The sequence below is a fragment of the Phocoena sinus genome, chromosome 6, assembly GCF_008692025.1.
Source record: "Phocoena sinus isolate mPhoSin1 chromosome 6, mPhoSin1.pri, whole genome shotgun sequence".
NCBI lineage: Eukaryota > Metazoa > Chordata > Mammalia > Artiodactyla > Phocoenidae > Phocoena > Phocoena sinus.
The window spans coordinates 52,565,586-52,637,674 of NC_045768.1; the positions used below are offsets into that span (position 1 = coordinate 52,565,586).

General features: G+C 41.0%; 1 pseudogene; it reads left to right on the forward strand.

Moving 5' to 3' along the window:
- The first annotated feature begins 20,274 nt into the window (after window positions 1-20,274).
- LOC116755000 lies at window positions 20,275-38,032 on the forward strand (annotated as a pseudogene).
- Window positions 38,033-72,089: the final 34,057 nt, after the last annotated feature.

The window sequence follows — 72,089 nt, forward strand, 5'->3', positions numbered from 1 at the left end:
CCCAAGTTGGGGCCACTTGACCTTGTCACTCTACCTTTCTCACCACTTCCTGCAGTAAGCTTTGGCCCTGCCACACCAATCTCTGTCTCTATCTTTGCTGATTCGAGTTATTCATCAATTCACTGAAAAGCTGTCTTTCTATTTTTATACCCCTTTCTAGCTGTTATGGGTTGAATTGTGTCTTGCCCCCTCTGCCTCGCAAATTCATGTTTTGAAGCCTAACCCCCAATACTTCAGAATGTGATTTTATTTGTAAATGGGGTTGTTGCAGATGTAATTAGTTAAGACGAGGTCATACTGGAGTAGGGTGGGCTCCTAATCCACTAGGGATGGTGTCCCTAGAAAGGGGGAAATGTGAACCCAGAGACAGACAGGTATAGAGGGAACACATGTGAAGAGGTGCAGGGAGAAGACAGCCGTCTACAAGGCAAGGAGAGAGGCCTGGAACAGATCCTTCCTCATATCCCTTAGAAAAACCAACCCTGCCAGCAACTTGATCTCGTACTTTATCCTCCAAAATTGTGAGACAATAAATTTCTGTGCTTTGGCTACCCAGTGAGTGGTACTTTGTTATGGCAGCCCTAGCAAGTGAATACATTTTCAGCTCAAAGCGTTCATCTCTTGGACTTCCCTGGTGGTCCAGTGGTTAAGACTCCATGCTTCCACTGCAGGGGGCAAGGGTTCGATCCATGGTCAGGGAACTAAGATCCCATATGCTGCGTGGTGCAACCAAAAAATAAAAACAAAAACTGAAGCGTTCATCTTCCATGAATTTCAGTGGATTATAAAGACCCCTGGACCAGGAGTTAGAAACTCTGGGTCTAGTCCTAATACCTATCACTAAGAAATTATATAAAGGTAAGTAAGTGTCTTAACCTCTTTGGGTCTCTTTATAGTGCAAAATAAGAATGATAATCATCCTGCCGCTATTTCCTCAGAGTGGGGCTGTGAGGATCAAATGTGATCCTCCCATGTGTGAGAAAGGGTTTGTAATCCAGAAGGCAGTATGCTGATGCACGAAGGGAGTGTAAAAAAGAGGAGTGTGTTGAATCCTGGTCTGGGAGTCAGTGTGACCTCCGAACAGTTGTTTATCTCCTTTGAGACTCAGTCCTGTCTTCTGTAAATTGAGCTGATTTTAAGCACCCTCCCAGCTCTCAAGCTCCAGGATTACATGATAGTGTTATTAGTCATTTATTGATTCAACAACATCAGTTGTCTGTTCCATGCCAGGCCCTGGACAAGGCACAAGGGAAACAAGTGTGAGTAACTTCAGCCCTGGTCTTCCAGGAGCTTTGTTCCTCCAGAATTTTCCATCTTGGTAAATCTTACAGTGGCTCTCTCCACCCTTTGATGACGTATTTTTGTCAGCCTTAGAAAAACAAAAGTTTGGAGAAAGATAAAGATGGGAGCAGGAAGAGATGGTTTTAGAAAGAGACTATTTCCAAAGCCATGTTGTTTCGTCAACAGTTAAGGAAGAGGTTGGCTGTGGATTCCCTTTACACAGGCCAACAGTGACATTAAAATTTCATCTTCCCAAATGTCCTAGTTTAGCCTGGCTTCATTTTGTTGGCGTACCTCTGGGTTTACTAACAGCATGCAGCTGTTTAAGGTGTGGGGAAAGCACATCCTTTCCCTGAATTATTCTTGATGACTAGTATTTGTGTTGTAGACTGTGTTACCATCTCCTCTTTAGTTTGTGTTTTATTTTTGTTGTATTGTGCACCATGGACACTCCATTTACAACAGACATAAGCTGTCTGCCCTCATCTCATGTAGGCATACCTCTCTGTATGTCTGTCCTGTGTCCAAATCTCAGTGGCTGGACACTAGTCTGAGTCTAGACACTGGACTTGAGGTATTTAACAAAAATATTTTTAGAATGTCTGTATTTGGCTCTCTGAGTATAGCTGGGAATATAGCAGTGACAAGTAAAGGAAGCTATTGTGCTTGTTGGAGCTTCCATTCTGCTGGGAAATCAGTAGATAAAGAAACAAAGATATAAAAAAGAAAACCGAGATAAGTTCAGATTATGAGTGCCAGGGCAATGTGCTAGAGAATGACAGTGGTGGGCAGGGAACATAGAATGGTATGGGCAAAGAAGTCCTCTTTGAGAGGTAATATTTGAGCAGATACTTGAATGAGGAGGACGAGACATGAGGGAGATTTGGGGGGTGAAATGTCTTCCAAGCAGAGGTTATAAAATGTAAAGACCTCGGGCTTCCCTGGTGGCGCAGTGGTTGAGAGTCCGCCTGCCGATGCAGGGGACACGGGTCCGTGCCCCGGTCCGGGAAGATCCCACGTGCCGCGGAGCGGCTGGGCCCGTGAGCCATGGCCGCTGAGCCTGCGCGTCCGGAGCCTGTGCTCCGCAACGGGAGAGGCCACGACAGTGAGAGGCCTGCGTACCGCAAAAAAAAAAAAAAAAAAAAAAAGTAAAGACCTCAAGGAGGGGAATTTAGTGTGTTGAGGGAATCATAAGAGGGCGTGGATAGATTGTATAAGCAACTAGAATACTGATATTATTCCTGAGAGTGCCCCCCCCGCATTCGTCTGCTTCCCTTTTGTTTGAATGATTTCTTTGGACCAATTCTTCACCTTGCCTGGCTGTCTCTGTTTCGTAGATTTTCCACATTGTTTATAAACTTGGATCCGCAGAGAATTGCATTTATTAAGTCTGAAGCTAAGGGGAAATGTTTTTTGGGATCATTTTACTTAGGTAAATGGGGGAAGGTTGAATGGAGTAGATGAAGGGAGCTAATATGTATCTCAGGCAGAAGTCATTTAATTATAAAAAAAGATGAGCCTATTTGAATTAGCCTGAGAAAGGGGGGATTGATTGTGAGAATGTAAGGGATGCTCATGGGACCCAGTGGCAGGGGTACAGCTGGGCCTCATTGTCTTAGGCAGCTCCTGTCTCCCTTGCTCTCTTTTTGGGGTATTTCTCTCATGTCTACTTTTCTGCATGCCTGCTCCATTCTGCTTTCTGCAGCATCTTCCTCTGCAAGGTTCCTGCTTACTTTTCTCCCATAACTTTGGGCTGTACTTGACTTAAGGATGGTTTTGTGGTAGGCAGGCAGCTTGACCTTTCATGTCCAGGGCTATAGACTTTGTAGACAACTACGGATTCCTACAACAATGACTCTGCTTGGTTCAATCCATCTTTGGTCAGTTCAGATATAGCTGGTATGGGAAGTATTTTCTTGGTTCATAGAAGTGCCCCCCTTTGGTGGAACAGTTTCTCTAATGAAAAGGTATTGGTGGGGATAGAGTCAAGACCATCTTTAGAAATTACAGGTAGAATTTGCTTGGGATAGGAGGATTCACACCAAAGAAGGAAATGTGATCTGGAGAGAAAAGTAAAGCATAGAAGGAATAGATTAGGCATTGAAGGAAGAGATATGGTGGCCATAAAGACATAGGTTTAGATTTATCTGATATTTTTTATGACATACTCATGTGTGCACACACATACATACACTCCATCTCCTTCTACAAATGATGTGACACAGCTTACAGAAAACATTTTAAATTAAAATTCAGAGCTAGTTTAAGCTACTTCATTCTGCTTTATTGTCAACCTTCTTTCTATAAGTAGAGTATGCCTTAATTTTTACATATGATTCTTCCATAATCAAGATTTCATTGGTTAGGACTGCTGTGGTGCACAACAAACCCCATTTAAAAAAAACTTGCCTTGGCACACAGAGAAACTAAATGTCCCAACCTTCTCTGCAGGTAGGTGGGTCCATGTAAGTAGGTTGTGGTCAATGGTGTATGAGCATAATTCCATCCCTGGCCCTTGAAATCTTCCCACCCAATCTCCATGCTCTGTCATTCTTCACTTGTCTACCACTTTGATCCAAGGATCAAGTAGAAAACCTCAAATCCCTAGAAGTTGGTTCAGCCACGGGATGGAAAAATCCTGGGTTCCTGAATGGTTCTGTGGAGCAGAGACCCTCTGTCTCAGAGACTCCCATTTAGATAATGACATAAATGACGAACAGATAATGCCACAGAGTTTTTAATGTTAATTATTATGCTGTCAGTTTTATCCTTGCCAGCGTTTTAGGCATATTCTCTTCTGGAGTTTCTGCCTTCTCATTTAATGTGTGGCAAAGATGGTATTGTATTTTAATATAAAACAAATAAATCCATAAGATAGAATGATAAGGTTATGGTAGAGTAAAAAGTAACAGCAAAGAGGGTATATAAATTTGACACTAAAGAAATTCTTTTGAAAGTAAATTATCCAGTAATGTGCCTGGATATTTAATCTTCAGGGAGGGAATAGAATTCATTTAGTGATTTATTTTTTGACTACAGATGTTGTTTGCTTTACACAAGAATGTTTGAATTTCATCAGTCTTAAGTTCATCCAGAATGCCAGCTACAGAACACCCTTTTATTTGCTGCTGTAGTGCAGGAAGAAATGTTCTTAAGGGAAAGAAATCCTTTTCTCTTACAAACAATTAGCTTTTAGTAATGGAAAGGTAAATAGAAGCACAATTCATTAATGTTTAAATTTTTTTCCTTGCCACACATATAGCTGACATAATACAGATGATATATGCAACTACACACACACACACACACACACACACACACACACACACACACACACACACCCTATGCTAACACACCTCACATGTTAGTAATGGTGTATGATTTGTTTTATTTTGCTGCTTTGGAGTTTCTAACAGTCTTGTACTAACCTGTTTGTTTTGTTTTGTCGTTAATTCTGAGTTTGTAAGTTACAGCATTCTCTAAAAGTTGTAGAATTCTCTAAGAGTCAATGATTCTGGTCTCATCTCTGGCACTACTTGGTCTGTGACCCTAGAGGTTACCTCATCTCTTTGGATCTTTATTTAACTATAAGTTGAAATTGGACTAAGAAAATGGGCTTTGGAGTCAGATGGATCTGGGTGCCTTTGGGCAACTTCTTCAGCCTCTCAGATCCTCCATGGAGATGATACCTTCTCCCTCTCAAGGTCAAGGTGAGCATTAGTGGGCCATATCTCAAGGCCTGGTTCACAGCAGGTATTGGATTACTTGCTTCCCTTGCCTTGTCTTCTGGTTATTGGAGACCTCCACTTTGTCCTCAGAAGAGCAGCAAATATGGGAATCCACTTTTCCTTCTCTTGTTGGAGGTCAAGTTATTGTAGCTTCTACTAGGCTTCTGTCCGATTCTCTTGGTGATCAAAGAAAATATGCCTGGAAAAGGAGAGTGTTGGAGATGTCACCTGCCACACATACTCACTGTGAGCACCTATTCCAGGTGATACCCAGTCCTGTGCAAAAGCGCGCGCACACACACATACACAGTTTGAACGCAGTCTCTGTGGGATTCACTCAGCCCTTACCTGTGCCTTTCTCACTCTTGAATAATATCCATAGGTGATTGGAGGATGAGAGAAAAGGTGGGACAAGGAGCGGCCGCCTTGTATTTGCTGCATGGTGCTCGGATACTGTCAGAGTCAATCTATAAGGAAGTCATCAAAGTGAAATGATCAAGAAATGTCTTTATAATCCACAGCTTATAATCTCTTTTTAGAATATTGGTCTTTCTCAGTAACTTTTAAAAGGTCATAAAAGCAAAACCACCACTGTCTCCTTTAGCAGAACTTTTGTTAGTGTGATTGAGCAGTGTCCCAAGTGACCTGTGAGCTGAGCAAGGTGAGAAATACTTTCCTGCATCATTTACCTTCTGGAAAAGGAGAAGGTGCAGACTGCCCAGTCACTGTCCTTACCATCGTCATATGAATAGAGAAACTAGTCTAGAAGCGGGAAACCTCATGCTTGTCCTGGCTCTACTGCTAACAAGCTTGTAGCCTTCAGCTAGTATTTTAATTTTCCAGGCCTCAGTTTCTGTATGTTTAAAATGAGGGAGTTGCACACCACCAGTCTTTAAGATCTTTAGTTCTAGTATTATATACGATTTGAGCATAGGATTTTTTGGAAGTATGTTCTAATATATGAGTCTCCAAATTCACTGATTTTCATGTTACCTCACTCCATACTTTTGCCTTTGTCTATACATTACCAAGACTAGACAATTATTTGCTCATTATTTTTATTTCAGTAACTGTTAAAACTTACTCTCCTTCTCAGCAGTAATATTCATGAACTTATAGACTTGATCACACACATACACACAGTCCGCAACTATTAACATTTTTTGTGTGTGTTCTTCTGTGAAATAACACATTTTGGGAAATGCTGTTACAGTAATTTTTGGAGAGAGATTAATATACAACTACTCAAAATTAAATTTTTCTATCCCGAATAGCTTATCTGATAGGAATCATAGGTTGATGTGCCAATATTTATGCTGGTCCATAGGCTTTTTCCCATTACCATCGCCCCCCAAATCTGAAGTGTATCATTGTTTTTGGTCTATCAAACTTTGAGAAATGGCAACTTTGCTCTTCCCAGTAACATCTGTTGATCTATACATAGAATTCAGTGCAACAAATTGTTTTATGGATTGTAAGATCAGAAGAACAGAGAAAGGGGCAAAAGGAGGGTTAGAAAATTCATTCAGATCAACTTGTGGGTAATAGAACTTTGCTTTTTTTTTTTTAACTAAGAAAGTATTGGATCCCATGACAAGACATCATGTACATCCTATCTCTTCCATATTTCTGTATTTTGGCATTTGAGCTGCGTTGCTACACACCTCTGCTAAGCCCTCTTTTAGATATTTAAAATGTCTAATGTGCTTACATTTATTTAATTAATCTTCAAAGATGAATTCCTTGCATGTCTTGGTTTTGAAAGAGTTCCACAAGAATTGGAATTTATGAAACACACAGCAAGTTTAACTTAGCCTTCATTTTGCAATCACCTGATATCAATTAGCATTCCTCCAGTTTGGGGCTGATTTATGATGCCCTTGTAAGGCCCTGAAAATATGAAAGCAGAGAAGCAGTATTTCAAAATGCAGCATAAAATCAACAATAAAATGTATATTTATAACCTGAAAAGTATGATTTCATCTTGGAGAATTACCAACCCAATAGTAGTAATAAGCATGATTTTCACTGTACCATATTGTACTTATTAAGCACTTCAGGGGACTTGTAAATAAATCAAATTGTGGGATCAGTTTTGGATATCTGAACATATTTTTAAATATTGTAAAAATGTGGAAAAGTATCACAACTGGTTATCATTTGTTCCTGTTTTCCAAAAGGGTTTTAATCGTAAACTCATTCTTACATCCTCCTACAAGCTGGACTGAGGCTGGAATGGCCTGTAAAATGACATACTTTTAATAAATGCAGATTTAATATGGTCATGAGATAAGATTAGACCCTTCAAAAACCCCATTCATATACCACATATTCTGATTTATGCTTATAAAAGTCAGGGAGAGCTAGGTGGTTTAGAGGATGCAGTATTATCAGAGAATTTAGGGTGATATATATACCTGCTTTTGATTTAAAATTTTAATAAAAAAATTCAGTATGGGAAGTTAAGGCACTGAATTGAACTGCCTCAACTTGCTCTTGTTCGCATTATATTGGCCTCCACAAGTCAAGTCAATTCAATCTAACGAACATTTATTGACAGTGTATGATGTGTCAGACACTGTGATAGGTATGGGGCTACAGTGTCAAGAGATTGTAGTCTGGGAGAGTTTTCCCTGGCATACCAATCATTGTGAGAGAGCTGAAGTTCCAGGCTGACCACAGAGCGTGGCCTTCCCTAGTTTGGTTAGCATTCTGAATTTAGATCAATGATCATGGAGTCCAATGGGACAGGGATGCATGGGTTGGCCTTGGTCTGTAGAGGTCAGTGTCCCCGGCGAGTCATTTTAGTGTTGCCCTAGGTTAAAATTCAAGTAGCAGCTGGGTTAACTAGGAGAGTCTGGCTCAAGTAGCCTCAGATAGATGGTTCATCTGATGAGAGGTATGGTGACAAACCACTTTTGTTTCTGATGTACACATAGCAGGGTGTGAAGTTCCCTCCAGGTTTCCCAAAGGAAATGATAAACCTAAAAGAACCCCAAAGAATTGGCAGGCGAATCCTCCAGTGTGGTGCTCCGGAGGGTGATGACATTGAATGTCAGCACTAAGATGGGTTCATCTCCAAGCTTCTCAGTTACTTGCTGATGTTAGGTCTCCAGTTCAATGATGGGAAAGGCCGTAGGCTTTGATTATCAGAATAGCATATTAGGAATCCAGGCTCTGCTCGGGCTAATCTGGCTCTGCCCTGTATCACTCCAATTTAGGAGATTCGAAGACTCTGTTTTATAAGCCCTTGGGTTCTTGGCTTCAAAATAGCTGACCCATAGCCTCTACAAGCCACTCTTAACATCACTTAGTGATGCAGTCATGGAAGTAGCTTTTATCCCATTCTTTTGTTTCTTCAGAGAAGGGGAAAAGTTCTGGGAGGTGATGGGGGAACAAAGGAAACCAAGTGAAAGTTCATGGAGGGTTTTTTTTCCCTAAGATTTATTTATTTAATTAATTTTGGGCTGCATCGGGTCTTTGTTGTGGCATGTGGGGTCTTTGTTGCGGCATGCGGGATCTTTCATTGGGGCTCACAGGCTTCTCTCTGGTTGTGGCGTGCAGGCTCCAGGGCACGTGGGCTCTGTAGTTGTGGTGCGTGGGTTCCAGAGTGCGTGGGCTCTGTAGTTTGCGGCAGGCAGGCTCTAGTTGAGGCGCACAAGCTCAGTGGTTGTGGTACATGGGTCTAGTTGTCCCACGGCATGTGGGATCTTAGTTCCCTGACCAGGGATCAAACCCGCGTCCCCTGCATTGCAAGGCGGATTCTTTACCACTGGACCACCAGGGAAGTCCCTTCATGGAGGTTATTTTAAATGTTTTCTATTTGTTTTCCAGTGGGTTGTGTTTTCAGTTCCTAATTTGCCTGGATACCTAATTCTGGTTCTCAGCAATGAAATGTTGTGATAGTTTTGGAAATAAATTAAAAAATCAAGTCACCTCTCACATTTAACTATTGTATTCTCCCTTGGTAACATACATGGTGGAATTATCTCGCCAGAGGGGTGCAGACCACAGACAGGAGCCACATTCCAACTGCACAGGCTAATAAAAGCAACCAATGGCACAGATAGTTTCAATAAGCCAGATACTTCAAATATCATTTGCATTTGTGAATAATAATGATGATAATGGCCATCATTTGTTCTGTACTTACTTTGTGGGGAAATGCTGCATTAGGTATTTTACATAATATCCTTATTTTGTTTAAGCCTCGCAGTATTCCTGTGAATTAGCTATTATTGCATCAGTATACTTGAAAGGTAACTGAAACTTAGAGAAGTTATCAAGTTGAAGCAAATATCTAAATCTAGCCATTTTTTATTCCAGAGCCCATACATTTTTCTTATTACACTCTATTGATTACATTGGGAGGATATGTCAAGCTTTTCTGATGTAATTTTCATGTTTTATGAGATTGGAATTATGCTTCTTAGCAGAACCCCTTGATGGGCTATTTGAATCCTGGAAGAAGAGCCCTTCATGGAATGTTTTCCAAACTGAGGGTATTATAGACTGAATGCATCCCCTTAAGTTCATATGTTGAAGTCCTAACTCCAATGGGATGGTATTTGGAGGTGGGGCCTTTGAGAGGTGATTAGGTTTAGATGGGGTCATAATGGTGAGGCCCCCAGGATGGAATTAGTGTCCTTATAAGAAGAGGAAGAGAGCCTGGAGGTTTCTCTCTGTCTCTGCCATGTGAGGACGCAGAAAGAAGACAGTCACATACAAGCCAGGAAGGAGGCCCTTACTGGGGAGATGTACCAGCTGGCATCTTGCTCTTGGACTTCCCAACTTCTGGAATTGTGAGAAATAAATTACTGTTGTTTAAGCCACGCAGTTTATGGTAATTTGTTATGGCATCCTGAGCTAAGACAGTGGGTTTTAAGTGATTAAATCCTGAAATCAATTACTAGTATATTGTGACCAGTAGTTTTTTCAAAAGGAAATAGAGGAGAATAGAAAATATCAGAGTACATAGTAGTAACTATTGTTCCATGAAACTTTTGGGAATATATATATGTATATATATATATAAATATATATATATATTTTTTCTCTCATACACACAAACATAATTTAATTTTGGTATATAGATGTATATGTATCACATATGTGTGTGAATATGTGCGTGTGTGTGTGTGTTCACAATAGAAAATGTATTTTTTTATTACGGATTTCAGTCAGGAAGTTTGAGAACCGGTGCCTTAAGATACAGGTAGGTTGAAGAAGTGGTCGGATTAAGAGAGAGCTAGCTCATTCTGTGTAAGAAATGAAAAGGCATTTGGGGACGTTTGTGGGGTTAAGCTAGGGAGAAGTGAGAAGGAATTTAAAAAACGAAAAGCAAAGGGGTTCCAGAAGCATGGCAAGAGGCCCCTGAGTGGGGAGAAGAAGTGAGTACAATTTCCCATGAGAAAGAAGTGGTTGAGGTACTTTTAATAATAGGAATATCTAAATCTTAACGTTTACATTGTTTACTGTGCAGTTTTGCACTGCCCATTATTTTACCTTCACCCTCTCTCCTTTGCTGGAAATGTTCAGTAGAGTCTTTTAAGTACACAACCTGGAGCCAGTAGTGAGGCCAGGTATAAAGTGAGGTATCCAGCAAAGCCCAGTACAGAATGAGAGAACTGAGCAGAAGCAGAAACTTGGGGCCTGAGGTGACTTGGGGTTAATGGGAGGAATGCTGGGTTTTCTACTGTAGGAATGAGGGTTGAAGTCAACTTTACTTACATCCAAAAGAATAATGTGCCTCTAGAAAGGTGGTGACTTGGAGACGTCTAAGAAGTTGACATTAGGATCCTGTGTGTTTCCCCCATCCACTCATGCCTCTTCTTCTCTCCTACTGTACCAGTGGGTATCAGAAGAGTAGGCAAGAAGGACGGGAGAATATAAGATCTGAAAGACAGATATAGTGACTCAGACTCAGTCTTGGACACTGAGAGCACAGTGTGTGTATATCTGCTTTTGCACAGGGCCAGTGGCTCACACAGTACCAAGAATTATAGCAAATGTGATATGTGGTCTGTGGTATCTCCAACACAGTTCTTTTCTAGGGAGATTTGATTTTGATTGGGTGGCAGTTTGGAATAGTGAAAAAGCACATTGATCTGGCTTCCAGAGGTATGGATTCTCATCTGCTTTTATTGTGTTTCCTCTGTGAGTTTTTGAGCAACCTATCACTTAGGCTTTCTTCTTGTAAAAGGGAGAGGAGGAATGTCATTTTCCTCTGGTCTCTAGCAATTCTAATGTTTGTCCTAGACCAGTGGTGTTTGGTATGAGTCCTTGGAGGCTACATGGAGTCCCTTAAGCAGCTTTTAGATGGCCTGGGGGAAGGAGGATCTCTCCCCACCATCCCCGATAGCTTCACCAAGAGCAACTCTGCATTTCTGCTCTATGTATTGAGATTTTTTTTGGTAAAAAACAAACAAAAAACTAAAATGTGTGAAAAACTGCTGTACTAAACTATCCACAAGGATAGCTGTTTACCTTTCAATGACTAAAAGGGACTGAAATCTGGAATCAATAGGAAAAGAAGCCATTGAAAAATATTTTCCATGGAAAAGTTTCAAAGCAGCAAAAGGATATGAAAAAGACCTGACAGTCCTTTTTATGGCAGGTGGAGAGCAACATTATTAGTGGCCAATATGTTCCAAATGTTTGGACTATATATGATAGGCTATCTTTGCATCTTAAATTTTTAGTGGGTAACATCAATAAACTGTCTTGCTGCAATTAGGAGATGATGTAATAAATGAATATGGCAAATGGAACAACCAGCATTATGCTGGGACTGGTCTAACTGAACACACAGACTTGGCCCAGGTCTCACACAGATGAAAAACTCTGTGGCTGACTTGAGATGGGAGAACTTCCCACTCTGAAAGCCTGAAACTGGCCAGTTAACTCCAAACCCATGCTGCTGTTGAGTGGATTGCAGCTGACTTGAGAACCAGAAGGGAAGCGGTCAGTAAGTAAGTCATTAATACCACAGCCGCTAACATTTACTGAATACTTAACTATGCATCCAAATCTGGCCCAGGTGTTTTTCTTATAACCCATATTACAACTCTGTAAAGTAAGTAGTACAGAGAAAAGACTGAGGCTTAAATCATTTCCCCAAAGTTACTGTAGCTGGTGAGTGAATGCCCATTAATGGCTCCAACTTCCTTTCTTCCTTCATTATGCCTTGTGGCTGCTCATATCAAAAGACATCTTGAGCCTTATCCATTCTAAGCATTTTTGAGCCATGATCTGATAACTGGTCTTTAAGTCTGAATTTATAATTTATTTGTTTATTCAACCAAAACTATTCATAGAGCATCCGTTATGTGAAAGGCATTATCTGTGGAACTTGGAGGATGAAAGACAATTTAAATATTCTGTTTTAACCATAAAAGCTTATAGTCTAGTAGAATAAATAAGCTTATGCACATAAATACTTATAATTCAAGAAAGCAACTGATGTGTGTCCTCTGAGGCGGGAGATAAAACTTGATCAGCAGAGAAGTCTGTGGAAGGAGGTGGCTTTGGTATTGACTCTTCAAGGGGGTTATGATTGGTACATGTATATTTGTGGTCAGTAAGGAACTCTGGGAAAAGGAGGTATATGAATAGAGGTATATGTTGCATGAATAATGGGGAGTAGACAGCGAAAAAACTATTGGCTGGAAAGTAAGGCATATGAAAGGGAGCAGTAGAAAATAAAGGTGGGAAGATAAGTTGGATCAAGTTAGAACGTGTGTCGGGGGAGTCTTGACTCAAGCTAAGAAATGCGGACTTCATTCTCTGGGAATGGATGGAAAGCTGTCAAAAGTTCTCGAGCAGGAATGTGACATGGCAATGCCTCAGAAAGATGAACCAGGCTATAGTGCATATGATGGATGTGCAGAGACCGGAAGAGGGTAGACAACTTAGGAGGCTTTTGAAATAATCCAGGTCAGGGACATTGATTACCTTGAATGGGGAGGTGAGTGGGAAGAGAGAGGAGGAAACTCTGGGAAACATGAATATGGAAGTAGACGTAGATGGGCTGAGCCTTTGACTGAATAGGGAAGGGGGAAGAAAAGCAGATTTTGAGGGGAAGAGGATGAGTTTGGTTTGGGACAGGCTGAGTTGACCTGTAGGAGACAAGAGCAGATGATTACAAAGCAGGGGGACATGGAAGCATGAAGCTTGGTGCAGTGTAATGGACTGAAAAGGGTAACACAGTTGAGAGGCAGCAATACAAGTGTCCAGATAGGCGCTAAACTGACTGTTCTATCTTGGTGATGGTGGCAGGATTTATATTTTTCATCCTAATTTTCCCCACATCATTGTTGAATGCCCTTAAAGAGCATTGAGGCATTGCCCACTGGCACGTGGGATAGTCCAGATTTTGGTATTTTAAGACTGCATTAATACAAAGGATTTGGTTTTGGTTGAATGACCATTAGTATTTTTAAACATGGATGTATTTGTCAAACATCTGTTTTGTTTTAGAGAAAAATCTTTCCCACCGAAATGACTGATGGTTTTAACATCCTTGGGACACAGTTGTCTCTGTCAGCAGAGAGGAGAGGCATCAGCCTCCTGGCTTTGAAAACTGCCCAACAGTTTGGCATCAAGGAAATTTGTCTCGTCTTCTCCATGGAAACCACCGCAAGGGTGGAAACAATTGGTATCTTGTGGTAGGATTAGGTCTGGGGATAATGTATCTTCCATTTGGGTGTTTTTTTATGGTAGAATAGCTTTTATTGCTCCTAAGTAAAGTTTAACTTTGTGGCCTAATTTACAAGCATGAAACCACATGCTACTAAACACATATTTACTTTCCTGACTTTGTCCTTTCTTTGGCTTTTCTGGACCAGGTTTATTCACATTATTCAGTTTCTCTGCCTTACTGCCTTCTGGTGCTGACGGCAATGCTTCTGCTGGAGACTGGCTGGCGTTCTCCACCAGAGCACTGATTGACTTCCACATCATGCTTATGATCAGATGTGTTTTACAGCTGGAGATCCTGAGATGTAGTTCTGTTCTTTGATCAACGGCATGCATGATGATAAGGACCAGGCCCTGGAAATAGACCTAGCTCTCTTAGCTTCAGTTATGGCATTTGACGTGGCTTGTTCTAGGAATCCCTACAGAAACAAAGTTCAGTAATTTGTGGGCCTTTAGCAGAATAAGTCAGTTCTTCTCTCATGTCTATCTTGGTGTTATCGTCCTCAGACTTTGTTGTTGGGTGTCATACCCAGCAACCAAGCAGCTGAAAACAAAGCCTTGTCAGGCTTCTCTGCCATTAAATGCATTCCCTAGATGGGCCCTTGTAATCAATCTGTGTCCCCATGATTGGCCAGTTGCTGCACCATAAAACCTTATCTTACTAGCTGGAAGGAAGTGTCATGAAAGTAAGGGAAAATCCTGAACCACATGGGACATGTCTGAGTATTCTGTAACCAATTATTTATTATTTATGCTCTTAGAAAGTTTGGATGTATTAACTGGGAATCAGTTGTGGAATAAAGCAAATAGAATGAATGTGTTCTTTGTATGCCTTACGCTGGTTAAGTCTTACTTGTTGAGTTAGTTTTGTCAGAAACTGTTCATGACCCCAGAGATGTAACACTCAGAAACCAGTTGAATTTCTAACAATATGTGGTCAAATATGATCCTGTGGGGCCTGGAAGGTTAGAACAGGAGCTGGAGAGTAGGTGGGCGTAAGATGGGGACCAGACCAAGAGGAATAAGGGTAGTAGCCAAGGGAGTATGAATCAAGGGAAATTGAGGACGTGCAGGCCCCCTTGAAGTAAAAGCAGACCTGTTTGTGGCATATGAAGAGAATTCTATCAGCTAATCAACACCAGTGTGGGTCCAAGGGGGATTACCTGTAGAATCCATGTAACAAAGTATAAATCTTGTTTATGTTTTCTGTACAATTTGTATTCCTGTTTTTCAGATGAGGAAACAGAGAATCAATAGGTCACATAGCTAGAAAATGATGGAGCCAGGTATTTTTGATTTCAGAGGTTATACTTTTTGTCTGCAGAAAAAATATTAGAAGCTATCTATCCGTCTATTTTAATGTTCTCTTAATTGGTTAGCTTCCCAAGGCAATAATCTATTCTTATCTATTCCTAATCTCTATTGTGTGGCCTTCCATGGCAATAAAGAATGAGGGTTTGTTTGGTTGAGTTACTTCATAAACTTAAAGACCACTGTGAAGTCATGCACTAGACTTCTTTTTCCAACTTAAAAATATGATTTTAAATTTGGGGGCTCAGAAGCCTTAGAAATTTCATTCTGGGATCTTCTAGCACCACTCCGGTAGATCTGGCCTTCAGTTCTGGTCCCCTGCAGTGCTGTGTGGCATAACTCCAAGGGGCACCATTTGTGTCATCTATGTAAACACCCCCAATGCAGTTGATGCCCCTGGAGTTAAGTGATGTCAGGGTTCTGGTCCCACGTGGCCCCATTCTGTTCAACTACCTTCCTGATATCAAAGCTGCCATGTGTTCCACCCTCTCTCAGGAAGCACAGATTGGCTCATTAAGGTATGAGCATCAAGTGTGTATGGACCCGATTCTGCATGGCTCCCAAGGCATGGATGGTAGAGCTCTCTAGATTTTGAGGTGGATAACTGAGGGGCAGGTGAGGGGCCACCCAAAGGTGGGATCCGCTTTGGAGTCACAAAGAGGTCATACTTTCTCTATTGGTTCTACAGAATTTGCCACTGGTGGACATGTATGCTTGCATGATTTGGTGGCCATTTCTTTCCAGTCTCAGAAATGGAGAATTTTAAGAGGGGGTTGAAGTGTACTAATATGACATCAGCTATTTCCATTATTGACTGATATGTATGGAAGGGGGGCAGGGGCAGCAAATTTCCAGGGAACGTTTTGCATTTTAGTCTTACTACAATCAACAGATTCCTATAGGGCTATTGCAATTCTCTTCAACCTAACTTCCTCCTTCAGCCATTTTTGCATTACTTGTTGTGTGCAAAGAAGGTGCTCAGCTTCCTTGTCCTGTAGGAATTTAAAATCCACTTATCTGCCAATGGATGATATTTTTTCCCCCCCGAGGAGGGATTTACTGAAATTCTGTTTATTTACACTGATAGTATACATGGATCTTTCTTCTCCTAAGGCTCTAGGACTTTGGGACTTCTCCTTTTCCTCTTACCAGCCAGGAGCTAGTCCAAAACACATCTTTTAACTACCCCCAGAACTCTATTAACTCTATCTCCTAATCTGTCAAATGCTCAGTAGTTGAGTGGACCTGGCTTGGTGCCCAGTCTGCTCTGGCAGAATTCTCTGGACAAGCTGAAGCAAAGTCTATGGTTTGCCTCTCCCCTTAAGAAGGATATCCCCACTGGAGTGCTGCATTTACAGCCTGTATAAGGATGCACAGGCATGTTGATGGCAGGCCTCGTGGTCCCAGCACCCAGTGCAGCCCTTGGCAGCATTTGTCTGTCTGGCTATGGATTGTTGTCTTTGGCAAACATCAGTATTAGATTTTGAAATCTCTTCTGGCTTCCTCTTCTCATCCAGGATGCCATTAACTATCCCCCTCTAGATAGATGTGTGTTCAAAGACATAAGCTAATATGAACTCAGCATATAAATTGTAGATACAGTTGATCTGAAATCTACATAACTTGAAAACTCAAAAATTGGAGAATTTTCTGCTCTTTCTCTCAGTCTCCGTCTCTCTTTTTTAATAGAAAAAAAAAAGTGCACGCTGAGTTTTTGAGATGACCTTGGTGTCCCCCTCTCTCCACCATGGGTCTTTGACCTCTTTAATGATATAGGGCCAGAGGGTTCAAAGATATTTGGTGAAGTCATGGTAGGACCTTCTAGTAAGTCACGGGCTCACTGGCTTAGGGTATCTGCTGTGTTCTGCTTTCTGTACAGGACCCCATGTAATACCACCAAGGTTCTCTCTTGTGCCCTCACTTAACTTCACTGGTTTGGGAGCTCACCAAGCTCTGACTCTCTTCTGTTAAGTCTCTTACTTTTCATAGGCTTCCTATGTGATTATCTCTCCTTACCTCTGGAATCCTTGTTCCTTTTCCCATCCCTCCTCATACTTTAGGCGTGAATACTTACATTGTACTCTTTTGGGCTCACAGTGCTACACACCTCTCATAACTCTGGAAAAAAATGGTGGTTATTGTGCTTGGAGTAATGTTTTGTCAGGAAACAGTAATATGTCATTTATTCATTTATTCATTCACTTGGCAGTTGTGAGGTTATTGAGTACCTTCTTTGTGCCCAAGAATGGCCTAGAGGTTGAGAGTACAGGGTTGAAAATCCAGACCAAACAGAATCTGTATAGTTTTGTTATTGGTCTTCAGGTGTGTATGTGTCTTATGTGTCAAATAAGCAGACTGGAGGGGAGAGGCTGCCTTCCACAGGCAGCTGAATTCACACAGTTACGGCTTTCTTCCCATCTCCTCTGGAGCTGCACAGCCTCACAGTGATCTTGAGAGACCAGCAAGACTTGGGATCCTGTCCAACCCAAGTGTAGCAGTGTATTTGCAGAATAACTGCTATCTGAAGTCACATGGGAGGACCAGTTTCCTGAGGAAGCGTATTCAGGGTGTCACATGTTTCCTAGGATGATCCAATGACAATTTCATGTAATTTTTTTTGGGGGGGAGGGAGGGTCAGCCCATTAAATAGGTAACTAAATATGATTTTATTTTAAAATCTTTTAAGTATTTTCATAAGTCAAAATGCATTCTTGTCAAACTAGGAATTCTAAATTTTGGTTGAGAAAAGGAAGCTGAGACATAGTGTAAATGTACGTTGATAGTTTTCAGTACTGTCTCAGCTCAGTTGACCTTTCCCTTGATCAGCAATTAAATTCTGACAGCAATTTCCAACTTAAAAAGTCTGCATGGCCGAGTACGCCACAAAGGAAGGTAGGGGAAGTTCCAGCCATGGGTTCATTTCTGTTAAATGGAGCATTTTTATGGATCTCATTAAAGATCATGTTTACAAAAAAAATTTTAGGGGGGATTATTTTGCCATAAAAAAAACTTGAAAGTAGTTCCGCCTTCCCTCTCCTACTCTGTATGAGCCTGAGCAAAACCAAATGTGGTGAGCTAGGGAAGCAAAAAGGGGGCTAGTTATGCTCTGGAGAGTCTTGATATTACCCAGACAGGTCTTACGCATTTAGATCTCTGTCAGGGGTTGGGATGGAGCGGGTTGGAGCTTTTGTCCTGGTGACTGATGTGCTCGATTGACCAACAACATCCAACCAAATCAGGCCCAGGCTTGGCCATGGATTTCACTACCCCCTGCAGGCTTATCCAGAGTCCTCCTAAATTGACTGGAAGCATAGAATTGCTGTCTTTTGTGAGGCCAATCTGCCTTTCCGCTGCACTCAGTGGCTCATCATTTTCCCTGCGAAAGAAGGAAAGTCCCGTTTCTTTTTTCTGCCCCTCAGGAAAGGCACGGCTTTTATTCTGTCTTCAGTTCCTTGCAGCAGCCAACTATGCAGGCTTAGAAAGAAAAATGAAACCGTAAAGGAGAGTGGAGTCTGCTGGAGTATTTACGCCCACATTTAATGCCTGACTTGGGTTAGAATAAATCAAAAGACAAAGGTGTTTTATTTTCTGATAAAAATTTCTCTCTTACTTTCCTGGGCCGGGGGGGAAGGATGGTGGGATGGGGTAGGAATATCCAGCAGGAGTGTGTACAGTGTGGTTCAGAGCTTAATAAATATGAGACACAGTCTGGAAACAGAAGTTATACATCTCTCCTAGGCCTCTAACAGAATTTGTGAAACGTCAAACAGGCCTTGAAATATCCCAGATAGGACTCACATGAACTTCTGATGTAGGTTACTACCCGTGACTGAACCAGTGGTCAGTACCAGATGCTGTATGAACACTTCATGTGCATCTCATATAATCTTTACAACAATCCTATGGGGTAGATTTTGCATCATTGTAAGATGAAGAAAATGAAGTTCTGAGCAATCAAATAACTTGTCAGTATCACACAGCTGGTAAGTGACTGAGCTGGGATTGCTGCCTTCTTCAAATCCTCTTGGTTTCCCCAGTGAGGATCTCATAATCCTATTGAAAGCAATGCCAAGATAATCTTGAGTAGACTGGATACAAGCATCCAGCTACACATCCCTAAAACCAAATGATGCTTAGCATTGGTGAGTAGAATGCCTCCAACAGTAGGCTGGAGGAAGCAAGGAATATATATGTGAGGACGGTTTATGATAGAATTAAAAAATAGGCAGGGCTTGGGAAGAGGGTCTTGCTTAGTGTCCCTTCATACCTGTGGTTCCAGGCTTCTTTTGAAGAGGAGAGCAGCTAGTTTTCATTTTCCTGAAACCTCAAGGTCCTAGGGAGGCAGGGGTCTGACAATACAGTGGTTCGCGTGTGAAATGCTGAGACTCAGGTGTGTGTAAGGTGTGTGTTGTGTGGGCAAGGGCACTAATGCTGGTTGGAATCCTTTCCCTCCAGAGCACCCAGCAAACCTCAGAGAAGAAGGCTTCTTGGCCAAAATCTTTCTCTAAGGAGGGAGAGAGATCAGTAGCCAGCAGTAGACGATGCCAAGATACAGGTTGGGAAACCCAGCTTCATATGCTCACTGATTTTGCAAACCCGGAAAATGATGTCATGTATGATATGGATCAGCAAACAGACAAAGAGTGAACTCTGGGAATAACCACAAGACCTAGGCAAAGGCTGAGGGTATTCGAGAAATTACTTTGAATCAAGTGTCAGAGTTAGACTTGAAAGAGTAGGCTGTTCAGCAGTGAACTATGTGCTCAATTTGAGTGAGGGTCTCTGCTTTTTTGCTTTTCAAAATGTGGTTCATGTTGTTGGCATCGACGGGAAGCTTCTTGGAAAGGCAGAATTTCAGGTCCCACCCCAGATTTACTGAAGTAGGGTCTGCATTTTCAAAAGACCCCCAGGGTGGTTTGTATGCACAGTGAAGTTTGAGAACCACTGTGCTAAAACATACTAGATATAGTACAGGGTATCAGGTACTGGTCAGTGATCTCAGTCTTGCCTACACATTCGAATCACTTGGGCAGCCCCACCCCAGACCAATTAAATCAGATTCTTTTGGAGTAGGGCCCAAGTATTGACATTTAAAAAAAGTTCCGTAACATACAGCTAGATGGTGGGTGCCCCATATGAAAATGGGAATGTTGCTTTACTGATTGGAGTTCTGAAAGAATTGGCCTCTGGAGTGGTGCTACTTAACGTGTTTGTCAGTGATGTAGAAAGGTATAAGATATACTGATTCCATCTGCCCATGATCGGGAATTGCGGAAGACTGCAAGCTAACATCCTGAAACCCATCAGGACTAAAACGTTCAGTGACTGTGACAAGAGGGAAGAAAGTGTGGACAAGTATAAGAGTCCTGCTACGTCTCAGAGGGCCTCCATCCTCCCACATCAGAAAAGTATCCAAAGGTTAGAGTGAATTGCAAGTGAGTGATGATTCGGCAATGGAGGGAGGGGCGTGATTTAAAAGGCAGAGAAAAATCAGAACATGTGAAATGCAGGGAGCAAGAAACCGTGATGTAAACTTCCCCTGGTACTTGATGTGGTTAGGACCTTGTATAATATTGTCCAAGTTAGGATGCTAGCACTGAAGTGCAACTATGATGAACTTTGGATACTTTCAGAGATACTAAGGCCTGAAGTAAAGTAAAAAAGGTTGATGTTATTTAGTACGTTGAATAAAAGACTAAGGGGAAAACAACATTTTTTAAATATAAAATAGTGCTTTTGTTTGAAAGATGGTGATTAGCCGAGCTCTTTTACCAGAAGGAGATTAGAATGGAGAATAGATACTAGGAAGAACTTGGTGATGTAAAATGTGAGGAGACTGTGAAAAAGGGTATGAGGAAAAGAAACTTTTATGTGCTAATGTTGCTTTGGGGCCTGAGAGGCAAAAATGGATCTTAATAATATACCTGGAGAGTGAGGACGCTACCAAAGGGTAAATAAGAGGTTCCTGCTCTCTCCGTATTGGGAGTAAGATAATTGTCCTGGAATTCTGCAAATTGACATTGACGAAGTGGGTGTTTCTTGAGTTTGCTTAAACACCCTGAACCAACTTTGTTTGTACACATCCAGTCTTAGCTGTCTAGGATTATAGGAAACCTTATTTATTCTGAGAAAGGGCATCTACAAATTACCACAACAAATTATCAGATGGAAAACATATAAGCATTATCTTTAAGATTGTGAACAAGACAAGGGTGCCCTCTATCACCATTTTTATTCAACATTATTTTAGAGTTCCCAACCAACATGTAAGGTAAGAGAAATTAAATATATGTAAACACTAGAAGGGAAGAGACAAAGCTACAGTTCACAGATAATATGGATAACTAGGGTTTATTAGAAAACCCCAACGAATCTATAAATAATTGGAATTACTCAGAACTTGGTGATGTTGCTGGATATAAAAAAATTAATTTAGTAAAACCAATCATTTCTACACACCAACTACAATTGAAAATTAGTTGTAAAAGGATAGCATTTACAAGAGCATCAAAAAAATCTTAAATACCAGAGTTTCATTTCCAGTAATGGCTGACTAGAATATTTTAAACCAATCCTCAGAGAAAAGCTGGACAAAATACAAAAATAAATGTTTGAAGGTGCAGAGAGCTATGTAGGCAGTGATAATTTTCAGATTCAAGATCTGGAGTAAGAGGGAAGCCTCAGGAAAAGTGAATTCAGCATTTGGGGGTTGCTTTTCATTTTGAGGCAACCACAGATTCTGAAAACAAAAGCAATAGCTGAGAGATCCAGAAGCTGACCAGAGCTGTTAGCAGTTTTACAGAGCTGGAGGAATGAGTAGAGTTCAGGGCCCATCAAGAAGAGGATGCCTTGTTAAACATCCCAAGCTTTTTTTTTTTTTTTTTTTTTTTTTTTCCCTTTTTTGCGGTACACGGGCCTCTTACTGTTGTGGCCTCTCCCGTTGGGGAGCACAGGCTCCGGACGCGCAGGCTCAGCGGCCATGGCTCACGGGCCCAGCCGCTCCGCGGCATGTGGGATCTTCCCGGGCAGGGGCACGAACCCGTGTCCCCTGCATCGGCAGGCGGACTCTCAACCACTGCGCCACCAGGGAAGCCCCAACATCCCAAGCTTTTTGTTAGGACCCTACAAAGCTACACTCTAGGAGTAAAAGTGAACCAGAGCTAGACAAGTCCAAATAGGACTGAAGCTCAAATCAGCTTAATCCTGATTCGACCTTAACTGTATGTAAAATTAACTGCAAATTAAATCCTCTCTGGAGGATAATAATATCCAGAGCAGCGTATTACCTCGACAGTTTTTCCTAAAAAATGTCCTCCATGCTATCAAAAATACTTGGATATATAAAAAGACAAGACTTGACTGAAAAATAAGATAAAAAATTATAATAAGGACAGACCCTAAAGGGAGGTCCAGATATTTAAGTTATCAAATATAGACTTTAAAATAACTATGATTAGTACATTAAAATAGTTAAAAGAAAACATAGAGACTGTTGGCAAGAATGAGAAACTTAAAAAATATCAAATGGATATTATAAATGGAAAAGTGAAGTACTAAAGTTAAGGACTCAATGGGTGGATTTAACTTCAGATTAGACACATCAAACAAGAGAAAGAAAGTGGTAGATCAGAAAAAAATACCCATATTGAAGGATGAAATGGAAGCAGATGTACAATTTTAGAAGAACATAAGGTATATATATGTGACAGAGTGAAAATGTCCAAGAAGAGTTGACGAGAGAAAGTGACAGAAGCGGTAGTTGGTGAAGGGTAGTGGCTGAGAATTTTCCAAAACAGACCAAAGACTTCAAGCCACAGGCTCAAGAAATGCTATCATTTTTCCGAAACGGACAAATAAGCAGATCTGGGCACATTATTTCCTCCTGTCTCCTTGCTTCTGGTGTTTCTTTTAGATCAGCTGTCAGTCTTCCTATTGCTCCTGTGAAGGTCCTACATTTCTTTTTCTCTGACTTGCTCTACCCAATAGATGGTTATTGGCAGAGGGATAGAAAATGGACCACTTGAATAGGATAGAGAGACCAGAAATGGACCCATGAATATAAGGATATCTGTTATAATTATTTGGGAGAGTGGAAGAAAAAGGATGTATTTTTAATACACGATGCTGAGATAATTGATTATACATTTGGAAGATACATGAAATTTGATTCCTACCTAACATGATACTCAAAAATTAATTTCAGGTACACTAAATAGACCCTAAAAGGCAAGACTATTTGAAATTAATGTAGGAGAATGTCATTGTGACATTAGGGTAGAGGATTACTTAAATAAGACACAAAAGAATAACTCTAAAGGGAAATACTGATTATAATAGTTTATAATAAAATTAAAAAGTCCTTCTTTGAGATATTACAAATTGTGTGAATACATTATTCAGAATATATGAACTCCAACTAATGAATAAGAAAGAGAAATAACCTAATTGGAAAATGGACAGATGAAATAAATAGTAATTTTACAAAATCAGTTTCACATGACTGATGGATAAATGGTCAATTTTATTACAGTCAGGGAAATGCAAATTGAAATTGCAATGAGCTACCATTTCATAATCAGCTGTTGAACAATACCAAGTGTTAACTAGGATATGGAGGTATAGGAATTCTCATCACTGCTGTTAGGAGTAGAAATGGGTATATCCATTTTGGAAATGTGTTTGGCAGTGTTGAGCCATGAGCATGCCCTGTGATCTATGAATTACATGACCAGGTATATACCTTAGAGAAAATCCTGCATATGTGCACCAGGAGGCATATACAGAAATTTTCATAATGGTGTTTTTTATGGGCAGAGGTAGTATAACATATATGTTTATATACGTTAAACACATAAATAAAATATAGATTAATATAAAAATAACCTACTGGTTTATTGTGATGGGTGATGGTTAATCTTAATGTGTCAACTTGACTGTACCATGGGGTGCCCAGATTGAACATTTTTTCTAGGTGTTTCTGTGAGAGTGTTTCTGGATGAGTTTACCATTTTAATTGGTGGACTCAGTAGATTATACTCCCCAGTGTGGATGGGCATTATCCAATCTATTGAAGGCCTAAATAGAACAAAAGGCAGAGGAAGGACGAATTCACCACTTTTGCTCCCTGCTTGCCTGTTTGAGCTGGGGCATCTGTCTTCTGCCTTTGGACTGGGGCTTACACCATCAGCTCCCGTGGTTCTCAGGCCTTCAAACTTGGGCTGGAATTATACTTCCAGCTTCCCTGCATCTCTGGCTTGCAGAGGGCAGGTCATGGAACTGTTCAGCCTCCACAATAGCATGAGCCAATTTCCACGTGTGCGTGTGTGTGTGTGTGTATAACAGTAATAATCTATTTATAACAGAGCCGATAGGATATATTTTGGTTCTGTTTTTCTGGAAAACCCCAATGGATTTATCAAAAGAAAGACACATACAGTGGAACACTATACAGCAGTGAATATGAAAAAATTTACGTGCACCAACAGTGATCAATCTCACAAATACAGTATTGAATTAAAAAGAGCAAGTCAGGGCTTCCCTGGTGGCGCAGTGGTTGAGAGTCCGCCTGCCGATGCAGGGGACACGGGTTCGTGCCCCGGTCCGGGAAGATCCCACATGCCGCAGAGCGGCTGGGCCCGTGAACCATGGCTGCTGAGCCTGCACGTCCGGAGCCTGTGCTCCGCAACGGGTGAGGCCACAACAGTGAGAGGCCCGCGTACCGGAAAAAAAAAAAAAAAAAAAAAGCAAGTCATAAAAGAATAATATATTGGTTTAACTCCATGATTGTAAACTTCAAATATAGACATTAAACTATATAGTGTTTCAGGAAAGCTATCAATACATAGGCAGTAAACACTATAAATTACCAACACAGTTACCTCTAACGAGGAAGGAATGGGCTCTAATCCATGATGTATATAAGTGGCTTCTGGGGTGTGGTGGTATTTTGTTTCTTGAAACCGATGGTGGGTGTTAATTAAAGAAAAATACCACATCAACTTCTCTCCCCTGTGTGGGGCTGGATGGCGTTGCCCGGTGCGTCTGTAGTCACCACATCCTGGCGAAGGATGTGCATTGTGAGTGAGCTAAGTACATGAAGCCAATTTTGGCCAAATCTCCATTTGCAGATCTCCTTTTCGAAACTGTCAACTCATATTCATTTGTAAGCAAACCTAACCCATCATGTTTCAAATCATCTGTGATCAGATTGTCAAAATATGGTTTTTGGTACAGCTACTTGTTTTCACAAGGTCTTTGGAGACTATTTGTGACACTGTTTAAAATTGTTCTCCTTCTGTCCTGCCTTACAAATTCTGAAACGTTTGGGCTGATTCAGTTCTTCTAAGCTGAAGGCCTCCACGCAAGGTCAAGTTAAGGTTTTCTCTCTATTTTGATTCCATGAACATTAAGGTTTCACCCTCCCACACTGCTGTATTGTTGTTGTTCTCCCTAGTCCAGGGGAGGAGCTTTCCGTTTGGCTGTAGAAGCCCAGGTCACCTTCAACCCAGAGCTTTGGAGAACTTTCCTTGAAGGAACAGCTTGGTATCACAGAGTGGCTTTCAGTTCAAAGGTGACACTGTATTCCTGATCTTTCTCCTGCATCATCCTTTGTTTGTACAGGCTACTGGTGGAGAGCAGGAGGGGTGTATGCGTGATTCCATGGGGGAGGCTGGATTCTCACAATGACTCAGTTCTCCTTAGCATTTGTTTACGCCTGCGTACTCCCAATCTTTAATCCTTACAAACCTTTCCCCACCTTAGTAAAATATAGTGGATTTCAGCCTTTCTCTTGCTCCTGGTGCTTTGCAGCTGGGATGTACCTTGAACAAAATATGCCCCCCTCACCAGTCTGGCGAGGAGAGATGGTGGAATTACAGGGCCCTTGGGTGAGGGGAGGGTGAGGGTGAGGAGTGGAAGGAGGGAGGTTTGTTTGTGTTTCTCAAAGAGCTGCATGTGATACCAGGCTGCCTGCCTTTGCTGGTTTGAAGTCCCTGGCAATAGCCTTTGCTTATTTCCTTGTGAGTATTCGTGCATTATCATGAGGTCTTTTATTAAGCTGGCGTAGTGGCTGCTCAGTTTTCCAGTAAGGAAGCAGACATTGCCTCATGGCCTTAGGCACTTCTGGGGGTAAAAGAATGTAAACTGCTAAAGCCCTGCCCCTTCATGTCCCCACCTCCGACTCCATTATGGGCTGAAAATAGGAACTAAAAAACAACTAAAACACTCTGAATTGTTACAAAAGGAGAGCGCAGCCCCAGCTGACAGTGATGCGGGCTTTATGGGAGGAGAAGGTCTGCATGAGGAAAGAGAGAAAAGAAAGAGGGGACACTCAAGTGAGCCAGGGGAACAGTATATGTGGCTTTTTGAGGCTTTGTGCTAGTATATACTTCTGGATTCACTTGGGTCTCTTTATTGACTTCGACTGTGTGTAGAAGATCCTGTCTAAGTACGTATCAAGTACTTTAACCCCTCTCTGATTGGAAATGTGTGAATGCATCAGTATAGAGGGGTGTGTATATTTGGCCGGGGTGGGAGAGCAGTAATTCAACAGTCCAGCAACAGAATGCAAGGGAGTGGGATGGAGTGGAGCGTGGGCCGCTGAAAAGCTGTCACCCCAGGCCGAGCCCTGGGTGCCTCCTCTCTCCCCCTGCCCAAGGGGCTTCTTTGCCAGGACCTCCAGAGGGGGGTCCAGAGGGTGGAGAGCCTGTGACAGCTAAATCACTGGATGCCTGCCTACCGGGGAAGACCCTAATGTTGGCCTGGGCCCGCTTCTGTTTTATAGCCTGATAGATTTGGGCTCTCCCTTTCCCTCTTCAGAGGCCTACAATCTGCACCAAATGTTTCACATTACTCAGTGTGAAAAACCTCCTATTCTTTCAGATTTTTTACAAGTTCATACATCCGTGGAAACCCGATATTCCATATTTCATTCTGCTTCGTGGATGTCATTGTGAGGGATGCGGGTTCACATGCAACAGGCCTCTTTTGGCTTTGATCAGCTTGACCGCAACTAATTGTAAATGGAGAACAAATGAAAGAAATATTTACAAATTTCATGGGAATTCAGGCAGGGCCTAAGCCTTCCCTAATGCTTCCATTCACAGTAAATGTTTATGGAATACTTTGACTCTACTGTGTACTTCAGTATTTATATAGTATTAGGTTTTAGCTTGTTCTGGAGGGATCCAAAGAGTTAATAAACCGACCTTCCCCTTCTCCCTGCTTTACCCCCTTTCCTTCTGCAAACTTCCATTCTTTTGCATCGCAAAATCTGCTGCTGCCTAAGGAAAACCAACTCAGATTGCAAAGCTACAGCTGTAAGAAGGGGTAGGAGAGAAAGGGGGGGGAGAGAGAGACAGAGAGCAGGGGGAGAAAAAGGACCGTAAAATTTAAAACAAATTTTGAGTTGTACAGTCGAGTTGGGAAAAGTCAAATGAAATGGTTTGAGATTTGTTCAAAATAAAGTTATAAATTTTTGGAGCCAGGTTAAGCAGCTGTTGGGTCAGGCAGGCTAAGGCCTAAAAGGCAGCACCGACTAAGAGCTGAATATTGTGCAATCAATCAGCAGTTGCCTGGATACAAAGAAACATCCATAGCCCTGTAAGAGGATTTCTGATTTAGGACTTTCCATTTCTAAGCCTACTTTTCCAGAAGAATTTTTGTTCACTCAGGAAGCAAAATAACCTTTGTGATTTCTCCCTGGAGGTAATAGAGACGAGTCACGCTTATGGCTAGGAAGGGGTTGGCCGACCACCCCCCTCCAGCTTCCCCGCCTCATGGCATAAGCTGGAAGTCCTATCAGACCCTAGCTTCTTCCAACTGCTGTCATGAGCTGCTGACACTTCCCAGGGCAGCTTAGACAAGTGATGGTCCAGATACTGAAGATCAGACGGGAGGTGACTTCTTTCCAGAGAGTCCTTTGGTTACCACCTTGGACGGCAAGTGCTTCTGAGGTTGGCCAGTCAGTGCTCCAACAAGTGCTCTTTTAACCAGGAGTATTTCACATCTGTACCTGCTGTACCCTAGGCCCGTTCCACGCTAGGAGTTGGAAAAGGCTAGATTCTGTTGTTTGTGGACCCTGGCTTAACCTGCTGTTCTCCACCTTCCCACCCAGGCGTGAAAGACATGATTTAGGGATCACACAAAGGAGAGGGTGAATGGCCTCAACAACCCCGAAACAACCCGAAAGTCTAATGAGAGAGGTGTTTGCAAAGGAGGTGGTCGTAAGACAGGATAGACGGCTTGCGATAGAGGAGAGGTGGCAGAGAAGAGGGATGGGGCGTTGGAGAAGGTCAACTCCAAAGCTAAGAAAAAGTGGGGATGGGACCCCAGAAAAGAGTGTTCAGAGCATTTTATTACACATTTGCTATAGAAAATAATATTTTAACTTTTACTCATTGTTCTCCTTCCAGTGCTCTCCTCTTGCCTCTGGAGCTGCACTTCTCATTCCCAGGAGTCCTCCTTTAAAAAAATGTGTTTTTCAAACAATAGCTTCCAATCACAGTGTGCTCTTACAGCCCCCCTGCATCGGCAGGCGGACTCTCAACCACTGAGCCACCAGGGAAGCCCATAGCGTGCTTACTCTTAAATGTAAGTGAACAATAGTAACAAACAGTTTTCATTTTTAAAGATTATTTGCAAAAAGCTAAATGGACAGAGCTGGAATGGTGGGGTTTCTTAGCCGCACAGCAGAGCACAGAGCTGGCTGGAAGTGAACCAACTGACCACATGCAAACAGCTTGACCTTGCATGTAGTCAGTTAGTGGGGGACATTGGTCTTGGTGGGTAAGGTACTGCTCTGTAGCCTCAAAGGGCAAGATAGTATGGTGTTTAAGGACTTTAATTTTGGAACCAGACTAGCAAGGTCAAATCTTGTCTCTGCCGCTAATAAGCTGTGTGATGGGCAAGTTTCTCAACTGCTGTCTACCTCAGATTCCTCATCTAGAAAATGGGGCAAATAATAGTGCCTATGTCATAGCATTGTTCTGAGAACTGAATGAGTCAATGTACATAAGATGTTTAGAGTAGCACCTAGCACATAATACATGGTGCATCAATATTGGCTGTTTTATTATCTCAGGAGGCAAGAGGTATTTTCTTTATCAGAGAATTAAATTCTCACTGCCATCTTAGCAACAGAAGTGTTTATGCAACTTAGATTTCTTTGCTCTTTTAGAAAGATACTCTACTTTAGGGCCTTTCTGGGACTAACAGTCTTATCAATTTACGTTTAGTACTCAGGAGTGACTGCTGTGTTTTCATGTTTTAGTTATTTCTTATGGGTTTTTATTCAATACTATATGTATTTTAAATCATATATGTATTTTTAAAATGTATCTTCCCCTTAAGAATCGAGAGGAGAAAATCCACCTGCAGTGCATTTGTGGAAGAATGCTCAATTAGAAAGATCTTTAAACTTGCCCTTAGCGCCTTAGACCAGTTTTCTTCAGTGTGCCTTAAGCAAGAAAATGGTCGTTTTTCCTAATCATCTGTTTTAAAGATGGTGATTATAATCTTTCAATGGTCAGATAGTGAATGAATTGTTCAGAAATGAAATTAGAGTGTGTGTTAATCAGTATTAATGAACGGGAGCAGAAGGAGGGAGGTGGTGGACAGCTGTAAAGAAGTGTTGTCTACCTTTCCTATTAAGGACTTGTCTGGACGTCCACGAACAAGGGACAGAAGACATTTATTCTACCTGAAATTTGAGCTATGAAAATTGTCCTGTGTCTAAACATTCTTAATGCCTCCAGCATTTTTTCTAAACTGCAGTTTAAAGAAGAACAAGAAAGCAAGTAGTTTGCAAATGGTGCCTCTGAACAAATGGCCAACATTCCAGATGGGGTTTTGTGGGGCTCCACCCACATTAAGCTGACCGAAATGGGGGTGACCCAAGGACAGTAGATCCTTTTGTTGTATTGTTTTGATGCAGAGCAAGTGACATTCCTCAGGCCCCTTTTCATGTAGCAGTCCGCCACAAAATACGTTGCTACTCTTCTTACCTGTGGGACTGGCTTGTATCAACTCCAGCACTTTTAGGCTTATCTGACGGCAAATGAAAACTGATACTGGTGGGCAGCGTTATGACTACTTGCTTACTGGACAACCATTCACCTCTGTTTCCAAGTCCTTTGAGCAGTTTCAGTTTAACCCTGAAAAATTGTTTACGAGCGATGATATATACCCATATATCCAAGAATATATTTATACAGGAAAAATAGGCACCTATGTTCTCTTCATATGATATATATTACACATTCATGCTGGGATTAGACATTGTATCATGATGATGGGTGCATATGGGTTTGTTTGTACACCTGTTTATGTGGTGTGATGTGACTCTGTTTGTATAGGTGCATGTCTGTGTGGGTATAGATACATGCAGACACTCTGAAAACAGTGCTTCTGTGGCTATAGAGTGAACAAAGCCCCAAACCCATTGATTATGTGACTATTGCTCATATAATACACAAATCCTAAAGCACTGCTAAATGTCAGAATTGTGGGAAAAGGGAGATGGTCTTAGAATGTCTTCTATAGCATTCCGTGCGACATTGTGATTTAATTATCCTGGAATGTAGCACAAGAGGTTTGCACTTCTTACCCGCTTGAGCACTGAGAAAATTATAGGCTCAACCAAATTACAGTGAAACAAAATCTGTTGAAAATGAACAATCTATTTTATGAATTATGCCACAATATATTCAATAATTAATACATGCTAATACACGCATTCAATATATTCAACTTTTCAACTGCAAATATTTTCTAGAATGCCTTTATGTAGTTACATCCACTGTCTGTGGAAACTGAATTTTAGCTTTAGCCTTGGGTAAATTTCAAACAATGACAGTTCACTGGAAGTGACTCCAGATGCCATTGAACATAGAAATTGAAAACTGGCAGCTAGCATGCCAGATTTTGCCAACAATTGGGTTTTGTTTGGCCGCTTGGTATCTGTATGTGTGTGTGTGTGTGTGTGTGTGTGTGTGTAAACATTTTTTCGAGGTATAATTGTGACACAATAAACTGCACGTATTTAAAGTATACAATTTGATATTTCACAGGTATATACCTGTGAAACCATCTTTACAATCAAGATAATTAACATATTCTTCACCACGGAAAGTTTTCTCATTGCCCTTTGTAATCCCTCCTTCCTGTCCTTAGCCCCTGCAGGCAATCACTGATCTACTTTCTGTCACTATAGATTAGTATGAGTTTTCTGAACTACGAATTTCTGAATGGAATCATACTGTATGTACTCCTTTTATGTCTGGCTTCTTTCACTCAGCATAATTATTTTGAGATTCATCCAAAAATCAAAATAATTACAAAGGTTTTCTCCGATGTTTACTTGTAGAAGTTTTATAATTTAGGTTTTACATTAGGGTCTACGTCTATGTTAAGTCAATTTTTGAACATGATCTATGTTCTGTATCTATGGTTCCATAGATGGAAGTTCATTTTTTTTTCATATGAATACTGAATTATCCCAGCACATACTGTTTGTTGGAAAGACTATTCTTTATTCACTGCATTGCTGTGACACTCTCAAGCTGGGGCAGTTGTAGGGCTTACCTCATTTTCCATTTCTCAGAGGTCAGTGTCCCTCATTGACTGATGTCCAGTGTCCATTGTTTCATATATTTAGTCTATTTTTGTTTATTTCAAGTGGGAAGGTAAGTTTGATCCCTGCTCCTCCATCTTAGTGAGAAGTAGAAGTCCCATGCTTAGAGTATTTTTGAAATTTTAAAATGTGTTTCCAATAGATAAAAATTAGGAAATACCGTATTCAATCTAGATTTCTGGCTTCTCGTGGAAAATCTGCAGATTCGGCAAAATGAGATACCCACTCCACGTGGCATCAGTCGATTGCACAGTTCCCTCTTTCTTTGTGGCAGGAGCTTCCTAGCTTCTCGCAGTCCCCATCTTGCTTGCTTCACTCACTTTTTTTTTTTTTTTTTTTTTTTTTTTGCGGTACGCGGGCCTCTCACTGTTGTGGCCTCTCCCGTTGCGGAGCACAGGCTCCGGACATGCAGGCTCAGCGGCCAAGGCTCACGGGCCTAGTTGCTCCGCAGCATGTGGGATCTTCGCGGACCGGGGTACGAACCCGTGTCCCCTGCGTCGGCAGGCAGACTCTCAACCACTGCGCCACCAGGGAAGCCCTTGCTTCACTCATTTAACTTACCTACTCGACCCCCTTAGGCCTGATCAGTCCAAGTCTTTCATTTCATTCAGGAGGAAAGGGAGAGAGGCAAAGTGAGATGGTATTAGAATCTGGGTTACCTGGCTCCAAATCTAATGATATTTCCACTGAGACTGAACAGTCATATTGTATTACTGGTATGGAGATAAGCAAACTGAAGGTCTCATGAATTGCTGACAGGTTTAGATGCTCAGTGCCTATCACTCACACTCTTCTTACATCTTGATATTTATCTGTGAAGTTTATTATAATTTATCTGTTGCAGTATTTGGAAGCAAATTATGTAGCAGGGGTTTAACTGTTAATTTTTTTTAAAGAATTGCTTATTCAACAAAACCATCTTTTGAGGATTATCATTTTTCCTTATTAAATAAATTGCCCACGCACCTATCAGAATGACCAAAATCTGGAACACTGATGACACCAAATGCTGATGCGGTTGTGGAGCAGTAAGAACTCTCATTCATTGCTGGTGGGAATGCAAAATGGTGCAGCCACTTTGGAAGACAGTTGGCAGTTTCTTACAAAACTAAAATACTCTTACCGTTTGATCCAGGAATCATGCTCCTTGGTATTTACCCAAAGGACTTGAAAACTTATTTTCCCCTCCAAAACCTGCACATGAATGTTTATAGAAGCTTTATGTATAATGACCAAAACTTGGAAGCAACCACGATATTATCTTCAGTAGGCGAATAAATAAACGGTGGCACATTCGGACAATGGAATATCATTCATTGCTAAAAAGAAGTGGGCTGTTAAGCCACGAAAAGACATGGAGGAAGCTTAAGTGCATATTTCTGAAGTGAAAGAAGCCAATCTGAAAAGGTTACATAATGAATGATTCTAACTATATGACGTTCTTACCCCCAAACTATGGAGACAGTAAAAAGCTGAGTGGTTGTCTGAGGCTGCGGGGAGGGAGAGATGAATAGCCAGAGCACAGAGGAACTTTAGGTCAGTGAAAATACTTTGTGTAAAATACCATAACGATAGATACACGTTGTTACACATTTGTCCAAACCCATAGAATGTACAACACCAAGAGTGAACTGTAACGTAAACTATGGACTCTGGGTTATAACGATATGTGAATGTAGGTTCATCAGTGGTAACAAAGGTACCACTCTGGTGGGGGATGCTGATAAATGGGGAGGCTGTATATGTGAGGGAGCAGGGGTATATGGGAAGTCTCTGTACCTTCCATTCAGTTTTGCTGTGAACCTTAAACTGCTCTAAAAAGTAAAGTCTTAATAAAAATAAATAAATTGCTGGCATCATTTATGTTGAGTGTCACAAGCTCTGAGTTCCCACCATAAGATAATACTGAAATGACAACAACGTAGAGAATATGTTTATGGTATTTCTCATCTATTCATAACGTTTTTTAGATTATTGAAGGTGTTTATGTATATGTATATACATGGAGAAATTCAATCTGTTAGCCTGGGAAATGACCTAATAACGAGTTATATTTACCCATCCCCTGTCTCAATTGATTAGTCAAAGTATTATTAAACTGTTGTGCAAAATATAGGAATAAAGGTCAAGAAACAAATCACAAAACCACTAAGGATCATGTGAAGTCACACTTTCTTAGTAGACATGTTGTAAAAATGCCTACGATGCATTTTTGGAAACAAGTCCAACATCTTACAAAAATCTGTCTCTTTACTGTCAGATGTTAGATGCGATGGAAAAATAAACTACATAGAACAATTTATAACTTTTGATTTCGTATTCTGGCTTAAAAAATAGACCCTGTAGAAAAAGAACTGAAGGCATAATACGGAATTATATTGGTATTATTTTACTGACTTACCACAGATGACTATTTCTGATTTAGAAACAAAAAGGAACTGTCAAGCTCTCTTATGATTTCCATGTGTTGGATTATATTAGATACCTAACAGAAACTTGTTTTACCTGCTTGCAAGAGCTTTTAAAACTGCCTGTGTGACAAAGAATACCATTCCAAAAGCAAAGTGGGAACATGCTTTTACTAAGATAGCAGATAATAGCAACGCTTGGGCTTCTGGGGAATATGTCCCCTTCCAGCCCAGCAGCTGGAGAGCTGCCCTTGACCGACAGAACGGAGCAAAGAAGCTCAGGATGTGGGTTTCTGCTTTTCAGAGCTGACAGTATTGCGATGTAGGATACTTTATATATTGATAAGTTCTCAGAGAGTAAATTCTGCTCTTCTAACAGGTTTTCAAGAGTGTTGTTTAAAACCACCGAGCGCTTTTTCTGTTTCTTTCATGCTTACCTCTCTTCATTCCTATTTTCTCTCTCTTCCTCTCTTTGCCTTTTCCCCTCCTCCTCTGCACCTTCTTAGGACTTACTTCTTTCTGGATTCGAGCATGTCTATGTTAGTCTCTTCTTGAGAATCCTCACTTAACCGCACCTCTCCACGCATATCTTTCTCCCCCTTAGCATGTCTCTTTAGAAGGCTTAAACAGAACATTCACACCCACTGTGTCTCCTCAAATCCAGCAATGTGACCAGTTTCTGTCCCCAGTTCCCTTCCAAAGCTTCCATTCTGGCTAATATCTCCTGTGGTCTGTTCATGGAGAGAAAGATTGATCAGACTGAATTTTTTAGCCATCTCATGCCTCCTTGGGCAGAGTTTGTTTCTCTTCTTTCTAAGCCAATTTGACTACTGGAGACATTTTTTTCACTTTATTTTCTTCTCACTTCATTTTTCTTACATTTTCTCCACCTTCTCTCTCCTGACTCTTCATTAACCTGATCATCGACTCCTTTTGGCTCTATACTCAACATCGATTTCCTCCCAGATCGTATCTCCTCTTATTGCATTTCCTACATTTTAATAGACAATCTGTAATTTAAGGTTTTGTTTTGACCCCAGAGCTTGGAAATATGCTGATAAGTTTTCGATAGTCTGGGTTTCTTTCACCATCTTCCTTCACTCACCATCACTCTTGGTTTTCCTTTATTAAAACAAAAAATGTTATTGTCACCACTGGAGAGAGCATTTACTCAAAGTTGATTTTTTCTCCCGAAGACATCTTTCTTTTCACACATAGTTGTGCACATCTCTTTCCTTGCTGCGACTCCTGGAGACCATTCGTGATGAGATGTTTATTTTGTGTTTGTGGCTCTTTATCATTTTCCTCCCAGTCATCCTTCCCTATCTCCATTCTAAGCCTAACTTTGACTTCCTTGCCTTGAGGAAGGTTGTAGATGGGTCTGAAGATGAGGTGCTTGAAATGGCTCCCTGGCCCTCCTTCAGCTGCTGGCTTTTGCTTTTCTGGAGAGGGTAGGCGAGTAGAAGGTCGGGGAGATGGAATGTCATGGAGAGAGAGTCTCCTCCTGGCCTGGGGAGGAGACAGAGGGTCATGGTCCATGGCTCCCATGAAAGCTGGTGACCTGTGACCCACTCTCACGTGCCTTAAGGGAAGGACAAGGCTGGGACTAGGGTGAGGCAAGTGAGGCAACTGACTCAGGCATAAAATTTGAGAGGACTCTAAAAAAAACTCAGTAATCAAGGTAATTATATTTTATTGCAATATTTTAAAAAGTAAAAATTAATGCAAAAAATTCATGATGAACAAATATCAATATTTTAAATAAAGACAGGATGTGGAAGGGGTGGAACTCCAGAGGATGGTAGCTGGTGTATCCCAGGCATTGTTGCCCCCAGGGAGCTTAGCAATGATTCCCAGGCTCTAAGGGCACCGATGTAGTGGAGTCCCTTGATTTCTAGGAATCCTGGGGGTTTGGGCAGGAGCCATCCCAACAACAACCAGTACGGAGAGATGGACAGAGGGGGCATCCGTAAAAATTTTTTGATGTTGAAAAACCCCTGGAGACCTTTGCGTAGCCATGGGTAGGAGCCCAGATAATGGTAGAAATGGGGCCTTGCTTTTGGATAGATTTTTTATTTCAAATAAATAGAAATAAGGCACTTACTGCACTCACAGTTTTACTGTTTCAAATTCATACTGAGTACACGGCCTCCATCTGGAGCTTTGTCACTATCTTGAGTGAGGAATGGGAAGCTGAGATTCTTTATTTTCTCTCCCCAGTTCTGTATTGCCTTCCCTTCCCTATCACAAAGTCCACTCCTGTTATTAACCTGTGACTCACTGACCTGGCTTTCATACGTTTAAAGATCTGGAAAGAGTGTATAAAAAACCAAAGACATCCTCTGCTTCTTGCTTTCACATCCTTAAGATCTGACCTCTTTATTTCAAGTCTCAGAATCGGCACCTTAATATGGGTTCTGCAAGGCAGCTTGACTTGACGGAACGGTCATGGGCCCCATGAATGCTAGGCCTGACTCTGCTCTGAAAGAGCTGTGTGAATGTGGATAAGTGAGTAACTTTCACTCTCTGACCCTCAGTTTCCTTATCTGTGCAGAGGGGCTTAAACTAGATGAGCTCTAAGGTTTCTCTCTGGCCCAACGTTCCATGCATTCTAAGGATGATTTTATTTGTCACCGAAATGTGGATTTCCTGCCAGTTCACTTATGATCACTTTAAAACAGCCCAGCTCTGATCTTACTTCTCACCCTGTACTTTGGCATTGTAGTTTCCATTTTTGAAATCTGTTGGCCTTTAGTTGTCATCTGTGTTAAAATCAGATTCTTCACTCTTGGTTTCAAGATGCCAGCTTATCAAACGAAAATCTCTAACAAGGTCTTTGCTCTGCTTGAATGTAAACTTTGCTGAATGATAAAGCAGAAAAAGAAACCATAAGACTTTGGGCCAACCATAAACTAGTTTCCTCGTCTGTGAAATAAAGAGGTTTTATTAGATGCTCTTTTAAGCCCTTTTCAGTTTTAAAATTCTAAATTACTTCAAGAAGCATGATGTTCTTAGATTCTGAATAAGTTTGATATCTTTTTTGTCCCAATCATCAGCTTTTAGAGTATTCCAAGTTTCTTCTCCCATCCATTACCTACAGATTTACATAGAAGTATCAGCTTCTTAGCTCTTGCGTGGCCCACCAAACTTATGTAACTTGGTGTTTGACGAACACTGCTGTTCTATAAAGAGGTTGGGGAGTTCCCCTAATCCATATTATTTTAAACATTTAAAAATCTGAAAAACTTTTTTTTTTTTTTTTTTTTTTTTAAGTGTAAAGTGGTTTTTCTAGCCACTACAGAAAAGAAAGCTGTGTATGTTCTCTACTTCATTTGCTAAAAGAACTGCATAGGCTTTATCATTCTAATGCTTGGGGACTGTGAGATTTGGTCTCTGAATCCTTGTTTTAAAGACAATGGTGGAGGTCTCCTTGCTTCCTGGTGTGGTTTCACTGCCAGGTTTTGTGAGTACTTCTGGGTAACTGACCCAGCTCTGTACTCTCTGGGGCTGCTGAAGGGGCCATTGGGGAAAGCAGGTACCTCCTGTTGAGTCATGGCTGTGTTGCTCTGTCCCACAGGACTTCAAGAATTTCTTTCTCTTAAGTGGTAGCGTATCAGTTATACAGAAATGCACTTTAGGAAACAGTCTTCAGGAGGGTGCAGATAAGTTCCTACCGTCTTAACAGATCATCCCCAACTCACCCTTCAAGTCCCACTTCAGTGTGATAAGGCTAAAAATTGAGCTCTGGCGCCGACATTCAGGGACAGAGTCAACGTTCCAGAGGCTCTGCACATATGTACACATTCTGTGATAACGTGTGGACTTCTGTATTGAGTGAGGCTGAATTCAGAGAGATGACAGAGCTTATTAAAGTGGATAAAGTAAAAATTGTAACTTATGGTGGTAAAAATACTGGCTTTAATACTACAGAATGCATAGAGGAAAAATGGCTTTTTAGTGCCGTCTTCTGTCATTAAGCAGCACTTTTTGAAGTGCAACAAAAAGAGACTTTAGAAAACATTATTCTAGAAATGCAGGAGTGATTACACTGTGCTGCACGGATTGGGGGATGTCAGCAGAGAGAAGCTTATAATTCTGTGACCTCTTACATCATTTTCATTATGCAGCATGAAGAAACTTAACTTTTTATGACAAGTCAAAATTGTTGCCAAAGAACAGTATTTAATAAACTCATTCTAAAACTCAGTGTGACTAATAATAGGTGGCACTGTTAAGCTAGCAATATAGAGATATTAGATAAGCATTTTCTTAGCTTTACATAAAGGGTACCATGTTCATTGTAGGGAAGTTGGAAAAATATATCATTTCAGTAAAGTCATGTCAGTTTTATCAGTTGTAACTTTTGCAGTTAATAAAAAGCATTAGCAAGAGGTTATAGCAAATTCTGGATAAATTTTACTTAGAAAATCCATTCTTTAAAGTAATACAGAATCAGTGGTAACATTGGTATGAGAAACCTACTAAGAAATAAAACTCTGTTAGGAAAAAGTAGATAATCTTCAGACAGAGTTCCCAGCCAAAACAAAGCAACAAAATCAAACCACAAAACCCTGTTCCCAATAAGATAAAATAGTCCCATTTGACATTAAATCATTTCTTGAACTGGCTATATTGATCAAGATTCATACATTTAAAAATAACCTTACATCCTAATATGTGTTTGACTTTTAATTTAAAAATCTTATTAAATGTAAAATAAAAGGGATGGTGGTACGGAGACTCTTGAAGTCTTCGAGTTGAAACTTTCAGTGCTTGGATCCATTTTGGTGAATAGGAAGAGAGCAAGTTGGAGTGAGATTATATGTTTTCTTAATCCTTCTTATGGTTTTAGTAGCTATCTCTTCTGTAATGTTTTCTGCTGCCTTCTCTTTTGAAATACTGCCATGCCTTGAAGATATGATGGGTTCGGTTCCAGACCACTGCAATAAAGTGAATATTGCAGTAAAGTGAGTCATTTTTCTCAGTGCATACAAAAGTTATGTTAACACTATATATATCTATATATTCTTTTTCAGATTCTTTTCCCATATAGGCTGTTACAAAATATTGAGTAGAGTTCCCTGTGCTACATAGTAGGTGCTTGTTGATTATCTATTTTATATATAGTAGTGTGTATATGTTACTCCCAAATTCCTAATTTATCCCTCCCCTCAACAGTTCCCCTTTGGTAACCATAAGTTTGTTTTCTGTATCTGTTTTCTGTTTTGTAAATAAGTTCATTTGTATCATTTTTTTTTTAGATTCCACATATAAGTGATATCGTATGATATTTGTCTTTGACTTCACTTAGTATGATAATCTCTAGGTCCATCCATGTTGCTGTAGATGGCATCATTTCATTCTTTTTTATGGCTGATTAGTATTCCATTGTATATATGCACCACATCTTCTTTATCCATTCATCTGTTGATGGACATTTAGATTGCTTTCATGTCTTGGCTATTGTAAATATGTTGCAGTAAACACTAGGGTGCATGCATCTTTTCTAATTATGGTTTTCTCCAGATGTACGCCCAGGAGTGGGATCACTGGATCATATGGTAGCTCTATTTTTAGTTTTTTAAGGAAACTCCATACTGTTCCTCATAGTGGCTGTATCAATTTACATTCCCACCAACAGTACAAGAGGGTTCCCTTTTCTCCACACCCTCTCCAGTATTTATTGTTTGTAGACTTTATGATCATGGCCATTCTGACTGGTGTGAGGTGATACCTCATTGTAGTTTTGATTTGCATTTTTCTAATTAGTGATGTTGAACATCTTTTAATGTGCCTTTTGGTCATCTGTGTGTCTTCTTTGGAGAAATGTCTATTTAGGTTTTCTGCCCATTTTCTGATTGTTGTTTTTTTGTGTGTGTTGTTTTGCTATGGAGCTGTTTGTATATTTTGGAGATTAATCCCTGTCGGTTGCATTGTTTGCAAATATTTTCTCCCATACTGTAGGTTGTCTTTTCATTTTTCTTTATGGTTTCCTTTGCTGTACAAAAGCTTTTAATTAGGTCCCATTTGTTTATTTTTGTTTTTATTTCCATTACCCTAGGAGATGTATCCAAAAAGATATTACTGTGATTTATATCAGAGAGTCCTGCCTATGTTTTCCTCTAGGAATTTTATAGTATCTGGTCTTACATTTAGGTTTTTAATCCATCTTGAGTTTCTTTCTGTGTATGGTGTTATAGAGTGTTCTAATTTCATTCTTTTCCATGTAGCAGTCTGGTTATCCCAGCACCATTTATTGAAGACAGTGTCTTTTCTCCATTGTATATTCTTTCCTCTTTTGTCCTAGATTAATTGACCATAGGTGCATGGGTTTATGTGTAGACTTTCTATCCTGTTCCATTGATATATTTTTCTTTATTTGCCAGTGTCATTCTAATTTGACTAATGTAGCTTTGTAGTATAGTCTGAAGCTAGAGAGCCTGATTCCTCTAGCTCCATTTTTCTTTCTCAAGATTGCGTTGGCTATTCGGGGTCTTTTGTGTCACCATACAAATTAAAAAAATTTTTTTTCGGGCTCTGTGAAAAATGCCATTGGCAATTTGAGAGGGATTGCACCAAATCTGTAGATTTCCTTTTACTTATCCACAGTAATTAAAAATTCTTTCAAAGTTGGACTCAGTCCTCTCAAACTCTGCTGCTGCTTTATCAACTAAGTTTATGTACTATTCTAAATCATTTGTTGTTACTTCAACAATCTTCATAGCACCTTCATTAGGAGTAGATTCCATTTTAAGAAACCACTTTCTTTGCTCATCCGTAAGAAGTAACTCTTCATACGTTAAAATTTTACCTTGAGATTGCAGCAATTCAGCCACATCTTCAGGCTCCACTTTTAATTCTAGTTCTCTTGCTTTTTCTACCACATCTGCAGTTACTTCCTCCACTGAAGACTTAAACCCCTCAGAGTCGTCCATGAGAGTTGGAGTCAACTTCCTCCAGATCCCTGTTAATGTTGATATTTTGATCTCTTCCCATGAATCACAAACGTTCTTAATTCACCATCTAGAATGGTGAATCCTTTCCAGAGGTTTTCAATGTACTTTGTCCAGATCCACCAGAGAAATCACTATCTATGGCAGCTAGAGCCTTATAAAATCTATTTCTTAAATAATAAGACTTGAAAGTCAAGATGACTCCTTGATCCATGGTCTACAGTATGGATGTTGTATTAGCAGTCATGAAAACATTGCTAATCTTGTTGTACATCTTGATCAGAGCTCTTGGGTGACAAGATGTCAGTAATAATTTGAAAGAAATCTTTTCTGAGCAGTTGGTCTCAACAGTGGGTTTAAAATATTCAGTAAACCATGTTGTCAACACATGTGTTGTCATCCAGGCTTTGTTGTTCCATTATAGAGCACAGGTAGAGTAGATGTAGCATCTTTCTTAAGGGCTAGGATTTTTCAGAGTGGTCAATGAGCAGTGACTTCAACTGAAAGTTGTCAGCTGCATTAGCCCCTAAAAAAGAGGGTCAGCCTGTCCTTTGAAGCTTTGAAGCCAGGCATTGACTCCTCCTCTCTAGCTATGAAAGTCCTAGATGGCATCTTCTTCCAATGCAAGGCTGTTTCATCAGCATTGAAAATCTGTTGCTTAGTGTAATCACCTTCATGAATTATCTTAGCTAGATCTTCTGCCTCATTTCCTGCAGCTTTTGCATCAGCACTTGCTGCTTCATGTGGCACTTTTATGTTATGGAGATGACCTCTTTCCTTAAACCTCACGGAACAACCTCTGCTAGCTTCCTCACATCTTTCAGCCTTCATGGAATTGAAGAGAGTTAGGGCCTTTCTCTGGATTAGGCTTTGGCTTAAGGGAATGTTATGACTGGTTTGGTCTTCTATCCAGACCATTAAAACGTCCTCCATATTAGCAGTAAGGCTGTTTCACTTTCTTATGATTCATGTTTTCAATGGAGTAGCACTTTTAATATCCTTCAAGAACTTTTCTTTGCACCTGTAACTTGGCTAACTCTTTGGCACCAAGAGGCCTAGCTTTCATCCTGTCTCAGCTTTCAATATACCTTCCTCACTAAGCTTAATCATTTCTAGCTTTTGATTTAAAATGAGAGATGTACAACTCTTCCTTTCACTTGAACACTCAGAGCCCACTGTAGGGTTATTACTTCAGTATTGCTGTGTCTTAGGGAAGGGGGAGACTTGAGGAGAGGGAGAGAAATGGTGGAATGGCTGGTAGGTGGAGCAGTGAGAACACAATTTATTGATTAAGTTTGCCATCTTATTTGGATGGGGTTTGTGGCACCCCAAGTCAATTACAACAGTAATATCAAACATCACTGATCATAGATTATCATGACAAATATAAAAATAATGAACATATTTGAAATGTTGTGAGAATTACCAAAATACGACAGAGACATGAACTGAGCAAATGTTGTTGGAAAAATGGTGCCCATAGACTTGCTTAACACAGAGTTGCCACAAACCTTTGGTTTGTAAAACACACAATATCCATGAAGCACAATAAAGCAGAGTTCAGTACAAGGAGGTAAAGGGAGAAAATACTGTATCGTTCATGTTGAACAACCCAGGCAGAAAGAAGCCATGAGAGAAACATTCTCCAAGGAGTAGCGGCTGCTGACCTGCATCGGCCCATTCTGGGATTCCTGACCTTGACTGTGACATCTGGGGTTGGCCCAGTCCAGCTATGCATACATAACACCTGGAGTGATATCTTTAATGTGGAACTTTTTGAAAATTAGCAAAAGAGGCGTTATGGTGTGGTGAAGCCATCAGCAAAGTGCGCTCCCAGACCATGCCCATCAGAATCATCTGGGGGATGCTTGAGATCCAGGACTCCACCACAATCCCACTGAATCTGAAACTCGGGGGGTGTGGTCTGAGAGCCTGCAATTTTCACAAGATCCCCAGAGAATCTGTACTGGCTTTTGAAAGTGTCTGCTCTTGTAGTTAGTTTCAATATCTCTGGGTTCAAATCCTGGTTCTGTCCCCCTTTATGTGACCTAGAAGAGCTCTTTAAGCTCTCTGAGTCCAACCTTCCTTCTCCATGAATTAGGAATAACGATGGTACCCGCTTCCTAGGGTCCTGTTGAGAAATGAGATAGGCTTTGAAGCACTTACTGCAGTACCTGGTACCTATGAAACATTCATAAATTTGAAAAGCTATTCTTACCATTATTTTTAAAAGTTGTATGAAGGATGGCAGAATCTCCACTCTGATTAGAGAGTCACATAGAATGTTTATTTATTGGAGTGAATACTAACTATACAGTAGATTCTGATATTAAATTATAGCACCTCTTTACTAAGGGGGTTAAAGCAATGGTCACTTCTCTAGCTTTGCCTGCATTTTTCTTGTCCCAGATTTTGCTAACATTCTTTTGGCTGCTCTGTTTGGTTCTTGTTTCTCAAAGGCAAGGGTGTAGCCCTCTTTTGCTGGTTTTAAGGCCATTGCTCCTGAGTTTCTGCTTTTGAACCGTTTCCAAGGGGAGTCTTCAGCAGATGATTTACAAAGAGGGCTTTGATGCTCTCTAGCTTGTCCTGCAAAACGCTGTGAGTTTCCCTTAGTTGTTAACCCTGGTGGCCTTTGAGAGCACGGCCCTGCAGCTGTCTCTCTCCAGTCACTCTCCTGTCCCAGCCTGCAGTCTCTCTTTGCTGTGCTCAGCTTTCTCGGCTGACCACAGCCTTTCTGGGATGGTTATGGGATCCCCACTTTCTGAGACTGGTGGGACAAATCACTTTCTTGTGGCCATTTGAACAGCAAAGGGATTCCTCATTGCAAACAGGGTGACATTTTCTGGATAACACCAGTAAATATCATACATACTCCCTTCTTCCCATAGATTCTTTTCTTAACTGTTTATATTAGTTGATGTTTAGGGGTTATTAATGGTGAAGAATCACTGATTCTGAAGGCTAGAAAGGTTCTTGAGTCATAATTTATTTGTCTCTTTTCCAGAAAATATTTTAGGACAAAACCAAGTACAGTCTGGGTGACTTGAAAAGAATTGGCATTTACTTCTCACAGTTCTGGAGGCTGGGATGTTCCAGATCAGGGTACCAGCAGAAGACCTAGTGTCTGGTGAAAGCCCTCCACCTGGTTTGTAGATGACTGTTTTCTCATTCTCACCTGGCAGAGAGGGGGCTGGGGGGAAAACCTTTCTCTCCTCTTTTTACAAAGGCACTCGTCCCATTATGATCTAATTACCTCCCAAATGCCCCTCCTCTAAATACCATCACATTGAGGATTTAGACTTCAACATATGAATTCTGGGGAGAAACAAACTTTCAGTCTATGGCACGTGCTGCAGCTACTGTGAGAGTTTATCAGAGACTTTCATCGTATAACTTGCAAAGCCAGGGCACTTTCAGTCTTGTAGTTCAGTTTGTGGTAAAAGAACAGGCGCTCGAGGCTCGTGGTACAGATTGGAGTGAAAGGGCAGAACATGCCTCAAGTCCTGGACTCACTCAGTTGAGGGGGCGGTGCAGGTCCTCGTGGAGCCACAGCGAGGGGAGCAAGAGGACAACAGATGTCTTTGGCCAGAGATGCCAGGAGGCAGACAGGCTCTGAGAGTGGGAGGGAGTGTGTTCACTTTTGCCAGAGGATGGAGCTTCTGAGACTAAGTCCCACATAAGGCGGCTGTGCGCACGGACAGACTCAGGCCCAACAGAGATTGGTAGATAGTTCCAAGCCAGGTACTGCTTTTGGCACTGCTTCTTCTATCACCTTGAGCTTCTCCAGGTTGTACCAATCAGTAAGCCCCCTCCTCTGCATAACTGAGCGTCCTGGGAACCAGAATAATCCCAAGGTTCCTTGAGGAATTTAGGATTGGAGCTGGGAGAGCTGGAAGGTCTGAAGGAGATTCCATGAGGCTGAGATTCCATGAACACAGGCCCCTGTATTCCCTGGGAACTCTGTGCCACTTGGGACAGGGTGGCAGCATGGCAGAGTGGTAAGAACATTTGAATTGGGGGTTCAAAAAATCTGGAATCAATTCCAGGCTCCTCTGTGCATTTAGGAAGTACACAGTACCCACAACTAGCGTTTATTAAATGTCTGTGTCAGTCACTGATCAGGTATTCACACCTGCAAGTATTAACTTACAGGTATTTTTAAGTATTTAAGCGTATGCTATGAGGTTGATATTATTAACTTTATTTCACAGATGAAAATGTTAGGCACAGAGGGGTTAAGTAACTTGCCTAAGGTCACACAGCAAAGACTGGAACCCAGGAAATGTGCCTTCAGCACCTTTGCTCTTAACCAGTAAGCTCGCCTATTTCTGTTTCTTTATCTGTCAAGTGAGGTTAACAATAGCTTCTTTAGTGTTGGGAAGATGAAATTTTCAATGAGATGGCAACAGATGAAGCACCCTTCTTTGCCTGGGTCACCAGGTTAGCAGTGCTCAACCGCCAACAGCTGCAGTTCCTCTCTTCCTTTTTCATGTTATGCAGGACCACTCCCTGTTCTGGACAAAGCTGGTGCCTCTCGTCTCGCATATGTCCAGTCCTCCTTTCCTCCCCTGGGCTTCCTGCTGCCCTTCTGTTTGCACTTGGAGCTGCAGCATTCCTCTCCCCATTTCTGTACTCATCCATAACTCCTTACGGTTCTGAGTATGAGGCTTATTTTAAACAACATCCTTTCAAGCAGTCTGCTTCCTGGCCGCGTCTCTAAGGCACCTTAATCTCCTGCATAATGCTTCTCGATATCACACTGTAGGGATTACTGCTGGGAAGGGCATCTCTCTTTGTGTGGCTTCTTGCTGATTTCTCTTTCAGGGACCATCCCATTCCTGACCTTTTTCTGGTGCCCCTTTCCCACTTCTAATGGCCTACCTGAAGTCTACCTTATTTTTGCCACTGCTCTAGCTGTACCCCAGCAGCCCCTCCAGTATCTGAGACTCCTTTAGAGAAGGCTCCCTAGCTCCCAACGTCCGTAGCCAGGGTGTCTCTGTCACTGTCCTGGAGATGGCCCTTCCTGGTTAATTTCCACTGGCAACCAACTGCATTACCTGTGGCTCCGTGCCTCCTGGCTTCCAGATGGGCTCGGTCAGTGGGAGGCTCCGGTAACAGGTGGAGAGTGGTGTGCTAGCTGCCGCCCTCCCTCTGTGACAGGCCCTGCATCTCAAGGGGCTCCAGTGACATTATCTCCTCCTCTTCAGCCCCTGAGGTGCCCATGCCTGCTGGTCTCTGGGTGTCTCCCCACCCTTATTTGTTCCTTCAACCTTGCCCTCACCGTTATATGTAGTCCCTCATGAATATCTCATTTCAGTGACATGGGATAAATTCTGTGCCCATCTGGGACCCTACAGACATGCGTGACTAGAACCAGAAGGCCACTGGGCGGTCTCTTTTATCATGCTCACCTACACAAGCATAATTCTTACTCTATTGAGTGAAAAGATGAAATTTACAAGAATAACACACTGTCGGCAAGTTGTTGGCTGTCTCTTTACTGTTAGAAACAAAGATGATTCTTTATCAGGGCCTGATGGAGAGCACAGTTCAGTAGAGAAAGTTCTGGTCAGTAGGGAGCATCGCTTTGGATGACAAGCTTTTTTTCCTCTTTTTTTCTTTTGTTATTAAAAAAATATTCTGACCATGTGACTTCGGGCAAATCATAAATCTCTTAATCTCAATTTTCTTGTTGAAAATTAAGAAGCCACTGAATTTATGACGTCGACAGCTGCCTTTAGCTCTAGAAAGGTAAGTAGCAGGAGAAAGGCTTCTCCCTGGAATGTTGAGAATTGGCTGGGGATCTTGCCTTTCTTCTCTGAGCAACAGGTAGAGGCTGCCTGATGCATTTCCCCATCTGCCCCTGATTTCAACCTCTGGTGTTTCTACTTCATCTTTGAGCACCCCTGGCTCGGATCTGATTTCTTTGCTGCACTTGTTTCCCCCTGGTTGATGAGCCCAGTTGGGACACTGGGCTGTGCACTGGCTTCCCCCACTGGGGAAGGAAGGACCAGTACCCTTTCCTGAGACAACCACGCAGCAGCAATTGGGGTCTTGCTGGGAGAACTAACCTCTTTCAGGGATTGACTTCAGGGATAAATTCATGGTGCCCTTAGAAGAGAATAAAGGAGAAGGTTGTAGATTAAAAGCCCAAACCGCATTTCTCTTGGCTTTCCTTGTTCCAGTATGGATTTGGAGAAGGAAGGAAGGAAGGAAAGGAGGGAGGGAGGGAGGGAGGGAGGAAGGAAGGAAGGAAGGAAGGAAGGGGAATTATAGAGTGATTTCTCTGTGTCAGGCAGTGTGCTAAGAAACTAACATGTAAATCCTTTATAACATATAAATCTCATCTAATCCTTGCAGGCACAGATGGTGAAACTGAGGCTAAGAGGAATATGGTACATTGCAAAAGGACGCATGGTTGATAAATATCTCACTTGTGTCCGTGCCAAAGGAGTAGGCCTATCTTTTTCAGTTTGATTGAATCATAAAGTTATTTCTCATCTTCCCAGGCTTTGCATGTAAAATGGTCCTTACTTCCCCACAAAGTTTAAGAGAGATGGGGTATTTCATTTATGCTTGTCTTTGGGCCTGCTTTGGTTCAAGTTTACTTCCTCTTTTCTATTCTGAATTCTATTTCTGGTCTTTTGCCACCTGGAAAATCACTCAGGTATCTGCTAGTTTTACTTCCCTGATTACTGGCTGTCTTTGTGCTTTTTCAGAAATTGCTATACTATGGCAGAGACAAGGAATGAGAGAAACAATAGGAAAGGTTTCCCAGCAATGCAGGGTTATATGGAAATGCCTCTTTGTGGCGGGAACCCAGAGGAGAAATGTCTCTGCCCTATGGGTCACGGCCAAAGCCACTCTGCCAGTAACCCAACACCTTTCCCACCTCCGGTGGGCAGACCATGTTAGCTTTTTACTCAAGATTACATCGCTCACCTTGACAAAGTCAAATCTCTTATTTCCATTTTCTCTCAGCCCTCACATTCTTGTCCACACTCATAATATCATTGCTAGCTCCTTCATCTAGCGGTTGTTAAAATACTTTCTAACTGCTTTAATTTGAACAGTTGAACCAAACATTTGTAACCACTCCTCAGGGAAATTATGGGCCATTTGTAATAGAAAAAATTTTTTTTTCTTTTCTGTCTCCAGTACTAACATGGAATCATCTCTCACTGAGCTGGGTGACAACTGTGCACTGGAAGAATTTGAGTTCAATATATACCAGGGGCAGGAATAACTCAAGTATGTTTACAAAATACCCTGTGGATTATTTACCTTCAAATGGTCTCATCTAAACATAATTACAGTAAACTAACACTTTCTGTATCTTGTGATGAAAACTGTTGATATTTCATGCAGAGCATGTTTGAAACAGTTGGCCCCAACAGGCTTTTCAAGTTCTTGTTTGTTTATATTTATTTTTCTGTTCACCAGAATAAGAGTCAGGCCATATATGTATTTTCTTTTCATTCACTTGCTTGTTTTTGTCTCTTCCCTCTCACCTCCCCCATCCCAATTCTGCCAGTTACTAGCTCATGTGTCCTTCGGTGAGTTGCTTAACCTCTCTGAACTTAGTTCTGTGATGGTTGTACGATCTCATTTTGTAAACAACTATACTTCAATAAAATTAAAAAAATATATATATATGACAGAAAAAAAAGGAACGATGCTCTCAACTGGAGGTCCATTTTGTGCCCCGGGGATGTTTTGTCTGGAGGTATTTTTGGTTGTCACAACTGGTTGTGTGGGCGTGCTACTAGCGTCTAGTGGATAGAGGCCAGGGATGCTGCTAAACATCCTATTGATCCAATGCACAGGACAGAACTATCCAGTACCAAATGTCAGTAGTGCCGAGGTTGGGAATCTCTGCTTTAGAGGTTGTGGTGGGGAGAAATGTTAGAGTTAAGTGCTTTTCTTGTAAAATGTTTAGAACACATATAAAGTGTTACTAGAGCTTCTTCCAGACGTGGGTGCTAATCCTGACCCAGGTTAGTATCCAACATGCCCTAAGCAGCATTTAAATTCAGGGACTCCATTTCTTTACTATTAAGATGCATGGGGCTTCATGATCTCCAAGATCCTTTCTGTCTCTGAGAATCTACACGGGAAAAGGATTATATGGTACATGGGCCCAAAGTTGACAAAATCGATAGTTGCTAATTTCAGCATTTTTTAGCCCTCATGCAGATCACTGACCTGAATCTTTTCTCTCCAGATAAGCCTGAGATTTGCTAAGAGGCAGGAGACAAAGAATTCTCAACTTTGCTCCTCTAATAGACAGAGAAGATTTACCTGTGGCCATGTTCCCTTTCGTACCACATAGAATAATGTCAATGTTGAGCGCTTACCTGGTGCCAGGCACTTGAATACCTACTGTGCACCAGGCCCTATACTTGTGGTCTAGCTACAAGGTCTCATTTCATCATGACAGCATGCCTGAACTGTGGGTATTATTGCTCCAATTTTACAAATGAGAAAAATGAGGCTCAGAGAGACTAAGTAACTTGTCTGAAGTCATACAGCTAATGAGTCATCAAATTGATATTGTGGGTCCACAAGACTCTTATTGGGCTGTGAGCCAGCCATCAGTCTACTCCCCATATCTTTTAGATGCCATCTTTGACTTATTCAGCCCTTTCTTTCTAGATCCTTCCTGACCATGGCCCCTAGTCCAGTTTGGAAACATCTCTCTGTTCTAGTTTGAAAATACAGTAAATTTGTTGTTTATAAATACAAATTGATAAAAAATACAAAACTTGAGTGTTTTTCATTTCTCTATAGTTGTACTCAAGGTGCTCATTTAAATGAAATTGCAATGGAGGATTAATGAACGGTAAAAAGAGTACCAAGAAAACAGATGAAAGCCCTACCATTTCGTAAAGTTTCATGTTCTGCAGGCAGATGTGGACACTGGAAAAGAGACTCTTGCAGTAAATGTTCCCATCAGCTGAAGCTGTCTGAGAGCAGTGAAAGCTCAGATAAGTGGCTCTCTCTGCTTTCTTTCAAGTAATAAATAAAATAGCTGCTGTGGCTAGGGTTAGGGCAGAGCTCCAGGTACTACTAGTGATAACATTATTGATAATAATTGAGAAAACAATGGTAACACTAAAGAACTGTTGGTTCTTTTCAAGGTTTTGCCAATTATTTTATTCTTTTAATCCATGACTTCATTATATTCTTATTATTTTTTAAATTGAAGTGTAGATGTTATACAATATTATTTAAGTTACAGGTATACAATATAGTGAGTCACAATTTTTAAATTTATACTCCATTTATAGTTAGTATAAAATATTGGCTGTGTTCCCCATGTTGTATAATGTATCCTGTTGCTTATTTATTTTATGCCTAATGGTTTGTAACTTTTAATCCCTACTCCTATCTTGTCCCTCTCCTCTTCCCTCTCCCCACTGGTAACCGCTAGCTCTCTATATCTGTGAATCTGCTTCTTTTTTCTTGTATTTTTTAGATTCCACATATAAATGGTACTATAGAGTATTTGTCTTCCTCTGCATGACTTATTTCACTTAGCATAATGCCCTCCAAGTCCATCCATGTTGCTACAAATGGCAAAATTTCACCTTTTTTGTGGCTGAGTAGTATTCCATTGCGTATATGTGCTACATCTTCTTTACCCATTCTTCTGTTGGTAGACACTTAGGTTGCTTCTGTATCTTGGTAATTGTAAATAATGCTGCTGTTGACTTCATTATATTCTACTGAATAACAGTGATGAACACTGCCTCTAGGTTTCTGGATTCTGTCTTTAAACATGGCAGATAAGAATACGGATTTCAGATGATGATTGAATGGGGTTTGGGATATATAGGAATGGCTTATTCTCCTTTGAGGACAGCAGCTCATCTTCTCCATCAGTGGCTGCCCCTGGGGACCTTTGGAAAGTTCTAATGCCCAGGCTATACTCAGGCCAATTATATCAGTCTCTGGGAGGGACCCCATTAGTAATTCTTACCACTCCCCTGTGATCCCAACAGGTAGTCAAGTCTGAGAGCCAGTGCTCTGTATTAGTGGCCTTTAAACTCCTGTGTGTATCAGAATAACCTGGAGAACTTGATAAAAACACAGGGGCCCACCCCTCCTCCTTCAGTGAGCTGGGGGCCTCCAGGTTCTTTGTAAACTCCTAGGTGACTCAAGTAAATACCATAGTTGAGAATCACCACTTATTTCACTCCTTTTTAGAGTTTATTTTTAAAATGAGAAAGTGACCTTATTCCAAGATGAGGAAATTGGCCTAGGTTAAAAACTGTATGCACATGGGTGTGTTGTGGGTCCACAAGACTCTTATTGGGCTGTGAGCCAGCCATCAGTCTACTCCCCATATCTTTTAGATGCCATCTTTGACTTATTCAGCCCTTTCTTTCTAGATCCTTCCTGACCATGGCCCCTAGTCCAGTTTGGAAACATCTCTCTGTTCTAGTTTGAAAATACAGTAAATTTGTTGTTTATAAATACAGTTTATCCATGATACATATTGATACTTGGTTCATAGGAGATATGACAGTTGCTTAGTTACGAACTTAAAGTAAGGCCACTGCCTATAGACATTTGTATTGGTCGGGGTTCTCCACAGAAACAAAGCCAATAAGATGGATATATATATATATATATATATATATATATATATATATATATATATATGGCATAAAATCATAGTTAATATATATTAAATATATCTATATGTATTTGTTATGAGGAATTGGCTGGTGTGATTATGGAGGCTGAGATCTGTTGTCTGCAAGCGGGAGACCCAGGAAATCCAGTGATGTAATTCAGGCTGAGGGCAGGAGAAGATGAGATGTCCCAGCTCAACAGTGAGGCAGCAAAAAAGGGGCAAATTCCTCCTTCCTCTACTTTTTGTTCTATTCAGTCCTCAGTGGATTGGATGACGCCCACCCACGCTGGGGAGGGCAATCTACTTTACTTAGTCCACCAATTGAAATGCCAGTTTCATCTGGAAACACCTTCACAGACACACCCAGAAATAATTTTTAATCAGGGTACCCCATGTCCAGTCAAGTTGACAAATAAAATTAACCATCACAGCACCTTACACCTAAGTTTACTTCTGGTTGTTCCCACAGCATTTGATGCCTTCTGACCTGCCAATACCTCTAAAAGAGCCTCTGTTTTTGTCGCAAAAATTCCCACACCTCCCCAACCTCCCAGGATTTGTATAGTAATGCGCCTCATAGAGCTCTCTGAGAATAAAGATCTGAATCCCTAAAGCTCAAATTAAGTATATTATGGACATAATTTAGTCCATAGCAGGTTGGCTGCCCATTCATAAACTTCTGGGTTGCTGGGAGAGGGGACTTTGCTAGGCTCATTCCACACCATGTTTGGATCTTCTAAAATAGGGGTCCCCAACCCCTAGGCCGCACAGCAGGAGGTGGGCAGCCGCGAGCAAGTGAAGCTTCATCTCCCGCTTCCCAGCGCTCACATTGCCACCTGAACCATCCCCCCTTCCCCCTGTCCGTGGAAAAATGGTCTTCTATGAAACCAGTCCCTGGTGCCAAAAAGTTGGGGACAGCTGTTTAAACCCATAATTCAGAATTTGCCTTTCCTCTGCTGAGAGCCCTGAACTGGTTTTCTGGCTCTCATAGGGTGCAAGCCAACTTTCTGACATAGTTTGCAAGGTCCTTCAACATCTGGCCCTTACAGCTCTTCCCCTGATTCACTGTGCTACATACAGCTACACTGGCTTCCTTCCTGCTTTTTTGAACACACAGCCATAATTCCGCCTCAGGGCCTTTGTGCTGATTCTTCCCTTTGCCTGGAGCACTTTTCTTCCAGATACCCACATACCATTTTCCTCCTTTAAGTGTTTGCTCAAATATTACCTTTATACCTAGACCTAACCTGATAACCCTGTTTAAAATTACTACCTACCTCTCTGGTTGGCACTGATCACCGCACTTACCCTGCTTCATTTTCCTCCATAACACCAGAGTCTAGTAAACACATGTTTACTTGTTCATTTTCTTTATTGCCTGTCTATCCCCTTAGCATAATAAGCTCCGTGGGGGCAGGAATTTTTGTCTGTTTGGTTCAAGGTTGTTTTCCCAAGGTCTAGATTCTAGATAGGGCATGGCACATGATAGGTATTAATAAATATCTGTTGACTGAAATGCTAATAATACATAAATTTTCTTGCTGAGACAGAAAGAGGAGGCCCTGGAGCTGTGCTAGACCTGGAATTGCCCTGTTAAATGGTCTTCACTCCCAGTTAAATGCTTTCTGTCTGGTTGTGCTCCACTTTGAAGTAACTGAAATAAGCGTCAGGTACAGAATCAGCCTTACTGAAGTGTTTATTCAATCCCCCAAATGAACTGCATGTTCCCAAACATCTCCCCACTGACCTGCCAAATGCCCCAAATAGTCATTCAAGCATACTTGTCCAAGGGAAACTATCTTGCTGAGAAAACCAATAGTGAACATGATGATAGACATTTGTTCTGTGTTCTCCACTTGCCAAATACTGGACTCTGCACTAATAAGTATTAGCTCATTTCATTTTTCTCATAACCTTATATGAGCAGGGACTATTATTATACCCGTGATTTGGTTGAGGGACTGAGTCTGAGTGTGTGGAGGCAGACTGGGGCTTGTTTGGGAGAAAAGCATCCAGGGGAAGGAATGGTAAGTTGAAGGTTTAGAGGGAAGGGAGGCTGCAGTGTATTGGAGGTCCTAGAAGGCATCCAAATGGTGGGAGTGGCGAGTGCACGTTGAGCGCACTCAGGCTGAAGATGGGGGACTCCTAGTTGTAAATACTTTAGGTCCATCACCTTAGAAATTCTTATGCATATACTTTGGTTACTGTTGATATTTCACCAATCTTTAGATTCTGAAATGCATTTAATTCTTGTTATCATTATAGTTGTTCCACCACGTTAGGGACTTGGTCAGCTGTTTTCACCTAAAGTGCTAGTGTTTTTCTGTGCACCTTTAAAAGCAAGGAAATGCAGCCTTTCTTGCTGCATTAAACAATGTGTTCACCCTCCGCCTATGCTCATAACTTTGTTTTTGCTGATTATCAGAGACCTTTGTTTTATAAACCAAAGTTATATAATTCGTAGTTACTATTCTGCTTGACTCTGCTCCCAAGTCTTACAATGCAACCTGGTGTCACAGAAGTTTACATAATAACCTACTTATTAGGATTATTACATCACTCTAAGGTCAAGTAGGAAAACTAAAGGGGATGGATTTTACTTGATTGCAAATGTCTAAAACAGCGATGAGTTGGAAAAAAAACCTCCACGAAACCTAAGTCAGTTAAAAAATACCATTTATGTAAATAAAGTCTTTCTAGATTTTTGTTTACTTATAGCAAAGGCGTTTTTGCTGTATGAGATGTATTGATATTTAAGTTTACATATATTTTATTGTTATAAGTTAGCAATTTGTTTAGAAAGATAGGACAAAATATAAAGTAGCACAGGACAAATACAAAAAGTTTACAAAATTGCAACCATATTGCAAGCTGAAAACATAATTCGTTGTTATACTCCAGAAGATATTATCAGGCTTCACAAAATTAATGTGATGGCAGAATTTTTATGTAAGCTATTAGGAAGTCAGTTCTCCAGATTCACTTATTCATTCACTTAGCAAATACTGAATGTCAGTCATGTGCCAGGAGGTGTTATAGACACTGGAGATACAACAGTGAGCAAAACAGATTTTGCTGATGTCGAGTTTACATTGTAGTGGAGAGAAACAGGCAATAAACAAACCAGTAAATATAAATACAGATGAAGTGTCAGATGGCAATAATTTCTAAGAAAATGGCTGATGACAGAGTGATGTGAGTTGAGGTGGCTGTGGCTATGAAAGGTATATCTCAAAGGGCAAAAATCGGATTACCACCAAGTGGCTAATAACACAGCTGACAGAGTACCCTGTAGTGTCTGGTAGCTCATTACAAGTCTTGTGACTTCTGTTTTATTTTTATCTCAAACTCAATGCTACCCTTGGCTATATGATATTTTCTGAGCTCCAGTTTATTCATTTGTAAAAGGAGAGGGCTGTACGACTGGGTCTTTGAGACCCTCTCTGGATGTAATTTCTGACTCCATCTGAAATGGAATGAATGCTTAGCTGAGATGGGCACAGTGCTCAGAACCCTGTGTCTGTAGTTGAGAAGGCTGGTGGGAGGGGAGACTAAAATAGAGCATGATAGTCATTTGGGCTGTTCATCGATACAGTATGCTTGTTCTCTTTCCTTAGGCTGAATAATGGCGCCCCAAAGGCACCAAGTCCCAATCCCTGGGACCTATAAATGTTACCTTATTTGGAGAAAGGGTCTTGGCAGATGTGGTTAAAAGAGGGACCTTGAATGGGTAGATTATCCTGGTGGGCCTAGATGCAATCACATGTATGCTTATAAGTGGGGAAGAGGGAGATTGGACACACACAGAGAAGGTCGTATGAAAACACAGCAGAGAGAGATTCGAAGATGCTGGCTTTGAAGATTGAAGTGAGGTGGACACAGGCTAAGGAATGCTGGCAGCCACCAGGAGTTGGAAGAGGCAGGAAAGAATTCTCCTCTAGAGCCCCCCCAAAGGGAACGTGGCCCTACCAACACCTTGGTTTCAGCCTAGTGATATGGATTTTGAGCTTCTGGCCTCTAGAACCGTAAGAGAATAAATCTGTGTTGCTTTAAGACATCAGGCTTGTGGTAATTGTTACAGCAGCCCCAGGAAACTAGTCCAGTAAGATTTCACTTCCCTTCCCTGTCCACTTGAACTTAGATGCAGCCATGTGGCTGCTGCAGCTGATGACACACGAGTGGAGGTGATGTGTCTTTAAGGGCCAGTGTGTACTTTACCATGCTTTCTTTTCTGTCTGGTGATGAGCAAACAGGTTTGGAGACGGTCTGGTTCTCAGAGTGACCATGTCGAACACAGCTCCCCAGTTGACGCCTAAAGGACATAAGAGTGACTGCAAAATTAACATTTGTTGATGAACACTCCTGAGCCTTGGGGGTTGTTCTGCTAGCCTCTCGTGACTGGTGGCAAGGAGACTCGATGCTATGAAACATTCCTGGTGACACTCTCTTTGTTGTACTTTCTGCTATTCAGTGGTCCTCTGAACCCCTTCTGCAAGCATCCCACCAAGGCCAGGACAGTCTCATCCATGTTCTCCAGATCACTACTGTCCCATGTGAAGCTGATGCGTATTCCAAGGTTCTGTGGTTGAGTAAGAGGAGAAATGCTGGGCTATGCAAGGGGAAACAGTTTCCTTTGCTGCAAGAGTTCTCAGTGACTTCCACAGGCTAAGGTGCAGCGTGCCCCTCTAGGATGAGGGTTGGTATTGTTGTGGATGGAGATTTGTGCACGCCCCCCCCGCCCAAAGTTCAGATGGTGAAATCCTAATTCCCAGTATGATGGCATTTGGAGGTGGGGCCTTTTGGAGGCAACTTGGTCATTAGGGTGAAATCCTTAAGCTCAGATTAGTACCTTTATAAGAAGAAAAGAGAGCTTGCTTCCTCTCTCTCTCTCTCTGAGGGCGTAACAAGAAAAAATCCATCTGTAAGCCAGGAAAAGTGTTCTTACCACAACCCCAACCATCCTGGCACTCTGATCCCACACTGCCAGCCTCCAGAAATGTGAGAAATAAATTTCTGTTGCATAAGCCATGCAGGATATGATATTTTTGTTATAGCAGCACAGGTAAGACAGGTATAACCTGTTTTAAAATGCTTTTTGTAAATATGTGGCACATCCGAGGTGAATCGGGCTATGACACTTCCCATGTCTGTCATTGACACAGCACACCCATCACCCAATAACCCAGAGGCAACACAGGGTAGGAGAGTTTTACAACAGCTTCCTGTTCAGTAGGTAATGGTCTCTATAAAGTCATTAGAGAAGCAGTTTACTGCATCTGACAAATGAGGGAGGCAAGCTTTAGACACGATGATGTGGACATTCACCTGACTGATCCTTATTCCCTTTATTCCCTGCACACACCCCCTTGGGCCTCCTTAAAACGCTGATTGTTTGAAGGATGCAGCCAAGGGCTTGAGGTTGGATAGATTTGATTTTGGATAGATTCCACCTCTCAATTCTCCAAGATATTTTTCCATCTCTTCAGTGTTTGAGATCCCAACCTAGAGCTCTTGCATCTCACAGGCACTAAGAAACAGGTCCCTGCTTTTTATTAGCTATAGTACTTGGAAAGACTTAAAATGTTCTTTTAACATCCAAGACCACATTAATCTTTATGAGAAGAGGAAAGGTTGCCAAAATGAAGAATCAATATGACACTTTAAATGACCTGACTAGTAAAAAAAATTAAAAAGTAACAATAAAAAGTGACTTGGGAGGATTGGTTCAGGATGGCAGAGTAGAAGGACGTGTGCTCACTCCCTCGTGCGAGAGCATTGGAATCACAGCTAACTGCTGAACAATCATCGACAGGAAGACACTGGAACTCACCAAAAAAGATACCCCACATCCAAAGACAAAGGAGAAGCCACAATGAGACGGTAGGAGGGGCGCAATCACAATAAAATCAAATCCCATAACCGCTGGGTGGGTAACTCACAAACTGGAGAACACTTATACTACAGAAGTCCACCCACTGGAGTGAAGGTTCTGAGCCCCACGTCAGGCTTCCCAACCTGGGGGTCTGGCAACGGGAGGAGGAATTCCTAGAGAATCAGACTTAGAAGGCTAGCGAGATTTGATGGCAGGACTTTGACAGGATTGGGGGAAACAGAGACTTCACTCTTGGAGGGCACACACAAAATAGTGTGCACATCGGGACCCAGGGGAAGGAGCAGTGACCACACAGGAGACTGAACCAGACCTACCTGCTAGTGTTGGAGGGTCTCCTATAGAGGCAGGGTGTGGCTGTGTCTCACTGTGAGGACAAGGACACTGGCAGCAGAAGTTCTGGGAAATACTCCTCGGTGTGAGCTCTCCTAGAGTCCGCCATTAGCCCCACCAAAGAGTCCCGGTAGGCTCCAGTGTTGGGTGACCTCAGGCCAAACAAACAAAAGAGAGGGAACCCAGCCCCACCCATCAGCAGACAGGCAGATTACAGTTTTACTGAGCTCTGCCCACCACAGCAAAAACCAGCTCTACCCACCACCAGTCCCTCCCATTAGGAAGCTTGCACAAGCCTCTTAGATAGCCTCATCCACCAGAGGGCAGACAGCAGAAGCAAGAAGAACTACAATACTGCAGCCTGTGGAACAAAAACCACATTCACAGAAAGATACACAAGATGAAAAGGCAGAGGGCTATGTACCAGATGAAAGAACAAGATAAAACCCCAGAAAAACAACTAACTGAAGTGGACATAGGCAACCTTCCAAAAAAAAGAATAATGATAGTAAAGATGATCCAGGACCTCAGAAAAAGAACAGAGTCAAAGATCAAGAAGAGGCAAGAAATGTTTAACAAAGACATAGAAGAATTAAAGAACAAACACCTAGAAGAATTAAAGAACAAACAAACAGAGATGAACAATACAATAATTGAAAAGAAAAATACACTAGAAGGAATCAATAACAGAATAACTGAGGCAGAAGAATGGATAAGTGACCTGGAAGACAGAATGGTAGAATTCACTGCTGCGGAACAGAATAAAGAAAAAAGAATGAAAAGAAATGAAGGCAGCCTAAGAGACCTCTGGGATAACACTAAATGCACCAACATTCACATTATAGGGGTCCCAGAAGGGGAAGAGAAAGAGAAAGGACCAAGAAAATAATTGAAGAGATAATAGCTGACAACTTTCCTAACATGGGAAAGAAAATAGCCACCGAAGTCCAGGAAGTGCAGAGAGTCCCAGGCAGGATAAACCCAAGGAGAAGCATGCTGAGACACATAGTAGTCAAATTGACAAAAAGTTAAAGACAAAGCAAAATTATTAAAAGCAACAAAGGAAAAATGACAAATGACATACAAGGGAGGTTAACAGCTGATTTATCAGCAGAAACTCTACAAGCCAGAAGGGAGTGGCATGATATATTTAAAGTGATGAAAGGGAAGAACCTACAGCCAAGATTACTCTACCTGGCAAGGGTCTCGCTCAGATTCGACGGAGAAATCAGAAGCTTTACAGACAAGCAAAAGCTAGGAGAATTCAGCAGCACAAAACCACCTCTACAACAAATGCTAAAGGAACTTCTTTAGGCAGGAAACACAAGGGAAGAAAAGGACCTACAAAAACAAACCCAAAACAATTAAGAAAATGGTAATAGGAACATACATATCGATAATTACCTTAAATGTGAATGGATTAAATGCTCCAACCAAAAGACACAGGCTTACTGAATGGATACAAAAACAAGACCCGTATATATGCTGTCTACAAGCGACCCACTTCAGACCTAGGGACACATACAGACTGAAAGTGAGGGGATAGAAAAAGGTATTCCATGCAAATGGGAATCAGAAGGAAGCTGGAGTAGCAATACTCATATCAGATAAAATAGACTTTAAAATAAAGAATGTTACAAGAGACAAAGAAGGACACTACATAATGATCAAGGGATCAATCCAAGAAGAAGATATAACAATTATAAATATATATGCACCCAACGTAGGAGCACCTGAATACATAAGGCAAATGCTAACAGCTATAAAAGAGGAAATTGACAGTACCACAGTAATAGTGGGAGACTTTAACACCTCACTTACACCAATGGACAGATCATCCAGACAGAAAATTAATAAGGAAACATAAGCTTTAAATGACACAATAGACCAGATAGATTGAATTGACATTTACAGGACATTCATTCTGGAAACAGCGGATTACACTTTCTTCTCAAGTGCACATGGCATATTCTACAGGATAGATCACATCTTAGGTCAAAAATCAAGCCTCAGTAAATTTCAGAAAATTGGAATCATATCAAGCATCTTTTCCGACCACGATGCTATGAGATTAAAAATAAATAACAGGGAAAAAAATGTAAAAAACACAAACTCATGGAAGCTAAACAATACATTACTAAATAACCAAGAGATCACTGAAGAAATCAAAGAAGAAATCAGAAAATACCCAGAAACAAGTGACAATGAAAAGATGACAATCTAAACCCTATGGGATGCAGCAAAAGTAGTTCTAAGAGGGAATTTTATAGCAATACAATCCTACCTCAAGAAAGAAGAAAATCTTAAATAAACAACTTAACCTTATACCTAAAGCAAGTAGAGAAAGAAGAACAAAAAAATCCCCAAAGTTAGCAGAAGGAAAGGAATTATAAAGATCAGAGCAGAAACAAATGAAACAGAAACAAAGAAAACAATAGCAAAGATCAATAAAACTAAAAGCTGGTTCTTTGAGGAGATAAACAAAATTGATAAACTTTTAGCCAGACTCATAAAGAAAAAGAGGGAGAGAACTCAAATCAATAAAATCAGAAATGAATAAGAAGTTACAGTAGACACCGTAGAAACACAAAGCATCATAAAAGCCTACCACAAGCAACTCTATGCCAATAAAATGGACAACCTGGAAGAAATGGACAAATTCTTAGAAAGGTATAACCTTCCAAGACTGAACCAGGAAGAAATAGAAAATATGAACAGACCAATCACAAGTAATGAAATGGAAACTGTGATTAAAAATCTTCCAACAAACAAAAGTCCAGGACCAGATGGCTTCACAGGTGAATTCTATCAAACATTTAGAGAAGAGCTAACTCCCATCCTTCTCAAACTCTTCCAAAAAATTACAGAGGAAGGAACACCCCCAAACTCATTCTATGAGGCCACCATCACCCTGATACCAAAACCAGACAAAGATACTACAAAAAAAGAAAATTACAGACAAATATCACTGATGAATATAGATGCAAAAATCCTCAAAATACTAGCAAACAGAATCCAACAACACATTAAAAGGATCATACACCATGATCAAGTGGGATTTACCCCAAGGATGCAAGAATTCTTCAGTATATGCAAATCAATCAATGTGATACACCATATTAACAAATTGAAGAATAAAAACCATATGATCGTCTCAATAGATGCAGAAAAATATTTTGACAAAATTCAACACCATTTATGATAAAAAACTCTCTAGAAGATGGGCATAGAGGGAAGCTACCTCAGCATAAGAAAGGCCATATATGACAAACCCACAGCAAACATCATTCTCAATGGTGAAAAACTGAAGACACCTCCTCTAAGATCAGGAACAGGACAAGGATGTCCACTCTCGCCACTATTATTCAACATAGTTTTGGAAGTCCCAGCCATGGCAGTCAGAGAAGAAGAAGAAATAAAAGGAATACAAACTGGAAAAGAAGGAGTAAAACTGTCACTGTTTGCAGATGACATGATACTATACATAGAGAGTCCTAAAGATGCTGCCAGAAAACTACTAGCACTAATCAATGAATTTGGTAAAGTTGCAGGAGAAAAAATTAATGCACAGAAATCTCTTGCATTCCTATACACTAAAAATAAAAGATCAGAAAGAGAATTTAAGGAAACGATCCCATTCACCATTGCAACAAAAAGAATAAAATACCTAGGAATAAACCTACCTAAATAGGTAAAAGACCTGTATTCAGAAAACTATAAGACACTGATGAAAGAAATCAAAGATGACACAAACAGATGGAGAGATATACTATGCTCTTGGATTGGAAGAATCAATATTGTGAAAATGACTGCACTACACAAAGTTGTCTATAGATTCAGTGCAATCCCTATTAAATTACCAATGGCATTTTTTCCAGAACTAGAACAAAAAATCTTAAAATTTGTATGGAGACACAAAAGACCCCAAATAGCCAAAGCCATCTTGAGGGAAAAAAATGGAGCTGGAGGAATCAGACTCCCTGACTTCAGACTATACTACAAAGCTACAGTAATCAAGAAAATATGGTACTGGCACAAAAACAGAAATATAGATCAATGGAACAGGATAGAAAGCCCAGAGATAAACCCACGCACCTATGGTCAACTAATCCATGACAAAGGAGACAATGATATACAATGGAGAAAAGACAGTGTCTTCAGTAAGTGGCGCTGGGAAAACTGGACAGCTATATGTAAAAGAATGAAATTAGAACACTCCCTAACACCATACACAAAAATAAACTCAAAATGGATTAAAGACCTAAATGTAAGTTGGACACTATAAAACTCTTAGAGGAAAACATAAGGAAGAACACTCTTTCACATAAATCACAGCAAGATCTTTTTTGACCCACCTCCTAGAGAAATGGAAATAAAAGCAAAAATAAACAAATGGGACCTAATGAAACTTAAAAGCTTTTGCACAACAAAGGAAACTATAAACAAGATGAAAAGACAGACCTCAGAGTGGGAGAAAATATTTGTGAACAAATCAGCGGACAAAGGATAAATCTCCAAAATATATAAACAGCTCATGCAACTCAATATTAACAAAACAAAAAATGGGCAGAGGACCTAAACAGACATTTCTCCAAAGAAGGCATAGAGATGGCCAAGAGGCACATGAAAAGCTGCTCAACATCACTAATTATTAGAGAAATGCAAATCAAAACTACAGTGAGGTATCACCTCACACTGGTTAGAATGGGCATCATCAGAAAATCTGCAAACAACAAATGCTGGAGAGGGTGTGGAGAAAAGGGAACCCTCTTGCACTGTTGGTGGAATATAAATTGATACAGCCACTATGGAGCACAGTATGGAATTTCCTTAAAAAACAAAAAATAGAATTACCATATGACTCAGCAACCCCACTACTGGGCATATACCCAGAGAAAACCATAATTCAAAAAGACACATGCACCCCAATGTTCACTGTAGCACTATTTACAATAGCCAAGTCATGGAAGCAACCTAAATGCCCATCGACAGATGAATGGATAAAGAAGATTAGGTACATATATACAATGGAATATTACTTAGCCATAAAAAGGAACGAAATTGGGTCATTTTTAGAGACATGCATGGATCTAGAGACTGTCATACAGAGTGAAGTAAGTCAGAAAGAGAAAAACAAATATCGTATATTAACACATATATGTGGAAGCTAGAAAAATGGTACAGATGAACCAGTTTGCAAGGCAGAAATAGAGACACAGATGTAGAGAAGAAACATATGGACACCAAGGGGGGAAAAGCGGGGCAGGGTGGTGGTGGTGGTGGGATGAATTGGGAGATCGGGATTGACATTTAAACGCTAATATGTATAAAATAGGTAAACGCTAATATGTATAAAATAGGTAACTAATAAGAACCTGCTGTGTAAAAAATGAAATTCAAAAAAATAAATAATTGAAAAGTGATTTGACTGGTCCCACACTAAGTGGAGCCTGGAAAAGAAATGGTTCCTCTGGTGTGGTTGAGTACCTGTGATAAATTGTAAAAACGGGCCCAATTCTTCACCACTCCCCACGTCCACTCCCTTTTCCATGTAACTTTACAGAGTCCTTCCACACTGGCTGGGTATTTCTGGCTTACCTTTTGCTCTGACCTTAAATGCGTGGTTTGCTTTGTGAAAGTAGTGTAGCAGCTCTCTGGGGGTAAAAAAGAAGTCATGATTTGTAGTGTTGGCAGATTTTTAAATTTCAGTCTATCAGTGATATAAAAGGTGTAACTCACAAGCTTTCTGAATATTTCACAGTTGGCTCCTGCAAGCTGGAGGAGCCAGCTCCGGCAAACTGTTGCTCTAGGCCTGTATGATGTTAGCGAATATAATGCAAATAGAGGGTTAAAAAGCATTTGTGAGATTGGGCTCGCTCACTCCTGCTCCTTTGCCATTGCCAGGAGAATTGCCTGGATAGACCCCTTGAAAGATTAGAGACATATGGAGTATGGAGCCCCAGTGGCCCCAGCCGATAGCCAGCTGACTCCCAACTGACCTCAGACACACAAGTAAGGAACAAACTGTTACATGTCACTGAAGCTATGTGGTTGTTTGTTACACAGCGTTATGGTAGCAGGAGATAGCGGATACAGCACTTAAAATCAGCAACTTACGTAGCATAGAGATTTCCGCACCCGTTCTTCCGTTTTGACTCCATCCTAATCACGATGGGCGTCTTACAAGCATCGAAGAGTAATTACCTATCCTGTTCCACCTCTCTCACTGGAGGTAGAACCTCTGGTGGAGAAGCAAAGTTTTTCCTCCCTTAGAAATTCTTTTGGAAGTTCTTCTGCCAGGTTACTTTAGGTGGTGAGGCCTAGGGCCTGTCTTGGGTGTGCTTTTGCATGAGAGGAACTTCCAGAGAGCTAAGTTGGCCAGAGAGAGGCCTCTGGGGAAAGGAGAGGAGCAGTAAATTGCTTAGAGCTTTCTGTTATTACGTTTTGAAGATAGAGTTCTTTAAAGAATGACCTGCAAACATTCCAGGTAGAGGGAACAGCAATTGCAAAAACCTTAAGGAGGTGTGTTTAAAACTGGCCTACACCCCATAGCAGGCAATGACAAACATTCAGTAGATTCTTTTGGTATGTGCTACTCACCTAGGTTAGATAGAACTATACACATAAGGTGTGCACTTGGTATGTATGGGTCTTCACTCGTGATAGTTCAGGAAGGTGGGATGTTGTGCACAGACATGGTCAGTGCCTTGCCTGTAGCCGTCAGACCTTAGGCACATTTCAGTGCGCTCCATCAAGTTCCTCCTGTTGGCCTCTGCATCCTTGTGCCTGAGGGCTTTTCTCCAGAACCTAGCAAGGCTATCCATCCATGCACATGGCAGGCCACAGGAGCAGTCCTCAACCTACAACTCTTGGGAATCAGTGTATAAATACCCCTGTTCCCTGGCATACTGGGTTGGGATGGTTGTGAGGTTCCCATTTTGCATAATTTCTCAGAGTTTCCTTGCAGGATTAAGCTCCAGGGGCCCACAGTGCTAGCTGGCTTGATAATGTACTCTTTATTGGTTGCCTTCCTTTCCCCATATCCCATACTTCTATACATATTCCCTGCACCCCTCAAATAAATTACTTGTACTGAGATCTTTGTCTCAGGATCTGATTCTGGGTGAATTCAAACCAAGACTGTTAGAATAAAAGCAAACTCAAATTCTAACAAGTGGACAAACATTTGTCAAACAGGCAGAAGAAAGGTTTACAACCAGTTCTGTAGATCTACCCTTGGCACTCTAGCTAACACCTGGCATGCAAGACTTGCTCTGTAGCAGATGCAAAAATAGTCTTAGAGCTGGACCAGGTCACGGGGCGTCTAAGTGGAGGGATCCAGGACAACCAGACTAGGACCTTGAGTGCTGCACTGATGATGCTGAGTATATCTCTGTACTTTATTTACGTCAGGGCAATGAAGCCTTAATGATATTTCTGACTAATTGCCTATACTGAAGTTCTCTCATTTTACCAATAATAATCAGACGTCTCTTTTGGTAATTAACTCAGCTTTTGGATAACAGTATTTTAAGTGCTAAGTAACCACCAGTTAACGTATTAATTCTTGATTAGGTTCTCTTATATTGTAGTTAACCTCTGGGGTATTAAGATCTGATATAGGAAATTTAAATGCTAACTGCCTGTAGGGATGCAGTGTAGCAGTAGGAATGACCTTGTGTGTTCAGACAGTAGAATGAGGGGAGTGTGGCCAATGTGTAGGGAGCGTTGTGAGGGAGGTGGGAGGAGCCAGATCACACAGGGCCTTTATAAGGAAAGCCAGGAGTTTGAGTTTGGTTCAAAGTGTAATGACCAGCCATTTCAGCAGGAAGAGATGTGCTGAGCAAAGAAAGGCTTTTTAGAAGTAAGCCTGGGGAAGAATGAAAGCACAGGGCTCATTAGGAGGTGAGAGGTGGTCATGGTTTGGAATTGGGGCAAGCTGGGGAGATGGAGAGAAGCAGGAAGATTGGGGATATACTTTGGTAATAGAAAAGCACTAGTTGCTGATTGATTGGCTATGGGGATGACACCAGGGCAAGTAAAAATGATTCTGAGGGTTTGGGCTGAGCAGCTGGGTAGATGAACCAAGTATGGAGGAAGAACAAGTTTGCAGGAGAGAGCAGGGGAAAGCTTTATTTTGGCCATGTTATATTTAGACATCTTTTAGACATCCATTCATTCATTCAACAATTATCTGTTGAGTGCCTTCCAAGTGCCAAGTACTGCTTGTTTTTGGTGATTAAGATACATCATTAAACAAAAAAGACAGAGATCCTTGAATTATTGAATGACATTGAGTATGAAGGTGGATAAAGGAGGCTGGAATTTAACACTGTGGTCAAGGTAGGTAATACGAATTTAGGAGTCATTCCCAGGTAGATTGGCCAGGCATCCTCACAGGCACTGGGAATGCAATCCTGGGAATGAGAGTTGTCATGGAATCTGCATTCCATGGTATGGTGTCATCTGTATGTAGGCTCATTACCAAATTCATAATTTATCATCTCAGATGAAAACAAATGTATGCTTTAAAGGCTGGTGTCTTTATGGACATAGTTTAGCATAACATACCAGCTCTGGATCAGACTGTCTGGATTCAAATACCAGCTTCACCTTTCTGAGTGATTTTAGGTAGATTTCTCAACTCTCTGAACGCTAATTTTCTCATTGAAGAATGGAGATAATACTGGGACTTATCTTTTAGAGTTACCTTAAGGATTAAATGGATTAGTATATGTAAAGCACTTAGAAGAGTTGTGACAAATAAAAATTATTCAGTTAATGCTGATATTCCTTATTATAAATGTTGTTGCTAAGATTCAGCATCAATAGATAAGATAAATTCCAAAATGACCTCTGTCTTTAAATCAAATGGGGGAAGGGGAAGAATTCATGTTCTAATTTCCGAGACCACGTAAACTTTTTAACAAGGATGTGGATTTCACCAAAAATCTCAATGCATGTATGAGGAACTGGAAGAGGAGAGAAAAGTTTAAAAGTGCAGCTTATGGAGATAAAGAAAAGGAGAATAGACAGGCAGGTGGACTGCAGGCTCTAAGCCTTCTTGGGTGATCTGTGTGTCTGATTGCATTCGCGTTCTCCCCTCATTCTCCCCCAGTGCTCCTATGAATCTGCACACATACAGAAACAGCAACCAAATGCACAGTTTGGGATTAAATCTATTATCACGTCCTGTGTGGCATTATCTTGCCTTGTTTTGTCTGAATAAATGAAAGAGCATGGCTAGATGCTCCTTGAAAGACAGAAGAACTTCTGTTGGGGACAAAGGTTCTAATAGGCATTTTTGAAGATGCTTCTAAGTGAAGTCAGGATTTCTTTTTGTTTTGTTTTTATTGTTATACTTGTATATAATAGTATATATATACTATTTTATACTAATATAATTATATTATTATATAATATACTACTATATACTATATATACTAATTATATACTAATATAATTAGTAATACAACTATTACTAATTACTAATACAATATAATATTAGTTTAATGTAGAAAACAAACTTATAGTTACCAAGGGGGAAAGAGGGGAGGGATGAATTGGGAGATTGGGACTGGCATATACACACTACTATATATAAAATAGGTAACTAATAAGGACCTGCTGTAGAGCACAGGGAACTCTACTCAGTACTCTGTAATGGCCTATATGGGAATTGACTCTAAAAAAGAGTGGATATATGTATGTGTGTAACTGATTCACTTTGCTGTACACCTGAAACTAACACAACATTGTAAATCAACTATACTCCAATAAAAATTAATTTAAAATATTGTATAAGTTTCAGATGTACAATATAGCGATTCAGTATTTTTATACATTATGAAATAATCACCCCAGTAAGTCCAGTTATCATCTGTCACCATACAAAGTTGTTACAGTAGTATCCACTAAATTCCCCATGTGTACGTTATATCTCCTGATTTATTTATTGTGTAGCTGGAAGTTTGAATCTCTTAATACTCTTCACCTATTTTGTCTGTTCCCCTAACCCCTACCTTTTTGTTCTCTGTATCTATGACTCTGTTTCTGTTTTGTTGTGTTTGGTCATTTGTTTTTGCTTTTTAGATTCCACAGATGAGTGAAATTTTATGGTATTTGTTTTTCTCTGACTTATTTCACTTAGCATAATACCCTCATGTTCCATCCATGTTATTGCAAATGCCAAGATTTCATTTCTAATGGCTAAATAATATTCCACTGTGTATATGCACCACATCTTCTTTATCCATTTATCTACTGATGAAATTTAGGTTGCTTCCATATCTTGGCCACTGTAAATAATGCTGCAATGACAGGAGGGTGCATATATCTTTTCAAAATAGTGTTTTTGCTTTCTTCAGATAAATACCCAGAAGTGATATTGCTGGATCATATGATAGTTCTATTTTTAATTTTTTGAGTAACCTCCATACTGTTCTCCATAGTGGCTACACCAGTTTACATTCCCACCAACAGTGCAAGAGGTTTCCCTTTCCTCCATGTCGTCACCAACACTTGTTTCTTGTCTTTTTGATAATAGCCATTCTGACAGGTGTGAGGTGGTATCTCATTGTGGTTTGGGATAATTCTGGTTTTTAAATCCAGTTGATTGAGGGAGTCCTGCTTCTCTTCCCTTCTTGAATCGCATCCCCACCCTACCTCCCAAACTATTGCGCGGGAAGATGGGAGAGGTGAGATAGTAGGTCTGCTCCTGAAAATAGTTCTTTCTGTTTGCTTAAAAAAACCACCATCACATCCATTTTTTTACTTCAGCCGGAGATTACACGAAGTATACTCACCTTAAAAATGTACAGAGTGGCCCAGATATGCGTTTTCTGTCTTACCCTTTTATCTTTCATTTATTGTTGTTATGAGGTCATGAAACCTTAATGCTTTTGCTTCACTAGTGGATAAGTTAAACTCCTGCCGAGTTTAATCCCAAGAGCAGAAAATTAAGTTCTCATTATATTTATGCTTATAAACTGGTTTTTGTCTCTGCATCAGTTATTTTTAAGAACTGAATGTTAAGTATGTGAACTGTGACATCAGATTATGAGATTGCTGTTTCAAGAAGCATACTGAACTTGGACATGAAGATGTTATATTTTTTTGGAAGTTGAATGCCATTTCAGTAATACTATCATTGTTCAAAATGTTTTGAGATTCTTTTCTTGAATTTCTTTCTGGTCTGATTTACTAACCTTAAAAGTAAAGCCTCAATTTTGTAGACACTTTAGTTGACAGCCCCTTGTAACCCTCCCCATCGGAGTGTCAGATGTGTGAGTGAAGCAGAATTGGCATCCAGACAACCCCATATTACTCTAAATATCATGTAGTAGCTTCCATGGATGCCATGTGTAACAGAAGAATCACCCAGCAGAGACTTGCCAGAATTCTTGACCTCCAAAAGTGAGACAGTAAGATTCTTATTGATATTAATCACTAAGCTTTGAAGAAATTTATTATGCAGGAGTAGATAACTGGAAGAGAATTCCTGAAAACAAACAATTGCTAGGAGTTCATTTTCTGTTACCTGATTTAAATACTGTGTATTATTAGAAGGGTATAATTAGTTGAGTTTAAAGAAATGTAAATTCGTTGTGGTTGGCTTGCTCTAAGTCAAGACCTGGGTGTAATTGATTCATTGTTTATATAACTTGGCAGTGAGTTTCGGAGAAACTTGCCTATGTAAAGCACCTGGCACATAGTAGGTAGTCAATTGCAAACATCCACATAAGCACTGCCTCTTACCAGAGATTGTTTTAGGTTCTAGGGATATGACAGTGAATAAAGTAGAGAAAAACTCTACCCTTATGGAGTATACATCCTTGGGTGGGATGCAGACACCATATAACAAATGAGTGTATATTATTTTGCTTGGTAATAAATGCTACAGAGAAAAATGAAGCAGGGAATCCTGGGGCAGGATGGAGAGGACCCTTGTGATTTTAGACAGGAAAGCCCTCACTGTTAAGCTGATAGGTGAGCAAAGATCTGAAAAAAGTGTGAGGGGAAGAGCATTCCAGACAGAGGAGATAACTAGTTCAAAGGCCCTGAGACAGAAGTGTGCTCTGCTCTGTGTTCCAGGAACAATACAGAGGCCACTGTGGTGGGAGTGGTGTGCAAGGTGGAGAGTCACACTGGTGTGTTTGGGCAGAGAGCAGGGACTGGGCCATCCAGGGTCTTGCGATGAGTGCCATGGCTTCCACGTTGGGTGAAATGAGTGCCAGGGGAGGCATGGAATACAGGAATCACCTGATCTAGTTGTTCTTTTCATTGCTTTCTATTATTAGAATTACATGCTAGCAAATGACAGGGCCAGAATTAGGCTCTGGATCTGTTTAGCCTCCAAGTCCGTGTTTTGGCATTGTACTATGCTGTCCTGTTACCTGGCCTGTCCATGGCTTTAGAGACCTTGAATTTAAAGTGGAAGACAAAGAAAAAAAATCTGAAATGCCAAAAACCCTCCCACCCACATCTCTTCAGTGTTTGCCATCCAGTGCCATTTCTCAGCCTCCTCTCATTCCCCCTATTCTCCAGTTTTAGCCCAGTTTGCAAGAACTTAGAAATATTTACATCAACTTCCCACAAAGGCAAAGGAGGTACTCTCACAGAAGGTTTGAATTTTTTTTCTTTTGCCCCCCCACTTCTCTTTCTTGGGACTCATAAGACTATCTGGGTGAAGAATATCTTATTTCTCAAAGGCAAAATCCTAATGATATTTGGCCCAAATAACCTTTCCTGCCCATGCGACTTTCACTGAGCTCATCATAGGGGGGACACAATTTACATAAGAAGTGGATCTGTAAAAAATTTCCCCATAAATTCCTTCCAGCAGCATGCAAACCTTTTTAGTTCCACGGTGTGTGCTCATATAATGATCCTCCACCTGGCTCGGGACCTTTTTATGTGGGAACATTAAACTAATTTTGCTTGGAATGTGGGATGGTTTCTCAAGATGGCACACCTGATGCTGAAGCACAGATCACAAGGCTCCTTGGGAAGATGGATGGATCCCTGGAGGCTCTTTAGGCTTTCTGTTGCTCTCAGAACTTCTCTCAGAGCCCAGTGCACCTCTGACAAACTTCTGCTTCACATTTGGTATCCCTGTGACAGCCACCAAATGATTGGGTAGGGTCAAGATGTCAACTGACTTCCTCATATGCTTCTGCCATCACTCCGTGCCTGGGTGGGGGTGGAGGCCAACCAGGGTGCCTTGGGTCTCTGTAAGGGTGTGAGAGTAACAAGGGTACTGATCAGAATAAAAGATGAGGTGGAATTCTTCACCAGGCTTGGGTTAAATGGCACATTCCACGAGTGGCTTTTGTCCGGTAGCAGCGAAAACACTGAGTCGTGTGATCTCTCCTCCATTGCTTATGACATGAGGATATGCTTTCCTCCTGGTAACAAGTTGATTCTTCGCAGTGCGTAGAATGGTGCTACAGGAGGACCTAACGGGCTAATTCCTGGGGGTTCTGTGACTACAGATGATGCGCATTAAATGATTTCATCTATCAGCTACCAAATGCCAGCCCTTACAGAAGCCAGGGATGCATCCAGGGGAAGCTTGGCATAAAGGGTTTGACTTAATGAAAAGGATCTAAGGAAACATGTAAGTCCTATGTTTGCAACTGGAGAAAAAGCTAACCCAGGAGCTTCTGGTATTTGCTGCCTAAATGGTAACTCCTGTTGCATAACTCCTGTTGCGTTCTTAACTTTCGGAAACCTCAGCTGAATCTAAATCTGCTTATGCTTTGTGGAGTAGCTCAGCTTAAAGCAAAGCCACATTATCCTGCTTGATATAGTGGGGTGATTGCTGGGTTATGAGTGTAGTCAGAAAACCCTGGCATGAAAGAGACTTTAAATGAACACATGAATAGAGCAATCAAAGGGCCATCCAATCAGACCTAAGCAGATTAGGACTTCACGCAGCCTCAGGCACAAAAATAGATCGAGTCCTCTTTGATGTATCAAAGTCACTCATTCGAGATGCTCCTGTATCCCTGACCCTCAAATGCTGCTCGAGACTGACTTTAGCTGCATTTTTCACAAGGCATCGGGCAAATAGAGTCCAGGGAACGGGACCCTGACTTTTAGTATTGCTGTAGTGTGTGTCTTCCTGTTGTTCATTTATAAATATTTCTATGTTTAGGTTTTGATCAAGCCTTTTACAATGATTATTATGATCGTTTTCTAGCTGGTGATTCTCA